This window comes from Rutidosis leptorrhynchoides, chromosome 2, assembly GCF_046630445.1.
Source record: "Rutidosis leptorrhynchoides isolate AG116_Rl617_1_P2 chromosome 2, CSIRO_AGI_Rlap_v1, whole genome shotgun sequence".
Lineage (NCBI taxonomy): Eukaryota > Viridiplantae > Streptophyta > Magnoliopsida > Asterales > Asteraceae > Rutidosis > Rutidosis leptorrhynchoides.
Genome location: NC_092334.1, coordinates 4070424 through 4142512, shown reverse-complemented (window position 1 = coordinate 4142512; position 72089 = coordinate 4070424). Strand labels below are relative to the sequence as shown.

Here is a 72089-nt window from a genome sequence, read left to right as displayed (position 1 = left end):
TAGTGACCCGGAATATTTCCGACCAAATTTAAACTTAATCTTTATATAGTTCTGACACAATAAGCAAAGTCTGTAACATTGAATCTTAAAATTTTGAAGTGTCTCCATTTATGCAATTACCCTTTGACCGTTCTCGACGATTCACGAACCTTTAATGTATATATAAATGATTATATAGTTATATATAATAAATTAAATATGTTACTAAACTATTATAAAATAATTTAAAATAACCAAAACTTGTTATTGGAATATGCAGAGTATTTTGACTATAAATGATTACGAATATGATTTGTGAACGATTAAGTGTATACCTTAAATTATTTGTTTCAAAAATGAATAATTAATATATTTATCTATGTAACAAAACTTAATATTTAAAACAATGTTATTATTATAAACTTCATTAATTTCTTATTATTTTTGTGACTTATTATTATTATTATTATTATTATTATTATTATTATTATTATTATTATTATTATTAATATTATTATTATTATTATTATTTGTATTTAGATTAATACTAATATATTTATAATGATTAATTATTAATAATAATTATATAAAACTGTACGTACAATTTTGGAATCACAATCCGTTAGAAGTAACAATCAAAATATATGAAATTGATTATGTTGTCTCCAAGCTAGTACCAATCAAAATCTAATCACAGGATATAAACAAATTCTGTTATCAATCAATTACATGAATCTAACTAGCAAACAATATGTTATTGTTGTATTACTGTTTTCATTGCTTTTCACCCTGCACCACCTCCATAATTACAACACTAGAGAACTTTCATTTCTTTTCTTTTTTGTTGTTGACGAGCACTCAACCAAGATCACCATCATTCACTACCTCGGATCACCATAAACCGCCACTACCACTTTAAGTCATCACCACCATTGTAAATCGATCACCACCACCTATCTTTCTCGTTCTCTCTCTTAATTGAAATCGAGACCACCATCGTTGACATTGAAACACCATATCAATCGACACCCATATGTGTTGCTGCTACTCGCTATCCTTCTGTTTCTTTTTATTTCATTCTCGATGAAAAACAATTAAATCCAGACTAACTATTGGGCTACTGTTACTACCGTTTTGCAACTCAAAACCACCCCACGAAACCACCATGGACAAACACTTCTTATTTGATGAAACCGCTATCATTGAACACCAATTTTTGATCGACTTCCTTGTTCTCTGTGACACCATTAAACCCATACACCACCATTAAAACTGCTATACTTACTCGACTATAACTGCTACTGTAGCTACTGCTATTTGTTTCGATTTAACAGCCAAACCATTTGCAAACCGCTGCAGCTTAGCTTCTGTCTTTCGTTATTTATTGATTCAGACCACGAATCACCATTTAATGTTGTTACTTCAGCTCGTAAAACCCAACCACCGTTATTTTTTTGATGTTTTCGTGTTCTGATCATCTTCATAAACCCATGAACAAGATGATGTTTCGTGAATTTTTTTTTTTTAAAGAATGATGAGTGGAGGTACATAGTGGCTTTAAAGATGAAATATAAATAATGAAAACTGCGTACTTCTTTTCTTGTGCCCCGTATCTTTCTTCTTTGATGGGGCTATCGACACATTCAAGTGGGTAGTGAAAAAGAGATCCACTTTTTGCATTATAATATGGACCACATGGGTCTTCAGTATTATTTTTTTTTCTCGATTAAATTAAAGAAGGATGATGAATGATGATATATTTAAAACCTAATGGACGATGAGGTGGCTTGTGCAACTGTTTTCACTTATATTTTTTTTTAAACGATTATGATAAGTATGATGATGGTAGACGTGGGGTTCACAAGAGGAAAATGTGGGGATTTACCAACTACCGTATTATTTTTCTTGCTAGTCGATTTCTGTAACAACCATTGACATTCTACCAGTTGTGATATGGATCGTGTTCTTTTTCCATTAAATCCATGATCTAATTCATTTTATATTGGGCCGATCCAAATTGCTGTTTCTGCTTGCTGCTACGATCTATGTGTTGCGAGATGAGAACATGAAGATAATCACGGATTAAAATGATGATGATGACCGTGAATGATGAAGATGATGATAACGGACGATTATGATAATACTTGGATAATGATTATGAATGATATAGATGATGATGGTTTATATGTTCATGATGATGCCGTGAGTTAATGAAGATGATGATGGTAAGCTTTGATAATGCTATGATCAGTTGTGGAAGAAGAAGGAAGCAGAAAGCACGAGTTAATTAGATTTAATTTAATAATTAGAACAGATAAAAAGCTACGGAGTAATGGTTTCAGGGAGTGACGGGGAGCAAGAGGTCGCGGGTTCGAGTCCCGGTTCAGGCGTTTTTTTTTAAAGCTTGTTACTTTAAGGTATAAATTATCATTATTAGTTATTGTTATTTTTCTAATTATTATTGTTATTGTTATTAGTATCATTATTATTATTGTTACTAGTATTATTATTATTAAGATTATCATTAGTATACTTATCAATTTTGTTATCATTAGTAATATAATTATTATTATACAAGTATTAGGATAGAAATTTTCATTTATTAATATTATTATAATAACAACTAATATTATTAGTATTATTATGAAAATGTTAAAATTATTTTTTTTATTAATATTAGTATTAGTATAAATTTTGTAACTATTAGTATAATTATTATTATTACTAAACAATGTATCATTAAATAAATATTAGAGTTATTATTATTGTTAACATGTGTATTATTATAAATATAACCATTATTATTATTATTAACATTTTTAATGTAATTATTATTTTGTTATCATCAAAACAATCAATATTATCGTAAATAGATACTTTTATATCAAAATACTTTAAACTATACTTTTCTTATTAAAAAGATATTAGTTAAACTATATCAAGTAATATATATAAATATATATACTAAAACTTAATATACGGTTTTTATTATTAATGATATGTAATAGCTATATAAAACATATAAACTAAATATATTAATTTTATCTAAATAACATATAGTATAATTAGTATATTATTAATAACAATATATATATATATATATATATATATATATATATATATAATTATTCAATTACGATTATATATTTTAATATATATATATATATATATATATACAAATGATATAGGTTCGTGAATCCGAGGCCAACCCTATACTTGTTCAATGTCGTTATATGTATTTTTACTACAAAATACATTAGGTGAGTTCATTTGCTCCCTTTTTCCTCATTACATTTTTGGGCTGAGAATACATGCAAATGCTTTATTAACTGTTTTACAATATTTATATGCGTGAGTTTCATTTGCTCCCTTTTTAAATGCTTTCGCAATATATATTTTGGGACTGAGAATACATGCGCTGCTTTTATAACTGTTTTACGAAATAGACACAAGTACTTAAAACTACATTCTATGGCTGGATTATTAAACCGAATATGCCCCTTTTTATTAAGTCTGGTAATCTAAGAATTAGGGAACAGACACCCTAATTGACGCGAACTCTAAAGATAGATCTATCGAGCTCAACAAGCCCCATCCAAAGTACTGGATGCTTTAGTACTTCGAAATTTATATCATGTCCGAAGGAGGATCCCGGAATGATGGGGATATTCTTATATACAAATTGTGAATGTCGGTTACCAGGTGTTCAATCCATATGAATGATATTTTTGTCTCTATGCATGGGACGTATGTTTATGAGAAATGGAAATATAAAATCTTGTGGTCTATTAAAATCATGAAATGATTATTTATGTTAAACTAATGAACTCACCAACCTTTTGGTTGACACTTTTAAAGCATGTTTATTCTCAGGTACGAAAGAAATCTTCCGCTGTGCTTTTGCTCATCTTAGAGATATTAATTGGAGTCATTCATGACATATTTCAAAAGACGTTGCATTCGAGTCGTTGAGTTCATTCAAGATTATTATTAAATCAATTATAGTAAGATATGTTATGAAATGGTATGCATGTCGTCAACTTTAGATGTAATGAAAGATTGTCTTTTCAAAACGAATGCAATGTTTGTAAAATGTATCATATAGAGGTCAAGTATCACGCGATGAAATCAACTGTTGTGAATCGTTTATAATCGATATGGACTTCGTCCGAATGGATTAGGACGGGTCCTTTCAAGTACCGCACTGTGAAATCGACGAATGATGTATTCGTCCAAATGGATTTGGACGGGTCATCACATAATAACACAATTATAAACTCATAATTTACCATAAACAAACTTCTATTGCTTTTTCAACAAAAGAGGGCCAACAATATCTCCAGTAGCTTTGTTATGTTTCACATGGCTACCATCACAGTGTGGGAATGTGCCAGACCTCCAACATCTACAGAATCACAGGTCAACGTCAAAATCAAATGGTCAAAATTGACATTATCATCTCCTACATTTACCAAAGCTAAACTGACATTATTAGTTTTATCGTAAAATTGATTGTTATTTAGTGTCACCAACAAACTACGATGCACAGAAAGCGTGTTGAACATACTCCTTACGAATTTACGAAGTATTTTACAATTCACATTAAGGAGGTGTTTAGGTATGTTTGTTGTCTAGGCTAATGGTCTTATTATTACTACGAACTTAAATTATACCGATTTATAAGCTTCTAGCTAGTAAGGTTGTATACATTTCATTAACCATTAAAGCAAGGTAAAGAAACATTGAGCCACCAAAACCTAATAAGCTATACAATAATACATATATCCATTAATGTGAAATTGGATTAAGTTAAGGAAACAAAAACCTGCAATAGGCGATGAGAGGTTTAGCGAGTTCGGTAACAACAACAGAATCGACGACTTTGTCTTCGGTTTTTCTGATTTCAGGGTTTATGCCACCGCCGCCTTCTGCTCAAATGGCGACCATCCGCCGCGAGGAGTGATTGACACGTGTTGCGATTCCACCGCCCACGTTAGCTCTTTGCGGTGGTGATGATAAGCCGACAAGAATAGCAACTCCAACTATGCTCGCCATCATTCTCTGTTATTTGAAATTACTGACCCTGTGTTTGATTTAATGAAACCCCTAATTTTGTTATAAGGTTCCGTGTTTTTTTATTAGAAGGGTATTTTAGGGATGGAGTGTTTGTAAAATTGATTTATTAGCTAATTTTTTTAGTAGATGATTAAGGACTGTTGGATCAAGGGGTATTATAATGTAATTTTCTAATCTAATGGTAATTAAAGGGGTTTTGAAAATATTTATTAGCTAATCGAGACTCTCTTTTAATGTATATAGTGATGTGGTTATTCTGATTCAAGTTATTCGAACAATGTGATATATTAAAATATATGCATTTTAATTGAGATATCACTATAATGTTTCCGATCATTTCTCGATATATAACTACTACTCACCAATCATCAAGCGATGATAATAGTTAATGATACGCCATCTGTTTAACGTATAAGATTCATAAAACAAACCGTTTAGGGAACTAAAAATGTTCACCGTAAACGTGAATAAAAGTTATCAGGCCGTGGCCACTCTAAAATCCGTATAGCGTACGCATAAGCCCTTAGACGTCGTCCAACGTATAAGCTCCATATGACGTGCAATGTGCGTCATCCATCCAAGATGCCATGTAAGCCCCATGCACCGAACATATGTAGATTGATTGGTCAACTCCGAGTCTTAAGGATTGACTGACAAATCGAGTCACGTCGTGTGTCATATGGAGCTCAAACCTTAATTTTCACCCTACAAATAAGACATTTGGGCTTCCATTACTTGGACACTTGAAATCTGTCGACCACACATATTTTCTTTCTCTTTAAGAAAGTGTTATCTCGCTAGAATCAGAGCAAGACAATCAATCCATACTCAAATATTATTTAGATCCGAAAGGCCTCGTTAACGTTAACGGAGAAGCGACTTCTGTTTAGTCGTTCACCACCAACGTGATTAAGTGAATTATATGCCTTCCGTGTCCGGCAATAGTTAAAGCAATTTAATTGGGAGTTTTCTATGAAAAATATATTAAAAAGCTTAATTCTTTCAACATAGCAAGTGAAGCGACCCGTCCTAATCCATAAGGACGAATACAATAACATATGGTTACATTGCGAGGTATTTGACCTCTATATGATACATTTTACAAACATTCCATTCGTTTTAAAAAAAAACAACCTTCATTACAACGATAGTTGACAATATGCATATCATTTCCCAATATATCCAAACTATAAACGTCTTAATAATAATCTTGTTGACTTCAAAGACTCGAATGCAACGTATTTTGAAATATGCCATGAATGACTCCAAGTATATCTTTAAAATGAGCAAATGCACAGCGGAAGGTTTCTTTAATACCTGAGAATAAACATGCTTAAAAGTGTCAACCAAAAGGTTGGTGAGTTCATTAGTTTATCGTAACCAATCATTCCATAGTTTTAATAGATCACAAGATTTCATTTTCATAGTTAACTGCAGGAACACTTATCTGCAAAAATCATTCATATGGTGAACACCTGGTAACCGACATTAACAAATGCATCTAGAATATCTCCAAATATACAGGTACACTCATCTGTATATAAAAATCGAAGTACTAAAGCATCCATAACCTGGATGGGACGTGTCAAAGTCCATAGATCTATCTTCAGGATTCGCGTCAATTTGGGGGTCTGTTCCCAAATTCTTAGGCTACCAAGCTAACAAGGGTGATATCCGGTATAATAATTCAACCATAGAATGTAGTTTCAAGTACTTGTGTCTATTTCGTAAAGCAGTTATAAAAGCAGCGCATGTATTCTCAGTCCCAAAATATATATTGCAAAAGCATTTAAAAAGGGAGCAAATGAAACTCACGATACGATATTTTGTAGTAAAAATATGCATACGACGGAACCGAACAATGCAAGGTTGGCCTCGAATTCACGAACCTATATCATTTATATATATTAACACATATAATGGTAATCGAACAAATTTATATATTATTAGTGATATAATTGTGATATTTAATATTTATAGGTTTCATAAATATTTTAATTGAATATATATATATATATATATATATATATATATATATATATATATATATATATATATATATATATATATTATACTTTAGATAAATAATTAGTAAAAATATTACTATAGTTATGTTATATGTATTAAATATATATTTTTATATATAATTATTATTTATTTATTATAATATTAATAATAGGAATAATATTAATAATAGTAATAATGATACTTAATAGTAATAATAATAATGATAATAATATATTAATAAAAAAAATTAATAATCATGATACTTATAATAATAGTACTAATGATAATAATACAATACTAATAATAATCTACATGATAATACTAATAATATTATTAATGATAATATTAGTAATAATACTAATGATAATAATATAAATTATTTTAATAATAATAATAATCATAATATTAATATTAGCAATAATAATATTTAACCTAAAAATAATAACAATAATAAGAAAAGAGTTATATATATTTATACTTATCTTATAATTATTTTCATAACCTGATCTCTATATTATCTTAATCTAAATCATCTCGTAATTCTATTAAATACTTGAATTATAATCTTTATATCATTATATTCATCATGCTTTAAATATTAATAATAATAATAATAATAATAAAAATACTTGTGTTAATAATAATAATATTAATAATATTAATTAATAATAACAATAAAAATAATAATAATAAAATTAATAAAAAAAATAGCTACCTAAATGAAGTAGCCCTTAGAGAAAGAAGGCCCAAGCCCGGGTTTGAACCCGCGACCTCCCGCTAACCCGTCAACACCCAAGACCATGGCTCTATTGCCTCTTTTCTATTCTATTCCATAACCCATCTATATTTAACCCACTTTTCTGTTTTCTTATTATGTAAAATCATCAGTCTCGCTACAATTTGGTCTCGGCCCAAATCTCACGGCCCAACATAAAAAGGAAGTGACCCAGTTCGTTAATAAGCTTATACAGAAAGTCCAAACAATATCATACGGCCCAACGTAAATTGTTTAAGTTTCATTGAGTCGAACAGGAACACAAATTAAGTTGCAGCAACGAAAAGGAAAAGGGAAACAGAAAGCGAAAGCCATCATCATCAATATCATAATCGTATCGCATATCATCCTACTGTTTCATCGTCTTCATCTTTTAACATCATCACTGTACATCATCATCCTCATTCAACATTCTTTCGTCACTGTTTTAGAAGACAAAAACATGAACAGTAACAACACAAACCAAGTGCTTGTGTTATTGATCTTCGTACAACCGCACAATAAGTGGGGGTCGATGGGTGTTTGTGTTTGTGGAATTAGAACGAATCGGAAGAACAGGATCTGTCACACCCCCAGTTAGGGCCTGGGTGAAATGTGACTTAATATCAAATCAACCAACATATTATAATATACGAGAACAATACTAAATGATAAAACAAACTTTATTGAGCACGCAGCGGAAAATGAAACGTAGTTACAATGATAGGAATAACAATAATGGAAATGTTCACATGCAGAAGTAATAAATGCGATATCTCTTGATCCTATGTCCAAGTAGCATCACATAAGCAGTAAGTATAAGAGCTTGAATCAAACAGCACCTGAGACAAAACATGCTAAAGTGTCAACCAAAAGGTTGAGTGAAGTTCATAGGTTTAACAAATAAGTTTGACCGTTTGTTTTAGACCACAAGATTTAATTTGTAAGGTTGATCTCCCGCAGGATCAAAAAGTTATGCCAGTGCGTGATATTTAGACTAAACGTTCAAGTTTGCCCCATGACAAGTTGTGTCTGTCCTTGTCGGTTTAAATTTCATTATCAAGTAATACAAAGACTGAGTCAAATGTATCGGGGACGTTACTCCCGATAGGCCTACCCCCAATAAATAAGCATGCCGCAGCACTTAAAAATATCACTGTAGGGACTTAGTCGGACGTAGCCGGGTATAGCATAGTTTTAGCAGTTGGTACTTGTGTCTAAATTGTAAATAGTAAAAGCAGCATGTGTCTCACCCCAAATAAGTTAAATAAGTTTGCTAGCAATAAAGAGTGGGGCTATGAATTCACCTTAGTAAGTAGAGAGAGTTATTCCTCAGAATAGAGAGTTGAACGAGTGAGCAGGAAAGTCAACCTATTGACATTTAAGAGTAGTTAAGTGTTTTGCCCATGTTTAAGTTTAAGTATGTGTTTAAGTATAGTTTGTTTTACTAAGTTTCTATTCCTAGTAAGTTACTATTTTTATAAAGTTTCTATTTTTAGAAAGTTTCTTATTTTACTAAGTTTCTATGACTAGAGAGTTTCTACTTTTATGAGTGTTTCCATTTTAGGATACTTGCCGTATTAGATAAGCTTCCAATCACCCCTTTCCCTTCGAATGGCTAATTTAGATCTAGGGGCTTGAGCCATAGGACCCTTTAAATCGGAAGTCCAAACCCTCTGCCTAGAATCTCGTAGAAACCATTCGTCAAGAAAGTTCGAAGATCTATACATCTCTAATACATATCCCAAAATGTTTGTGTGCTACAATATAAGTAGTAGGTTATAGGTGCTAGTAATAGTAATAGTATATACATGTTAAGTACTAGTATAAGTAGTATTAGGGTTTAAGGTTTTAATATGTATATGTATATATAAAAATATATATATATTTTTTTTACATGTATATATGTATATATAAATCTAGGTGTGTTTATGGATAACAAGTTTATAATATGAATATGAATTAACAAAGATTAAAGTTTATGTAAATAGTTTAGGGTTTATGTTATACCTTTGAAGATTCAAGATAATTAACAAAGAAAAGATGAACACGATGAAGATGGAAGATCAAAGCCTTGAAAATCTTGAAGAACTCCTTGAAGATTCTTGAAGAACACGAAGAACAAGCTTGAAGATCCGAATACCACAAGAGAGGGAGAGGGAGAGATTGTTTTTTTTTTAGAGAGGATTTTGGTGTGATTTGTGAATGAGAAACTAGGAGTTTATATAGTGCAAGTATTAGAGTGTTAGTCAACATAAGGATGTTCTAATTAATAATTTTATTTTGTTTTATATTTTTTAGTCAACAAAAGGTGGTACTAGTTTATACCTTATTTTTAGTCAACATAAGGATGTAATGGTTTAAGATTCTTTAGTCTCATTATTATTACTATTATTATTTTTACATTTACTACATTGATAAGTATTATTTTCTTTTTACTAATTCATGACTTGTATATATTTAGTTCCCAATTGTTTTATTATTTATATAAATGTCACTTTTTATTTATTACTTACAGGTTATTAGTTATAATATTACATAAATGCATAAATTTTAGTTAGTAGCGAGTGTCGACTAACAGTTTATTATTTTCATCTTTTATTAACTTGTCAATTATTGCACAAAGTTAATTAATATGTTTTCTAACTCTTAACACTTAACAATTGTTGATTAAAGTTTGATCATTAAGTTTTAATTATATTGTTTGGGCATTTAATATTGAAAAAATATAGAATGGAAAAATGAGGGTCGTTATAGTACCTCCCCGTTATTGAAAACTTCGTCCCGAAGTTTTTAGGTAGTTTTCTCGTTTGCATCAGCAGTTGAGAAGAGATGGGGATATTTCCGTTTCATATGGTCTTTGCGTTCCCAGGTATATTCGGGGCCTCTACGCGAATTCCACCGGACTTTAACGATAGGTATATTGCTTTTACGCGTTTGTTTGACCTCTCCTTCCATGATTTCTATAGGTTCTTCAACGAAGTGCATTTGCTCATCAATGCGGACATCATCCAGAGGAATAACGAGTGTGTCATCGGCAAGACACCGTTTAAGATTTGAGACATGAAACACATCATGTACTTGACTAAGTTCGGTTGGCAGTTCTAATCGGTATGCCACGGGACCGACTCTTTCAGTGATTGTGAATGGTCCAACATATCGTGGACTGAGTTTACTTCGCTTACCGAAGCGGACAACACCTTTCCAAGGGGATACTTTCAACATGACTTTATCTCCAACTTGGTATTCGATGTCTTTTCGTTTCTTATTGGCATAGCTTTTCTGTCGGCTACGGGCAGTTTCTAAACGTTGCTTGATTTGAACGATCTTTTCGGTAGTTTCGTGAATAATTTCAGGACCAGTTAAATGTCTGTCCTCAAGTTCATCCCAACACAAAGGGGATCTACACTTCCGTCCATATAAAGCTTCAAAAGGTGCAGCCTTAATGCTGGAGTGATAACTGTTATTATAAGAAAATTCAACCAAAGGTAGATGTCTATCTCATCCTTTGCCGAAATCGATTGCACAAGCACGTAGCATATCCTCCATAGTTTGAATGGTTCGTTCACTTTGACCATCGGTTTGCGGATGATAAGCTGTACTCATGTCGAGTTGAGTTCCAAGAGCAGATTGTAAAGTTTTCCAAAATCTAGAAACAAATCGACTATCGCGATCAGAAATGATCGAGATAGGAACACCATGACGTGAGACGATTTCTTTAATATAAAGCTGTGCTAATCTCTCCATCTTGTCGGTTTCCTTGATCGGTATGAAATGTGCAGATTTAGTAAGACGATCAACTACGACCCAAATAGTATCGTTACCGTTCGAAGTCTTAGGTAACTTAGTAACGAAGTCCATAGTGATACCTTCCCACTTCCACTGCGGAATGTCGGGTTGTGTCAACAGGCCAGAAGGCTTTTGATGTTCGGCCTTGACTTTCAAACAAGTGAGACACTTACTAACATAAGTAGCAATATCGGCTTTCATGTTAGGCCACCAGTAGAATTCCTTCACATCGTGATACATCTTACTGGAACCGGGATGGATAGAATATCTAGTCTTATGTGCTTCATCCAAGACTAGTTCGCGAAGATTACCAAAACGAGGAACCCAGATTCTATTGCCAAAGTACCGTGTACCATTAGCTTTCACTTGAAGTTGGTTCTCAAAACCAATAGGTCCTTCACCTTCGATAAGTGTCGGTCTAATAGCTTCCAATTGAGCTTCACAGATTCGTGAAATAAGATTCGATTTGATTTTTAGGTTTAAAGCACGAACACGTTTAATATCGTCTTTTCAACTAAGGGCATCGGCAACTACATTCGCCTTGCCAGGATGATATTTCAGCTCACAATAATAATCGTTCAATGTCTCGAGCCATCGACTTTGCCTCATATTCAGCTGTTTTTGATCAAAGATGTGTCGAAGACTTTTATGGTCAGTGTACACCGTAAAGTGATTACCATAGAGATAATGTCTCCATATCTTTAATGCAAATACCACGGCACCTAACTCTAGGTCATGTGTGGTATAGTTTACTTCATGTTTCTTCAACTGTCTAGATGCATAGGCGATAACCTTCTCTCGTTGCATTAAAACACAACCAAAGCCATGCTTTGAGGCATCGCAGTAAACAACAAAGTCGTCGGTACCTTCAGGTAAAGAAAGAATCGGGGCTGTGGTCAACTTCTCCTTCAGAATCTTGAAAGCAGATTCCTGTTCTTCGGACCACTCAAATTTCTTCCCTTTTTGAGTCAGCTTTGTAAGAGGTTTGGCAATGAGAGAAAAATCTTTTATAAACCTTCGATAGTAACCGGCAAGTCCCAAAAATTGACGAATATGCTTTGCAGTCTTTGGTATCTCCCAGTTCTGAATAGCAGTAATCTTAGCTGGATCGACATGTATTCCGTTTCTATCAACAACATGTCCGAGAAATTGTACGGTTTTGAGCCAAAACTCGCACTTAGAAAATTTAGCATAAAGTTGTTCCTTTCGTAAGAGTTCAAGAATCATGCGCAAATGTTGCTCATGCTCTTTCTCATTCTTCGAATAGATCAAGATGTCGTCAATGAATACGATGACAAATTTGTCAAGATACGGTTTACAAACACGATTCATGAGGTCCATGAACACGGCAGGAGCATTAGTTAAACCAAAAGGCATGACACAGAATTCATAGTGCCCATAACGAGTGCGAAAAGCAGTCTTAGGAATATTGGATTCCTTGACCTTGAGTTGGTGATAACCGGATCTTAAATCAATCTTTGAATAAACACTTGACCCTTGAAGTTGGTCAAATAGATCATCAATACGTGGCAACGGATAACGGTTCTTGATAGTAAGCTTGTTAAGTTCACGGTAATCAATGCACATCCTTAATGTACCATCCTTCTTTTTAACAAACAGAATAGGAGCTCCCCAAGGGGACGAGCTTGGACGAATGAAACCTTTATCCAATAGTTCTTGGAGTTGGTTGGATAATTCCTTCATTTCGGAAGGTGCTAAACGGTATGGTGCTTTAGCAACAGGAGCAGCACCAGGAGTTAAATCAATTTGGAATTCAACTTGTCGAGGAGGTGGAATACCCGGAAGATCTTCGGGAAACACATCGGGAAAGTCTTTAACTACTGGTACATCTTCAATTCGCTTCTCTTTCGATTCAATCAGATTAACGTGGGCTAGAATAGCTGGATAACCTTTCATAAGGTATTTGCGGGTTTTAATACAGGAGATAATATTGAGATTGGAACCACTCTTTTCACCTTGGATAATAAGAGTCTCTCCATTTCCTAATGGAACATGAACGGTTTTATCGTAACACATGATCGCAGCTCTTAATGGACGTAACCAATCCATTCCAACTATGACATCGAAACTTCCTAGCTCGACCGGCAAAAGGTCTATCTTAAATTCTTTGCTGGCTAAGATTAGGTTGCAGTTTTTATAAATTTTATCAACTTTCATGATCTTTCCATTGGCTACTTCTACTAATCGTTTAGTTTCTAAGGGTTGAGGCTTTTCAGTAAATAGGGTACAAAATTCATTAGATACGTAACTTCGGTCGGCACCAGTATCGAATAAAATAGTTGCGTAGCAATTATTGACGAGATACGTACCCGTGATGACCTCATCTTCATCTCGGGCTTCAGCAGCAGTAATAACAAATGCACGACCCTTTGCAGCAGTAGTATTGGCTCCAGTAGCAGGATTATCTCTCTTCTTAGGGCAATTTGGACTAATGTGTCCCTTTTCCCCACAAGTATAACAAGTAGGAGGAGCTTTGGCAGGAACAATAGATTTATTCTTTGGAGGAGTCCTACACGTCTTAGCTACGTGTCCCACTTTCTTACACAACGAACAAGTGGCAGTGCACTGCCCCGGGTGATGCCTTTCACAACGAACACAAAAAGGATAAGTGCCCTTATAATTCGTACTTGTACTATCCATAAGCTTTTTACTAACATTCTGATTTGAACCTTGAGACGGCTCAAACTTCCTCTTACCATCATTACCCTTGGTTTCAACTTGCTTATTGGCCGACGCCCTTCTTCTCTTGGCCAACATGAGATTTTGTGCCATGAGAATCACAGCATCCAAAGTAACCTTCTCAGCAGCAATAACATTCCCTTGAACATCCTCGGGAAGACCTTCAATATACCGCTCAATTCTTCTAGCTTCAGTAGGAAACATTTCAGGACATAGAGTAGAAAGCTCCAGATAACGATTGGTATAATTCTCAATGTCAGTACCCTTGACCCTGAGTTCCTAGAACTCAGCTTCAAGCTTCTGAACTTGACTCCTTGGGCAGAATTTGTTGACCATCATACTTTTGAGTTCGTCCCATGGAATTGCATTAGCATTATCAATTCCTACGGACTTGGCATAAGCAGTCCACCAAGTTAAAGCATTACCACCCAACGAGCTAGTGGCATACTTTACTCGATCATCATCACCACAGTTGCAAATACGGAAAATAGATTCCATCTTTTCGAACCAACGAACTAGTTCGACAGCTTCTTCGTTTCCCTTAAAAGCGGGAGGGTGACAGTTTGTAAAGTCCTTGTAGGAACAAGGTTTTGTTTGAGTATTAGCATGATTAGCTTGGGCGTTGCCTTGGGCAGCAGCGAGTAACTGTTGGAATTGCTCAGTAGTTAACACAACGTTGTTAACGGTAGGTGCAGCTGAACGAACCATGATGTCACTACATAAAAGTGAACATATGTTTGATAAGTTTAACAAGTTATAAGTTTGAGTAATCACAAGTATGAATAAACTAAAGTATTGATATCGCATGATATTAATAAAACATTTTATATTATTAGAACGAGGCATTAAATAAGCCTTTATTACACGATTCGAAAATAGAAATTGTTTAAGGCACAGCCTTTACATAGATGGAAAATAGGAAAAATAACTAGGAAATATTAAGATTGAAGTAGTCTTCATATTTCGTCTCCAACCTTCTTCATAAACTCCTCAACTTTCTCATTTTTCGTCTTTTGTTTCTCATAGAGATACTCGAAGTTGTCATAAAGGTTGGTAACACGACTGTTTACGGCATTAGTGTTGTACTCTCTTATGGCAAGTTGTTCGTCGACTCGACCTTTCTCCATTTTCATTCGGACATCAACATCCTCCTTGAGGTAAGCAAGTGATTGCTTTCCCCAGCGAGTGTTGCGTTCTTCCTCGCACTTTAGCATCAGCAACTCCTTTCTTAGCTCGACGTTTTCTTTCATAAGTTTCTTCATTCGACGATCCACTCTTTCCATGTGGCGAAGTAGACCTCCAATGTTTCTCTCGGTATTGTTTCGTAATCTCATGATTTCATACTTAGGACCATCATAAAAAGGAGATCGGGCTCTCTTCCTTGATGGACCAACTTCTTCATGCCGTTTTCCCTTATCTTGGGTTCTCGGAGTTGGGTAGTATTGAGGAGACCCATGTGAATCTAAAATAGTATTCGGGCTATAATTTAGCGGTGGTGAAGCAGGACTATAAAGAGGAGTTCGAACTGGTCTCGAAGTTGAAGAGTGTCCAACACCTACTTCGGTGGTAGGGTTGTGAGTTGCTTTGTTGGGCTTGTTAATGCTTGAGCTTGACATCCTATCATTAGGAAAGAGACCTTGATTAGAATCTTTGAGTCAAGTTTATTAAAGCATAATTGTTAAGATTATACGACAATCCTAAGTGCTTTAAGTCTAAGGCAGGAAAGGTTATAGTTTCCTAGATTGCTAAGGCACCCTAGCTAACAAGTAAGGCACACATAAAAATGCAATCCTGGTTCTCTATAACAGCCTGGTTTGCTCTGATACCAATCTGTCACACCCCCAGTTAGGGCCTGGGTGAAATGTGACTTAATATCAAATCAACCAACATATTATAATATACGAGAACAATACTAAATGATAAAACAAACTTTATTGAGCACGCAGCGGAAAATGAAACGTAGTTACAATGATAGGAATAACAATAATGGAAATGTTCACATGCAGAAGTAATAAATGCGATATCTCTTGATCCTATGTCCAAGTAGCATCACATAAGCAGTAAGTATAAGAGCTTGAATCAAACAGCACCTGAGACAAAACATGCTAAAGTGTCAACCAAAAGGTTGAGTGAAGTTCATAGGTTTAACAAATAAGTTTGACCGTTTGTTTTAGACCACAAGATTTAATTTGTAAGGTTGATCTCCCGCAGGATCAAAAAGTTATGCCAGTGCGTGATATTTAGACTAAACGTTCAAGTTTGCCCCATGACAAGTTGTGTCTGTCCTTGTCGGTTTAAATTTCATTATCAAGTAATACAAAGACTGAGTCAAATGTATCGGGGACGTTACTCCCGATAGGCCTACCCCCAATAAATAAGCATGCCGCAGCACTTAAAAATATCACTGTAGGGACTTAGTCGGACGTAGCCGGGTATAGCATAGTTTTAGCAGTTGGTACTTGTGTCTAAATTGTAAATAGTAAAAGCAGCATGTGTCTCACCCCAAATAAGTTAAATAAGTTTGCTAGCAATAAAGAGTGGGGCTATGAATTCACCTTAGTAAGTAGAGAGAGTTATTCCTCAGAATAGAGAGTTGAACGAGTGAGCAGGAAAGTTAACCTATTGACATTTAAGAGTAGTTAAGTGTTTTGCCCATGTTTAAGTTTAAGTATGTGTTTAAGTATAGTTTGTTTTACTAAGTTTCTATTCCTAGTAAGTTACTATTTTTATAAAGTTTCTATTTTTAGAAAGTTTCTTATTTTACTAAGTTTCTATGACTAGAGAGTTTCTACTTTTATGAGTGTTTCCATTTTAGGATACTTGCCGTATTAGATAAGCTTCCAATCACCCCTTTCCCTTCGAATGGCTAATTTAGATCTAGGGGCTTGAGCCATAGGACCCTTTAAATCGGAAGTCCAAACCCTCTGCCTAGAATCTCGTAGAAACCATTCGTCAAGAAAGTTCGAAGATCTATACATCTCTAATACATATCCCAAAATGTTTGTGTGCTACAATATAAGTAGTAGGTTATAGGTGCTAGTAATAGTAATAGTATATACATGTTAAGTACTAGTATAAGTAGTATTAGGGTTTAAGGTTTTAATATGTATATGTATATATAAAAATATATATATATTTTTTTTACATGTATATATGTATATATAAATCTAGGTGTGTTTATGGATAACAAGTTTATAATATGAATATGAATTAACAAAGATTAAAGTTTATGTAAATAGTTTAGGGTTTATGTTATACCTTTGAAGATTCAAGATAATTAACAAAGAAAAGATGAACACGATGAAGATGGAAGATCAAAGCCTTGAAAATCTTGAAGAACTCCTTGAAGATTCTTGAAGAACACGAAAAACAAGCTTGAAGATCCGAATACCACAAGAGAGGGAGAGGGAGAGATTGTTTTTTTTAGAGAGGATTTTGGTGTGATTTGTGAATGAGAAACTAGGAGTTTATATAGTGCAAGTATTAGAGTGTTAGTCAACATAAGGATGTTCTAATTAATAATTTTATTTTGTTTTATATTTTTTAGTCAACAAAAGGTGGTACTAGTTTATACCTTATTTTTAGTCAACATAAGGATGTAATGGTTTAAGATTCTTTAGTCTCATTATTATTACTATTATTATTTTTACATTTACTACATTGATAAGTATTATTTTCTTTTTACTAATTCATGACTTGTATATATTTAGTTCCCAATTGTTTTATTATTTATATAAATGTCACTTTTTATTTATTACTTACAGGTTATTAGTTATAATATTACATAAATGCATAAATTTTAGTTAGTAGCGAGTGTCGACTAACAGTTTATTATTTTCATCTTTTATTAACTTGTCAATTATTGCACAAAGTTAATTAATATGTTTTCTAACTCTTAACACTTAACAATTGTTGATTAAAGTTTGATCATTAAGTTTTAATTATATTGTTTGGGCATTTAATATTGAAAAAATATAGAATGGAAAAATGAGGGTCGTTATAGGATCATTGTAGTAGCCGTTAACCATGGTGATGGTTTTGGTTTACTTGAACAGAAGACAAGAACAAGTGTAGTATTTGCAGATTTATGATGGTGTTCGATCAAACGACAACAATAACAAAGATGGTGGTTGTTTGGTGGTGGTGCTTGGTGATGATCGAATGGTAGCAACAGTGGGTTTGTTGCAGGTGATTTACGGCTGCAAGACAGAAACACGTGATAATAGCAGCAGTTTGATCGATGGTATTCATGGAAGAAACAGTAACAAAAGTGAGAGAGAGAGAGAAAGAGAGAGAGAGAGAGAGAGAGAGAGAGAGAGAATGAGAGAGATGGAATGGATTTCGTTGCAGGTAGGTGATGGATGGTGGTTCTAATGGTGGTGGTGGCGATTTAATAAAGATGGTGGTGTCTTGATCCGAAAAGTAACAAACACAGCTAGTCGAATAGAACACAAGTGATCGGGGTGGTTTTTATGGTTGTAGAAAGTGGGTTTTCATGGTGATTGGTGGTGGTAGCAGGGGTGGTCTAGGGTGGCTCGAAGTGTGGTTGTGAAAGTAGAGGAGAGTGGTGGTATGTCGAAGCAAGGGTGGAAGGTTGTTCTCGGTGATGATGAGTTATGAAACATGGTGTGTGTGTGTGTGTATATATATATATATATATATATATATATATATATAAGCATAAGTGTTATGTATATATATAGTTAGATAATCTCACACAGCCACTAGTTTAATATGCATATATAATTAAATAGTAATATATATTCACCAACACTATATCAAATTTGCTCGTATAAATAATTAGCATGCCAATGAGTGAAGAGTTTACTGTTTTCTTTTGACTTTAATTCTAATTCCCCACTTTTAACTGCATCTTGATTAAGTTTTATGCGAGTTAAATAAAGAAAGAAAATGAAACGTGCATAATAACTTTAATAATAATAAATTTTAGCGGCCTCCTCTTTAACTCTTGTGCCGACGATTTATGACAGGTATCATTTCGTACATCGTTGTTAATCAGTGGCGGATAAAATACTTAAAAAAAATCCCAAATTTTTATATTAATTATATTTATTTATTTTGGTCATTATGGTATAAAATTCGATCATTAACTATTTAAACAAAAATTAACTCACTCTCCTCTCCCGATCCCAGCTAAAATATAAAAAAATTTAAAACTTAACAAATAGTTTCTAAATACATATTGAATAAGCCTATAAATTATATAACTCATTTTCGGATCGTCGTTTATTTTAAAATCACATAAGTTCGAATTTAACTTGCTTAATATCGATCGAATAACATTTGAGTGTTACTGTCGTTTACTAAATAGATTCGAAATCACAAAATATATATTTAATATACTTTATTTATGTATATAGATATGTTTTAAATAATAATTATCACAATATCATATTTTTATTTTATTTTACATAATTAATTTTAATAACAACGGCATATAATATTTCAAATTATATTTTCAATTATATATATACATATATATATATATATATATATATATATATATATATATATATATATATATATATATATATATATATGTGTGTGTGTGTGTGTGTGTATACACGCATATCTATTTACAATTAATTGTTTGTGAATCGTCGGAAATGGTCGAAGTCAAATGTACGAAAATAGTTCAAAAATTTTGAGACGCAACATAACGGACTTTGCATATCGTGTCATAAATATTAAATCGTATCGAGAGTTTGATTTAAAATTAGTCGAAATTTTCCGGGTCGTCACAGCAAGGTTCTTCAAAATCTGGCTGTTACAAAATAACCCAATTAGATTAATTAACGTGTATCTTATTATTTTATGCATCATGTAAGAGTTTTTTGTTAAGACCATTTGTATCGCCACCAATCAACGCCTGTTAGTTCCTATGTGGAAAGCATCCAACGCCCATGTTTCAGGTATCGCGGTGTTGCTTTGCAGCGTGGGGACCGAAATCGTGAGAAAGCAAACACCAAAACAACGACATTTCTTATAATTTTATTAATTTTATATTATTATTAAAAATATTATTTTTATCGCTTTTTAATATTTATCCAATTATATTTTAAGACATCATCACAATACTCCTAACTCATGTAACATCCCGCGTTTTTCCGTTAAATTTAATTTTAACACCGTCTTTTTTTTTTAAATATAATCTTTCGTATTTAAATCAATAGTTTCCGTGAGTAACGTTCATTATATTCCCGCTATTTAATTTTGACATCACCCGTTTACTCGAGCGTTTTAAAAATATTCGTTTGGTTAATTCCCGCACCCGCTTTGAAACTTGAGGGACTAAACTTGCCAAGAGGGCAAAGAGATGACTAGGTCAACTAGTCAACCTTCACCCTCCTCCATTCAATCACCTCCACCTCTCTCTCTTTCTCTCTATCAAGAACACACACACAAACACCCAATTCAATCATTCATCATCTAAATTCAATCTTGGAAGCTCACAACAAATCCGATTACATTTTCGTGATCCTCTCTTCATCCTCTACATTTTGATACAAACTTCATCTCGTTTGGGTAACATTTCTAAAACTCTAGATTTCTTTAAATTCGTGTTTTTGACTTGAAATTGTGTTAGTTAGTGTCTATGGCTCGTGTATAACATGAATATATGTTTTGTTTGCTCGATTCGTTGTTTTGAGTAACTAGTTTGAACATTTGAAATGGGTTAGCTTAATCCTTGATTTTGGATGAGTTAATGTTGTTAGATTGTTAAAGTGCATGTTTTAATTGTGTTACTAGTATCACTAGCTTCGTTTTGATGCGTAGGTTGATTAAGGAAACTTCAAAAACATGAATATTGATTTTTGCGGATTTTGGTTAGGGTTTGATAGACTTAAAACGAGCTTTTGATGTTTCGAATGCCATGAAATGTTATTAGTAAGTGTTTAGTTGTAATGTATGCTTCATTACCTTCAAAACGGCATATCGTATGTGTAAATTGGATTCCCGAATCATAAAATACGTTTTACGAACTTGAAACTTTGAAAATAAACCTTTCTTGATCAATTGACGAGTTTTCGGTTATTGTAAATGATGTTTTTGATTAATGATAAGTGGTTAGTTGTATTCCTTGTCGAAATAGCTTTCCGATGATATAAAATACATGTTCTAATTGTTTGCGGATCATAAAATGTGAATGTTTGTGTTTTGGTTCGTGCATACTTTGAAAACTGACCAGAATTCTCTGGCCAGGTAGTGGCGCGGCGCGCCACATCCCCGCGCGGCGCGCAGAATCGCCTGGCCAGATTCTGCTCACTTTGGCGCATTTCACGCGAAATGTTTGACTAGCTATCGACCTCCGATTCACATGAAACTTGTTCTAATATGCTTATATATGAATAAAAATCTCAGAAAAATAGTTCGGGACCGAACCCGAACGTGTTGACTTTTTCGTTGACTTTGACCAAGTTTGACTTTTAGTCAAACTTAACCAAACTTTTATACAATCATTCTAACATGCTTTTATACTTGTTTCTTGTATGAAACTTGACAACGTGATTCACATGCTATACTTAATCGAGTCGTAACGAGCCATAGGACTAATTGAACACATTTCACCCGACCTTGTGTCGTAACCGGTTAATTGATATAACTTACTTGTTTAGGTCAAGGCTAAGCAACTTTCATGCACACGTTTACTTGTTGAAGTACTTTTATACTCGTGCACTCGAGGTGAGATCATAGTCCCACCTTTTCAACAACTTTTTATACTTTAAATTGTGGGCTGAGAAACATATACTTTGTTACATTTGGTGCTACTTACTTTTATACTTTGAACACAAGTACAAGGAAAACAAACATTCCACAGCGAGTTAGAACAAAAATCCTCAATTCGATTATCATTAGTTACACTTGCAGGGTGTAAGCGAGAACTTATATTGTGTGGCCATACGGGTTTGACAAACCCTCACTACGGACGGTTCGCTACCGTCTACGGGTGAAATATATTTTTGAGAAACAGTGTATGTTCTAACACTATAGTGATGGGGTTCAATGGAAGGAAACGTTAAGTCTTGATAATTGGGTGCTCGCGAACAATACTTTTGGAATGCAAACGATTTTGATAATCAACTATGGGAATACTAAATCTTATGGTTCAAAAACAACGTTTATTACAAACACCTATGATTTCACCAACGTTTTTCGTTGACAGTTTTCTATATGTTTTCTCAGGTTCATACTTGGCTATTTGATACATGCTTCCGCGTACACTCATACTTGCTTGGAGTTGAGCATACATGCATACACTCTGATTTCTTGCTTAGGGTCAAGCATACATACATACATACGCTAGGGATAGCACTTTTGGATTCAAACTTTTGTTTACATACTTGCGCTACTTATAGCAACTGTGTTTTTAAACTAATTATGTCGCAAGTTATTTCATTTATACTTTATGACTTTGTAAACTTAGACTTGTTGTCGAACGGTTTTTGTAAACTAAACTTGTAAGTCTTGTACCTTTCAAATGGATGCGACATAATTTTGGTCAAACGAGTCTCATATAGGGACTACGACCACGCAACGGGACCTAAGTTAACGACGCCGTCAATAACGGTTTTGGTCGGGTCGCTACAGATGGTATCAGAGCGTTGGTTGTAGGGAACTAGGACGTGCATTAGTGTGTCTAACAGAGTCGTTAGGACGCATTAGTGAGTCTAGACTACAACCGGATAGTTAGCATTTGCATTCTGACATACATTTGCTATAGATAGCACTTACTTGACTACTTGTGCATTATACTTGAATCATTCTTAGGCAAACTTTTTAATGGTACCCAACCTTCATCCTACGAACTCGTATTCCGCCACTTTTTGGTAACACACGTAAATTCATGATTCATACACGTATGGATGACGACGACTTCATTAGTCACACTTGTTCGGGAACTCTGTCTCCCGGATTGTTATTTGCCACCGTTTCAACTTACTATCGGTTTCCCACTGGTGTTTCTTACTATCTACTTTTTGGTGTTACTACCATCACTACTCTAGGTGAGTATCGTCATCAACATTTATCACTACGGTTGCGTACTACTCGTTATCATGACTCATTACTCTTTTCATACCTGAATACATTTTTGTCTGACTCGAACCGCATTGACGTGAACAATCAATTATACACTTCCCTCGGGGAACGCTTCCTTAGATTTGCAGAAATTCTTTCGATTTAATACGAGTCACGTTTGAGACGTCGTTACATTTTGTTCATTTTAGGTCTTCACGATGACACGAACTTGAATTTATAGAGTGATGTGGGAATGGAGGTATGAGTTAGCGTAATATAACGACACTCGATCAACGTGGTTATATTACGGTAAGACATACCAAAGTTCTAGTGACGCGTGATGGTGGTTAGACTCGATCAACTTAAACACCACCATGTGCCATGTACATGACTTCATCTTTTCATGTTTGGACATCCGAAAACTCCGAGAATATTGATAACAACCATACCGGGGACACCCCTTCGACTTTTGTCGAACTATACTTATGCTTCCGAATGAATTACCGATTCCTCTCGACTTCAACCGTATGTTACACGTGTATACTATCTCGTCCTCGCACAGTCTTATTGGCTAATTACGATTTACTCGTTATGCTCGCACCGAGGCGGAAACTTCTCTCTCATCACACTCGTACTTCCGGTTCAGGAAATCTTTACTCTAAACTCTCAATGGGGGGAGAGACTCTCCACGTTATACTAGTATTCACCTCGAGGGTGAATAGTTCCGACGAAAGTTTTTCTTTCAGAAACCGATGAGAACTTGCCCCGACGAACGTTTTTGGAAACCGATAAATCTTCCGCAACGCAAATTTCTTGAGAAACTTGTTCTAACTAACGTTTTCGAGTCCTAACGGATTTGTTCAAATATACCTTACGGAATGTACTCCGTTTCGGACCGAGATCCTCGTTTCATTTCTAGACTTCGGAGTGCCTCACAAAAAGCCTCGGGACCACGTTTAGACATGAGTACCGCGTACCATCCGCAACCCGACGGACCGAACAAACATACGATTTAAACCTTAGAATCCATAATACGAGTTGTATTACTAACTTCAAATTTACTTGAGAAAAGTATTTTCCTTTAGCTTAATTCTCGTACTACAATGATTTTCATTCGAGTTTTAACGTCACTCCTTTTGAAACCACATGTGACCGGAAACGTCATTCTCCTTTGTCGAACCAAGTAAACGATGATCAATTCACCGGGGCCGAGGTTATTCATGAGCAACCGAGAAAATTTATTCATATTCAGGCAAAACCCTACGCGACTCGTAATCACCAAGAGCTACGCCGATGTTAGACGTAAACATTTCAAATTCCACGTGGGAAACCGCGTCACGTTAAGAGTCGCACCTTGGAAAGGTGCAATCCGTTTCGGGAAAACGTAGGAAGCTAAATCCGCGATATTTTGATCCTTTAAATTCTTGGGGTGTTTTGGACCCGTTGTTAGCCGTTTGGATTTCAGACTCAATTGAGTCTCCGTTCATCCTACATTCGATGTATTAAACATAAAGAAGTGTCTTGTGGAACAAGAACTTGTTATCCTTTTCGATGAGCTTACTATCGATGACAAACTCCGCTTCCTAGGAGGACCGGTTGAAATTTTGAATCATGAAACCAAACTCTGAAACAACGTAAAACCCCGACCGTCAAAATTCGTTGAAATACCCTAGGACATACTTCTCCCTCACTCGTAGAATTGGCAACGCAAAATCTCGAGGAAGATTCAACAACTACTACTTCCAACTAAATTTCGGGACGAAATTTCTTTTGAGGTGTGGATAATGTAACATCCCGCGTTTTTTCGTTAAATTTAATTTTAACACCGTCTTTTTTTTTTTAAATATAATCTTTCGTATTTAAATCAATAGTTTCCGTGAGTAACGTTCATTATATTCCCGCTATTTAATTTTGACATCACCCGTTTACTCGAGCGTTTTAAAAATATTCGTTTGGTTAATTCCCGCACCCGCTTTGAAACTTGAGGGACTAAACTTGCCAAGAGGGCAAAGAGATGACTAGGTCAACTAGTCAACCTTCACCCTCCTCCATTCAATCACCTCCACCTCTCTCTCTTTCTCTCTATCAAGAACACACACACAAACACCCAATTCAATCATTCATCATCTAAATTCAATCTTGGAAGCTCACAACAAATCCGATTACATTTTCGTGATCCTCTCTTCATCCTCTACATTTTGATACAAACTTCATCTCGTTTGGGTAACATTTCTAAAACTCTAGATTTCTTTAAATTCGTGTTTTTGACTTGAAATTGTGTTAGTTAGTGTCTATGGCTCGTGTATAACATGAATATATGTTTTGTTTGCTCGATTCGTTGTTTTGAGTAACTAGTTTGAACATTTGAAATGGGTTAGCTTAATCCTTGATTTTGGATGAGTTAATGTTGTTAGATTGTTAAAGTGCATGTTTTAATTGTGTTACTAGTATCACTAGCTTCGTTTTGATGCGTAGGTTGATTAAGGAAACTTCAAAAACATGAATATTGATTTTTGCGGATTTTGGTTAGGGTTTGATAGACTTAAAATGAGCTTTTGATGTTTCGAATGCCATGAAATGTTATTAGTAAGTGTTTAGTTGTAATGTATGCTTCATTACCTTCAAAACGGCATATCGTATGTGTAAATTGGATTCCCGAATCATAAAATACGTTTTACGAACTTGAAACTTTGAAAATAAACCTTTCTTGATCAATTGACGAGTTTTCGGTTATTGTAAATGATGTTTTTGATTAATGATAAGTGGTTAGTTGTATTCCTTGTCGAAATAGCTTTCCGATGATATAAAATACATGTTCTAATTGTTTGCGGATCATAAAATGTGAATGTTTGTGTTTTGGTTCGTGCATACTTTGAAAACTGACCAGAATTCTCTGGCCAGGTAGTGGCGCGGCGCGCCACATCCCCGCGCGGCGCGCAGAATCGCCTGGCCAGATTCTGCTCACTTTGGCGCATTTCACGCGAAATGTTTGACTAGCTATCGACCTCCGATTCACATGAAACTTGTTCTAATATGCTTATATATGAATAAAAATCTCAGAAAAATAGTTCGGGACCGAACCCGAACGTGTTGACTTTTTCGTTGACTTTGACCAAGTTTGACTTTTAGTCAAACTTAACCAAACTTTTATACAATCATTCTAACATGCTTTTATACTTGTTTCTTGTATGAAACTTGACAACGTGATTCACATGCTATACTTAATCGAGTCGTAACGAGCCATAGGACTAATTGAACACATTTCACCCGACCTTGTGTCGTAACCGGTTAATTGATATAACTTACTTGTTTAGGTCAAGGCTAAGCAACTTTCATGCACACGTTTACTTGTTGAAGTACTTTTATACTCGTGCACTCGAGGTGAGATCATAGTCCCACCTTTTCAACAACTTTTTATACTTTAAATTGTGGGCTGAGAAACATATACTTTGTTACATTTGGTGCTACTTACTTTTATACTTTGAACACAAGTACAAGGAAAACAAACATTCCACAGCGAGTTAGAACAAAAATCCTCAATTCGATTATCATTAGTTACACTTGCAGGGTGTAAGCGAGAACTTATATTGTGTGGCCATACGGGTTTGACAAACCCTCACTACGGACGGTTCGCTACCGTCTACGGGTGAAATATATTTTTGAGAAACAGTGTATGTTCTAACACTATAGTGATGGGGTTCAATGGAAGGAAACGTTAAGTCTTGATAATTGGGTGCTCGCGAACAATACTTTTGGAATGCAAACGATTTTGATAATCAACTATGGGAATACTAAATCTTGTGGTTCAAAAACAACGTTTATTACAAACACCTATGATTTCACCAACGTTTTTCGTTGACAGTTTTCTATATGTTTTCTCAGGTTCATACTTGGCTATTTGATACATGCTTTCGCGTACACTCATACTTGCTTGGAGTCGAGCATACATGCATACACTCTGATTTCTTGCTTGGGGTCAAGCATACATACATACATACGCTAGGGATAGCACTTTTGGATTCAAACTTTTGTTTACATACTTGCGCTACTTATAGCAACTGTGTTTTTAAACTAATTATGTCGCAAGTTATTTCATTTATACTTTATGACTTTGTAAACTTAGACTTGTTGTCGAACGGTTTTTGTAAACTAAACTTGTAAGTCTTGTACCTTTCAAATGGATGCGACATAATTTTGGTCAAACGAGTCTCATATAGGGACTACGACCACGCAACGGGACCTAAGTTAACGACGCCGTCAATAACGGTTTTGGTCGGGTCGCTACAACTCACACCACCAAAGATAATAAACAAATGTATTACAAAATAAATGACATATTGACGTTCAAAAACATTCTGATTGAAAAAGTCAATAAATCGTATAGTAAAAGAATACATAAGATCTATATATTTGGCTTCAATAATTCGATATTAAAATCACTAACAAAATATCTAAACATACTACATACGATCTACTGTAATACTTTGTGTTGCAAAAAGCTAAACTTCATGTGTAATCTTGTCTTGTGTATAGTAAGATGTCCTGTAAAACAAAAAAAAATTACGTAGATTCTTTCTACCTTTGTTCAGAATATTTAGAATTTTGAACAATAAAATACGGTAAATATAAACAAGAGATTGAGATCGAAGACACTACCCTGTTAAAAATTTGATGCTTGCAGCTTTAATACCTTGTTAAACATTGAAACAAAAAAATGAGTAAGAATTGAAAAGATTGAAAAGATAAAGTTGTAAAATGAAGAAGAAAAATTAAAGAGTATGTGTGTCTTCTCTCATACGTAGTATATATTAGTATAAATATTAGGTGTAATTATTAATTACAAAACCTTTTATTGGTCGAGATAGGTGGTGACAGCAGAGATTTAATGGGGTATATTGAAAATTTATTGGAAATTTGGAAAGTCATTTTCGGGAGAAGAATTGACGTAGATTTCGATCCGAATTACTCCGTAAATAAACTTACATTAATATATATATATATATATATATATATATATATATATATAAAAAGCTCGTTTAGGCTCGCGAGCTTAATCGAGCTCGACATGTAAAGCTCGAGATCGAGCTCGTTAATTAAACGAGCCCTATGTTAAGCTCGAACTCGAGCTCGTTTAGGCTCGGCTCGAATCAAGCTTTTGACGAGCCGAGCTCGAGTAGCTCGCGAGTAGCTTGGCTCATTTACAGCCCTAGTGGTGAGAAACCCACCGGATTCAACGCAAGTAGGCTATTGTTGTATGTTTCTCAATCAACAAACAGGTAATCATAATAGAAACAAACTTTATTCTCTATTTCCAAATCTATCTCTATTCTATTTGTTACACAATCTTGCAAATTGCCAGGGTCTACTAGATTTCTGATTTTTAAACCGGGAAAACTCCAGAATGGCAACGAACGTTACTAACAGCAATAACTATAAGAATTGGCATGTATACTCAAATACATTTGATCCAATCAGATGAATTTTAAAGCAACACTTAAATTTTGTGTCTTATAATCAGCTACAGAGTCGTGCAAGAGCAAGGAATTCCATGCTTACAGGTACTAAACATTATAAAAATATACACCTAAGTACAATTATCAACGTCGTTTAAGAAATTTGTGCAGACTATATACGCCGGGTACAAAACAAAGAGTGTTATTCGAAGGAGGAGGTGAGTCGCATTTTTCAACTGTCCGTTAACTTCAGGTATAATTTTAACAATATACTAACATGTATAACCGGGATCCAGTGAAAAGAAATAAGGAGTAAAAGATAAAGCACCAGTATTTTGTTGTACCAACACCTTAGCTTTTGTTAAGCAACTATTATCTAATGAATACTAATGTAATATTTTGGTTTGGTAGCTTTATTATGTAAATATTATCCAAAACATTAGCTGCTCTCCCTTTTGGACAGATGACCTTATGTAAAATATTGATGTAGATATTAGCAGCATAACATCAGTTTCAACGCCCGCTTCGATACATAACAAGAAGTCGGTACATCCGCCGCAACGTGCGGGGCACTCCACTAGTATATGATAATTTAAAAAGAGACTTTTTAATTGGATAACTACTAGTACTCAGCTCTTTTCATCTCAAAAAATAAAATATGTCCCCCAACATAATAAAGATACTATACTATAATACGGAGTATATGTTTGTGAATTGTTTAATTTACCATTTATTTATTTCATAAGTTATTGTAATTAGATTATTATGCAACTATATCCCTTTATTGAGTATTTCTTATTTAACCGTTACTTCCATGAATGATATAGATATAGATTAAATTGAGATTTCACTGGTTTTTTAGTAGTACATATTTACTTTGGAACATATATAAACAAAAAAGGGGGAACTCTACTTTTAAACGTGATTCAGTAGATGACTACTTCTATTTTGCAAAAAAAATTGATTAATTAAGGTTTCGTATGCTAAATGATATGTAGATCCTAAAGTATCTAATTCATCGATTCCTCACATATACAGAGTTGACTAGTTTATAACTATTTTTCTTTGTAGTTGAGTTTTCGAACCATTTTGCGAGCTGGTTAATTTCAGGGCGACTACGCGCTTCTACTTTAATGTTTTTTGACTTAAACAAATTTTTGGGACTTCCGACAATTTATTAATATGTAAATCACAAAAATACACGTCTTTAAATAAAATTGTAACTAAATTTTAGCTACAAAACAAAAAATATGGCTTGTCCAAGTTTAGAGGTTGTGACCTGACTTTTTTCTAGTCACAAGCCCCAAAAAAACCGGTCATGATCGAAAAATTTTCAATCGCTACGTAAGATTTTTCTTAGTCGCAAGCCAAAAAAAAAACAGGCATAACCCAAATTTTTTTTGTCACGACCGAGTTTTTAGGCCATTAGCAATACCTACTTGGGATTGCGAGGGAATTTTTGCAATATTATTTTCTTAGGGCGAAATGTTATGGTTCGTTCAATAAAAGTGCGTATTCGTAAGCCATAGAGAAACCTACTTTGTAAAAATGTGTTTTTAATTAAAAAATATAATCATCAATCAATTCTTATATTATATTTAAGATTTAAAAATTGATTATTTATATATTTGATCTCAAGTTTATTATTCCCTTATCTAAAACAAAATTTAAGAATAATACACTTCTTATTTTGTGACAAATTAACACAAAACTTTTCACTTTTTTACAAATTAATCACAAAACTTTCAACTTATGATAGATCAACCACATAACTTTTTATTTTTTAATAACTACTCATTTATATTAATATTATTATTATTATTATTATTATTATTATTATTATTATTATTATTATTATTATTATTATTATTATTATTATTATTATTATTATTATTATAATATAGCTTTTTCCTATTTTATTAAATGCTTGTTACCAATCGTCAACGTACGTACGTCTCACTTTATTGATGGAACATATGGATCCTTCTCGACAAAACAACAACTAAAACACGAAAATGGTAATAGTTATTTTTCACTTATTATAAATCAAGCACATAACTTTTCACTTATTACAAATCGATTATAATTATTATTGTTGTTATTATTAATATAATCATTATAATTATAATTATTATAATTATTATTATTATTATTATTATTATTATTTTTTCTTTTTCCCTTTATTTTTGTAAACTTTGAGGTTTATTTACCTAGTTCAATTTATGTTCATTTTTTCTATTTTTGCCTCTTTTTTATCAATCGCAACGTGAGGGCAGCAGAGCTCGTTCCGTAGAAAACCCTAGCTACCTCACTTCAGTCACTTGTGATATTTTCCATGAGATAAACACTGTAGTAATCAATTATGTATCCAACTAAAATTCATATTCATAAAATAAAAGTATGTAACACGAACTGAATAGAATATTAATAAGTTAGTGGTTAGTTACCCTTGATAACATTTGCTTGCTCATATTATGAACATGACAAACACAAACTTTTGAGCTGCGTTGCTATGAACATGCATGAATATGATGCATGGATAATAATAATAATAATAATAATGATATGACTATTTCAGAAAGACTAATTCATTACTCAGGTGGCATGTAATATGACTTTCTCAACTTTAGGTGACTCTGTAAATGTAAATATTACTTATAAAATATTTTATTTTACTATATAACAATAATAATAATAATAATAATAATAATAATAATAATAATAATAATAATAATAATAATAATAATAATAATAATAATAATAATAATAATATTTTATTTGACAGGGTCTTCTCCTTTGACACAGTCTGGGCTTTCTGACTTTGTCCCTGGACGTGTTGTGGTTGATGCGGCTCGTCGGAAGCGGGTCAAGTACGAATCTAGCTGTCAGACGATTGGTTATGGTTTCATTCCTTTCTCATTTTCTTCCCTTGGGGAATTAGAAAAGGATGCTGTTTCTTTGCTAAAGCGGGTTCAGAAGAGTTCGATGGCGCAAGATATTGGTGCCGGTGCTGCTGCTCATATTTTTACTAGGATAGGTTTTGCTATTGCTAGAGGTGTGGGAGCCCAGATTGTCTCTAGGCTCCCCACTAATTTTTTGTAAGTTTTAATACTTTTAAGTTTATTATAATAATAATAATAATAATAATAATAATAATAATAATAATAATAATAATAATAATAATAATAATAATAATAATAATAATAATTAATATATAATATGACTGCTTCTGTGCCTTATTTCACTATATAAGCAGCCTACATTTACAACCATTTTCTTCACAATATCATAACCACCCCATCAACAATGGCCCGTGTTTTTGGCACTTTCTTCCTTGTAGCACTCATTTTCTCCATAGCCATCGCAGGGGAGCCCGGTCCTCTACAAGATTTTTGTGTGGCAGATACAAATAGCCAAGGTACCATATCCGTTTCATTCATTTTTTCAGTTTCTGTGTTTGGACTTCATATGGATGTGGTCATCTCCATCCATTTATAAACGGGTCAGTTTCAGTTATGTTATATATCAACGGGTCATATGCATTAAGGTAAACGATTCAATTATATGAAAACCAGCTAAAAGTCTATCAAAGTGGATTCAAGTCCATAATTCACATCTTAACACGGGTTTTATAATGAAATTTCAGCATATTGCCCTCCCTGTATTGTATTGACTCGTTACCCAACTCATCATAAAGTCACCTCTGATTTCAATGTTTTTATGGCAGTTCTAGTGAACGGATTCGCTTGCAAAAACCCGAGTACGGTTAAAGCAGAGGATTTCTACTTTAGTGGGATACGCATGAGAGGAAACACATCAAATCCAGTTGGGTCGAAGGTGACCCCAGTTTTCGTACAACAGTTACCAGGGCTTAACACTCTAGGAATCGCAATGGCTCGTGTTGACTATGAACCAGGGGGTCTTAACCCACCTCATTTTCATCCTCGTGCTACAGAGCTCTTGACCCTCATCGAAGGCACTCTTGAGGTCGGATTTGTCACATCGAATCCTGAAAACCGTTTAATCACTACAATACTTCATAAAGGTGATGTTTTTGTTTTCCCAATGAGACTCGTACATTTCCAAAGAAACATCGGAACCACTAGAGCACTTGCAATTTCAGGATTGAGTAGCCAAAACCCTGGCATCGTCACAATTGCGAATGCTGTTTTTGGTTCAAATCCTGATTTATCAATTGATATTCTTGCTAAGGCCTTCCAAACTAGCGACAACGTTATCAACAACATTCAGTCCAAGTTTTAAGATGTATGTGATCGTCAATATACTTATAGATGGCACTTTTGTTTGCATGTAATTAATATCTACTTTTAGCTGACGATTGATATTATATGTTTAAGTTTACTTATTATTTATGTTAATTATTGATATTCATTAATTGATTGATGTATTCTGGTGATATGTAATACTACTATGTTCCTATTGAGATACCAGATAAGGTACTGTCATAAGTATATTGCTAACCACCAACTTCGAAATGTTTTGATGCGAATGGTTTACCTATAGCAGCTTAAATAAAACTTGCATAGATTAAACATATTAAAATGTTCTGAACAGGTCATAAGTGACCAAAAGTGTTTACATGGTTTCAATTACTTACGAGTATATCTAATTTTGTTAATAATATTTTTTTGGGAATCATATGTAATACATCAACTATTTATCTATTTATGTGTTCAATAAAAATGGACCATAACTATTTGAAGGTCAAACTAAGCCGGCCTGTATTCAAATTACTTGCTATACTGAACTTGTTTCGATCCATTACCAAACCCGCCCATCTTGCTCCTATTGCCATATAACAGTCATAGAAGTGGCCAAGTGGGGCTAACATTATACTGAACTAGTTTCGATCAACTAACCTGCAGCATGATTATATTTTCATCTTCACATGATAGTTACAGAGTTTCAGATTCAAATAGGCTAAAAATGAATGGGACTGCTAATCATTCAAATAAAAAAAAAATCCCATTCCCTCTGTATCTATGATTGTATATCTACCATTACATATAAAACAAGAATACCCCAAATGATCCTACATGTGTATCTTTGACACATATTTTGCTTTTTTTTGTTTAAATATGTTAGGCGAAAGAAAGAAAGAAAGTGTTAACTAGATAAGTGTTTTTATGGGTCTAAGCTTCACACCCATATTTTGAGGGTAGAGAAGCTTGGGGTTGATGTAGTACGGGCTGAGAGGACTCCTCAGGCTATCATTAAACTGGCATGGTCTGAAAAATCCATATTTCATCAGAAAACACTCAAGGGGAATCAGCATTGCATGTATCTTGGGCGAATTCATTTATTTATGTTAAAAGAATCGGTCAACTTGGATTATTAAAATTTAAAGCAGTGAAGGAAAAGAGCGAAATAGGCCACACAGATTAAAAGTTATCAATGGTATACAAACATTAATCGGATGTATAAACATACCTCTACTAAAGGATAACATTTTGTACCCAATTTTGCGGTCATGTGGAGGGCTTCGCCATGAAACGGAGAGCTGTCGCCAACAAAGATACGACACCATCTTAGAGCAAATAAACTTTTCTTTAAAAAACGACAAACACACACAATAGAACAAATAATCCATTGAACTAACTTGATACAGGGATGCCAAAGGCCCTTTTGGAAGTATATACGAGGTAAAAACTTTTTGAAGAGTTATCTTTACCATCCATCCAAAATAGTTTAATTCGACACGTTCTATCATTAGATTATCTGCGTTCACCGTGGATTGGGTTGTAGGCTGATAGTATTATGTCACAAACAAAAATGGCATTTCAATCAAAAAGCAGAGATATATTAGAGCCATCATGTGACCATAAATAAAATGATACAATGTCATGAATGTAAAAAAAAACCAATTTGGATACAAAATTTGATGCATAAACTGCACCTTGTAAATAACTTTCAACAGGCCCCAGATTCCCCCTCTGATTATCCCTAAAAAGCGATCAGGCAGACCTCAACAAATCTCTGCCATTGTGTTTGAAGGTGGCTCAAATGGGGTATCATCGCATTTTGTATTGTTGGGTTCTTGAGACATTGCATCGACGCCCATTTAGGGAGTACTTGACGGTGATATCAACGTCTCGGGGATTTTTTTTGTTCTGGGTCACAGTCATGGTTCCAGTAACAAACTCTCCTTGGCATATAGTCAACACATCTTCAAGATATAGCACCGTTTGTTTCCAATGTGTGTTCCTTGACCTAGGCCCTGGATCACAATAAAGAGTGCAACAATATCAAGCCGTTGGTCCATTTGAGGGGTTTAGAAAAATCCAACTATGAATTGGTTAATTCAGGTTATGTCTAAACTGGTTAAACATTAATGTAAAAAAAAAAATGGTGGAAACAAAGTATAACCTCATAAATCAATTTTTATATATATATATATATATATATATATATATATATATATATATATATATATATATATATATATATATATATATATATATATACACACATATATACATACATACATACATGTATATGTATATGTATATGTATATGTATATGTATATATATGTATTTTATTACATGTAAATAAAGTATAGAATAGAAGATAGAAGAATAGATAGAATGACGAAAATAAAGGTCTTTTAGGTTCTTTATTTTTTTTATTAAGTTTGATTTCTATCACACAGCAGATTCTATCAAGTTGGCTCAGTCATCTTTATCTTGATCCTTACGGGCCTCTTGAATCCTCTCTTTCCTATTTCTTTCTTTTTTTATTTGTTTTATTATTGATTATTATATTATTATTATATTATTTAATTTTATTATTATTGAATTCCTATGCATATTGAATTTATGTTATGTGAGCCTGCTTAGCTCAGAGGTTAGAGCATCGCATTTGTAATGCGATGGTCATCGGTTCGATTCCGATAGTCGGCTTTTCTCTATTATATATATATATATATATATATATATATATATATATATATATATATATATATATATATATATATATATATATATATATATATATATATATATATATATATATATAAAGGTTAGATTAGTATTAATATAGTAAAAAAATTCTATCCAAATATGATCAAAACCTGTGCATGTAACGAAAAATGGTAAATAGCTAACCTGTGGAGAACCCTGTCATTTTGTGGCACACGCTAAAAGAGACGTCAAAATAAGCTACAAGAGCATGAATGTAATCATCACGTTCAGCCACGAGCTTGAACGGGGCTGTGAAGGATGCATCCCCGGACGTCATCTTCGAGATATTCATGTTCTGTACAACAAATTAATCACTGTCATTACAAGACATTTGTGTGTGTTTCTCAGCATGATTATGAACAGAAGTAGAAGTATATATAGTATATATATCACCCAACCTTAAGCATCTGACAATTTGTGACAATCTGATTCTGCTCAACTGTGTCAACAAGAGGTTCCATCATCGACTGCTTCCTGATGCAGCTCATGTCGAAGCCGTATACATTGTTCCAAACTGTGGCCATAACAAACAAATTCAACAATATTTGAAGAAAATTTGTAGTCTTTCACACAGGAATATGGTTGACAATGGTGGTTAATTTCCTTATGACTGGATATGTTTTATCTCTAAGAGGTCAAATGAGTAAAAACAAACAATTCGTTTCAGGTAACGCACAACAAAATTATCATAAGAATAAAACCTCCTATTGCTTACATTCTATTTTGTCTTCTTTGTACTCAGAATCCTCTATTGCTGTCAAATGAAGAGACGCATTATCAGGCAACACAATTCCATCATTAACCTGTGTAAGGCAAACAAAGATTTTGAGAAGCATAAACAGATGGTAAATCACGCTAATGTACAATAATCCGAGAAGACACAAAACAAAAGACAAAAGAGAGGTTACACTTACCAGCCACTTGTCACGAGCATACAAAACTGTATTTAACATGTTCTCGTATAATAGGAAGTACCCCATCCATTCTGATATAATTATATCAACTTGAGAAACAGGAAGGTTTATTTCTTCAACTTTTCCTTTCAAAACAGTTATAACTACACGGTTGATGCAGAACAAAGATGTATCAGATTACGAGTATCTCCAAGATTTTATATATTATATCATACAACCTTGACTTCAAAAGATGCTATTACCATTTGAAAACCCATTTGCTACAACAATCTCTTTCGCCATGTCAGCCATCTGTGAGCACTCGATCTGCAAGCAAGTAGTGTGATATGAATGTAATTAGTACATAATAATTATATCAACTAAACAACAACAAAATTTAATCGATGCAAAAAGGAGCACGAGCATGCTAGTACAAATTAAATGAAAGGGAAACAAGCTACATACGGCATAAACATGCTTTGCCCCAGCTTTTGCACAGAAGAGGGATAGTATTCCAGTCCCAGCACCAACATCAAGAACAATCTTGTCCTTGAACAAATGTTTATTTTTGTAAATAACATTTTGGTATGTCTTGGTTCTCACCACGTCCTTCAGCATTTCCTACACATGATAAAAATTATTATGTTTCAAGTAATTAGGAAAAGTCACACTTCAGGCAAACTTCAGAGTAGCTAATGTCACTTAAAATAGCCCATACAAGTGATGACAGAAGGTGGGAAAATGGCTGAATTAACTAATAGAAACTTGCATTAACATAGATAATGCCATAAATCAATTTAAGTGAGGGAAGCTAATTGAATAATTTCCCAATATTAGACAATACTACAATGGTGACAAGGTTATAAGATATGTATGGGTGGAAGGGAAGCGTTGTGTGGGGCAGCTAGTAGTCATGAAACTCTGCCATATGCTAAAGACACCGGGCATACCTCGTGAATACCTGCAAGCATAGTTTCAAAAAGTGTCAGGAAATAATAAATAATACTACACCATAAACATACAAAATATAGCAACATTATGTTAGCATGTCAACTCAAGTAGAAAAGTGCTTGACAACATAATAAAAGCTACTCCGTATTTGTGAATGTGATCAAGCTCCTGATCAGATTAGATCAATGATTTCTAAAAGAGAGTTCCTTAGCCAACATCGACAAGCCGGGAGAAAACTAAAGATGCATAACTACATGTTACTCACAAAAAAGGTAGCTAAAGGCAAAAGTGGAGCCAAGGCGACATGCCTCTGCATTTGACTTAGACAAGAGGTGAGAAAAAGCGATCACCAAGTGTACTAAGTTGTTAATATTGGCTAGTAGCATATGATATTATATAAAGTATACATCTATAGTTTCTATTATATTGCTAAAATGATGATGTCATTATTAGGCTAATTCCTTTGTTAAGAAAAAATTAAAAAGAAAAAGAAAAAAATCTAAGCATGGTGAGTGATGTCATTAATCAAAATAATTTTGAATTTAAATTAAATCTTATTAATTAATTATTATTATTAAATTATTAAATCTTATTAATAATTATTTTAATTATTAAAATTAAATAGTTTTAAATTATTTTAATTAATTATTTTGAATTGCGTACGAGAAGGTATAAAAGTTAGGCAGAAGGAAACCAATTCTACATTTATATTTTAATTTACACTTTTAAAATAAAATGACAACCAATATTATCTCTTATGATTGGATGTGGATTGTTTAATTGATTAAATGTTCAGCTGACGAGTTTCTTAGTCGGGCTTTGTAGTTCCACGGGTCATTAAACTAAATAACTTTAGCATTTACTTTCACTTAATACCTAAAACATATCATTAAACTGTTTTGTTTAAACAAACCCGTGATTCCACGGGTCATTTCACTAGTAGTAAAGGTATAATATGAAGATATACAGCATGGATACCATTAAAATAGTCGTGTTACAGATAATAAACCCAAAACAGGTAAGATTTAAATGAACTAAACTACTGGTAACAAAGTAGATACTTAAAACTTAAATTTTAATGAAATAACTAAAATTTTTAATTATCTTCAAAGTATACCTACTACAGCTTTTAATGCCTTGTGGCCTTGTAGGAGAATGAGAGAAGTCATAATTTTAATATAAAGCCACTAGTGAACTGAAACCCTGAATATTAACGAAGGTGATCGCCTTCCTTTCTTTGATGCCGGTGGCCTAATTAACAACGCTAACACATCGCCTTTTCGTCTAGCCGACAGCTTTTCTCGCCTTTTACTACACTGCTCACAAGTCTCCTAACCATCAGAGGCGGAACATAGGGTAACCCAAGGTGGGTATCCGTCCACACTGGATTTTACGCAACAAAAATTTTTACACAAAAAAAAAAAAAAAAAAAAAAAAAAAAAAAAAAAAAAATTTACTAAAAATTAAGGTTTTTCTTAGTGTTCGTCCCTGCTGAATATGAAATATTTAAAAAAAATTTACACTCGCCCCACCTGTATCCGAGTTCAAGTTCCGCCGCTGCTAACCATGTATATAATCCTATATAGATAGCTAATATAGTGGTTTACGTTTATAAAAATAAAATTTTAGTTACACACACGTTTGTTTTAGAAGATACCAACAATTAAACCACTCTTTTATCTAATACTCACCAGAGGCGGATCCAAAGGGTTAAGGAGGGGGGCGGCCGCCCCCGGTGGATTTCGAAATTTTAGTGCAAATTTTTTAGGTTTTTCGATTTTGCCCCCGGTGGAATTTTTTTTTTGCCCCAAACCCTTCATATTTTGCCCCAAAACCTTCGTATTTTGCCCAAAAACCTCCAAATTTTACTCAAAAAACTCTATATTTTGCCCCAAAACCTCTATATTTTGCCAAAAAAAAATTCCCTACATTTTAGAAAAAAATCCACCCCCGGTGAAAAAATTTCCTGGATCCGCCACTGATACTCACCAAACTCAGTCATAAACTAGTCACCTCTAACCAGTATAGAATATAAATACTCTTTAAAGCATTAATAAAGCCTACTTCAATCAATATCAACATAACTAAATGAAAAAGGTTATTCTTTTGTGGAAATAGTATACGCCTGATCAATGGGCGATTTTAAAAACTGCAGATAGTACAGAACGTAGTTTACATACATATAACTATCACCAAAAACAATCATAAACAGCAACAGAATATGTGCATAGATGATCAAATTTACAGTAATTTATCAAGCTTAACTAAATAAAGGCTGTAAACCAAGTTATACTATGTGCCTGAATAATTGCCTATATAACTACATATATAGGCGTGAATGTAAGTATATATCATGGAATGAAACAGAAAAAAAAGTGATAGGGTCAATAATGTTAACGTACCGAAATGAGAGTAGGAGTCGAAGTAATAATCAGCACTGGTCTGATGATCCTCTGTGTCGCACATGGTGGAATCTTGTTCGAGGTTGGAGCTAGCAGTGGCTGCTTCTTCAATGGTTTCATCTGCGTCTTCGTATGAGCAAAATTTGAAGTTTGTAGCTTCAGTCATTGTTAATTAGCGTTTGTTTGCGTTCCGTGCCGGAAGGAGCTTGTTTTGTTTTTAGGGTTTTGGAAGGGGGCAGCAGATAAACTGAAAGACTCGTTTTTTAGGGTTTTGTAGACTTCAGATTCCGTATTATGGTCTAGCATTTTTTATTTTTATTTTTAATTACTCCGTATTTCCTAATTAGTTTTTATAAAATAATAACCTTTAAAAAATACTCCGTAGTTAAGTTTTCCAAAATCAAAAGTATTTTTAATACAAAATATATTTTCATAACAAAATATCCACCGATTTTAATATAAAAAATATGTTATTTTTTTTATAAAAATAAGTTATTAAAATATAAAAAATTAACATTAACACTTTGAAATAAATGTTAACCATTATCCTAACGGTTATTATTTATTTATTTATTCTATATACTAAAAAGGTCCAAATTTTTGCCCTTTGAACCTCCCCACCCTTATCAAACGCCATCAACAAAAAATTTATTAAACTCCCCCAAACAATGTTAAACATGTCAAATTTCTAGGGGTAAAGCCTGTAAAATTATTATTTAATTAAAAACTTAACCAAAATCCACCCAAATTTTTAACGGCTCACATCTTCCCGCTCGCTTCGAGTTAAATTTTTCCAAAATTACCGTTCAACTCGAAATAATTTTACGAACACAACGTAACTAGCTATGAGCGAAACGGACAGTTTTTAAAATATGCTAAATATTTCGAGATATTTTTTATACATTTACATACATGTATAATAAACAACTCAAATTAACCACAACGTATCGATGGTTCTGTTCCTTTTTTATGCGATTTTTCCGACGCTAAAAACGTGGAGTCCATTACGCACACTAGGTACTAACCACGTGCTTCCAACCATACCCGTAGCAATGCGTTTTTAATTCTGTAAATAAATAACGCTATGTTAAATATGAAAATGCAATCCGAAAAGCCCTGCCGCATCGCGCGGGCCGGAATTTTCCTAGTTGTTACCATTGTCCTTAATTATTTTGAGCCATTTTTTCATTTTTTTTTTTTTTTTTTACAATACTAAACATTACTTGCTACGTTTAAGTTTATTGTACTTAATTTTATAGACCAAGTATAATTAACGCTCCATTCTCGAGATTTTTTTTAATAGAAAGGAAATGAAACTGGCGGATTAAAAAATACTAGTGATTTTCGAGTTTTTATTTTAAGCATAAAAGAGATGAGAGTAGCGGATTAGAAAAGATAATACATTAACATTTTCTTAACAACACTCACCGCCCATATTTAGACAGATTGAGAATGTTAGTAAAACACTCTCACTCCCTTTCTATTCCACTCCTTTCTGTTGAAAATAAAAATCGAGAATACAACGTAATTGTTAAGTATAAATGGTTCCTTTTAATATTGTTTTCCCGTATTCAAATGTGGGTTTGGCTAACTACCGCCTTAAAGGCATAAAATAAGGATGAGTAAATGTACTTAAAATTTTCATATATGACTTAAATTTTATTTATTAAAGTCATGCATTGCCGTTTATAAAGAAACTAGAAAAAGGAGCCCGCGCGATGCCGCGGGGTCTTTGGGTTTCGTATTCATAGTTAACGGAGCGTATTATAGGTGTGTATATGTATTGAATATAGTCCGATGTATTGAGCGTTTTTTTTTAAGTGTCCGTTTCGCGTATAGTTAGTCTCGTTGTGTTCGTAAGATTTTTTTGAGTTGAACGATGGGCTCGGAAAAATTTAATTCGCATCGAGCGAGAAGATAGAACCCGCTAAAGATTCGGGTGAAATTTGTTTCTTTTATTTTAATAAAATTGTATATTTACATTTTTTACCCATGAGAAAATGAAAGTTTGAGGGGTCATTGTGTAAATTGAGGCAAAAGTGAGGGGCCGATTGCAGTGTGAACGCAAAGTCAAAACAACAATTGTCAACAATTGAAACTACACAAATCTTCATGAGTTTTAGTATCTAGGGTCACAAATCTTCATGAGTTTTAGTATCTAGGGGTAATATTACTTGCAATTTATATTAACTATGGAAAATTGTAGTTCATTGATTAGGCTTATTACGTGCTTTTAGAGAATTCTTTAGCTTTTCCCTTTATAATTACCCTGTATTATTTATTCATGGTAACGTTGACTTATAAACAAGTAATTAATTATATATATAATGTTTTACCGTAGCTTTAAGCCCTTAAAGACTATGTTTAGAGTTCTCATTATATTTTATTTTATATAGTTCAAATAAAAGTAACACCACAAATAAGAAAAACTACGATCCACACAATTAAACATGAGACTCAAAATAACGACTCCAAAAACTACAATCTAAAAGAAGATTTTAGTAATACACCATCTAAATTTACAACTCATAGGATCCATCATGCTATTTAAATTGGATAGCAGCGATCATTTATCCACATAGAGTGCAGATGTGATATTTGAGAAACCAAACCCGATAACCACAATTTAAAGACGAAACCCTAAATCACAACCATCGATTTTCAACCTAAATCATCTCCCCTCACAAGGCCCTATGTGTTTAATTACGAGGATAAAAAACTATCATAAGATTACTCTCAACCATCACACTACTTTTACAACCACAATGTGCCACATCAATGCCACATCAGCAGCTTCTTCCTTTCACATTCTCAACCACATTCACTAACAACCATCGCACCAACCACATTGACCCCACTTCAATATTTTATATTATTATTATTATTATTATTATTATTATTATTATTATTATTATTATTATTATTATTATTATTATTATTATTATTATAACAACTAGCTTAGTGCCCGCGAATTCACGGGGCTACTTTAGTGGATTAAGCAGATATTGGTTTTACGTGAGTAAATGTAAATAATTTTTTTTATTTTGCATGTGTTGTAGTAACCTCGACATTCAGATAACATTTCTATATAGTTATTGAGCAAAGTCGAACCAAAAAACGCATATCTACAGGTACAAAAGATTTGCGGGGTTTAATGAGGGATGAATCACCATTGACTTATATGAATCATTATATTCTACATAGTGTTCGATTCAATTAGAGTAGTAGTGTTACATGACTTACAATAAATGCATGTTTAGCATAACCGAAAGGCTGTTGCTCCTTAGTAATAGATCAAGAATGTTTAGCAAATTTCTACAATAACAATGAACTACCACAACAACCAAAAAACTTAGTACATGCTGACCTCCTTTAACATAACTAAAAGGATGTTGCTCAAAGTTAACAAACTTTTTGACCTTCATGTGAAAAACCAGAGAGCCACCACATCTGCTCTATCACGGGGAATTAAATATTCAAAAACACCAATGTACCTTCGCACTTTCGGCCACTTAGCATTACATGTAAAGGTTATGAAAAACTGTGGTTTTTCATGAACTCTGCATATCACTAGAGCATTGAGATAGTGCCTATACATGTAGCGGAGACCACCGGTGAATGAAGCATCTAAAATAACCAAACTCCCAACTTCAGAACCAACATGGTCACATCTTCGGACAACGTCATACACTCCCGACAGGTATTGTTACCGAATATCCTGCTGTTAATTACGAATATAATCCATCTGGTCCATCTCTATACTTCAATTCACCAAAACATGGCATTCAGTGATTACACACATAAGTACAGTTACCAAGGTCAAAATAATTAGCTGTAGCAACTTAAAGAACATAAAAGTCAAACAATCACAAAAGGCAACCAAAAAGGTACAAAACTAAATATGAAAAAATAAAAAACTTTAAGAAAAAAAAGTCACAAAAACGCATAAAAGTAGCTGCAACAACTACAACTTTTAAAATAACGCAGCTAAACAAAATATAAAATAAACAATAAAGGATTAATCTTATGTTTAATAAACACTTGTGATATATATCCGTTTAAACATTTTTATAAACTGATTAAATTCATTCAACCCTTCTGATTTATAATGAAATTTAGAATGTCATGAACGTTCCAGATGAAGATAAAATAGAAATTAATCAACACTAATAATTATATGTGCTAATCATATCAATTGAGACCTAACAAATTTACAAATAGAGACAGATATGAATTGTTTGAACACGTACGCATCCGAATAAGAAAAGAAACAGTGACAACTAACCTTCTTTTTTCGGGCTGAGCGTAGCCAGCCGATAAGAAACTATAGTAGAAGACGTAGTATGCCCACCTGAAAAACAACTCATTATATAATAAGTCAACATCACAATTGCAAGACAAATAATGCAAGAAAGCACACAAAAGTAAATAACTAAGTAATGTAATGTACCTTGATCAGGCTCGTCAACAGCCACAACATGAACATCATGAACGTAATTAACGTCGATATTTGCTACAACATACTAAGCAATAAACTAAGTAACTAACTTTTTGAAAAAAAATACAGTACGACACTCTTAACATAACCTTTCAAACGAAAACCAATGACAACTAAGGATTCGTAAAAACTCTAAAAAATATGAAAAACAGAAAATTTCAACAACAAATGGTTCAAATACCAACAGATAAAACAAATACCTAAGTCAAACCATGAAAAACATATATGGACTACGATTGCGATTGTAGTTACCCGAACTTTTCCATGTTTATATATTAAATGAAAACTATATTTACATGATTAAATATTTTCAACATGTTAAGCAATCAAACTTGTTAAGACTTGATTAATTGAAACGAGTTTATGTAGAAAATTGACCACCGCGTTTGCCTGATGATTCACGAACGTCATAACTTGTGATAATTATATAATCGTTTTATTTTTTTATGATGTAAGTTTTTATTTTATATTTATATAAGAAGAAATACAATTAAATCAAAGATATACAAGTAAACACTATTTGCTACAGAAAATTTCCACTTTGCTGCAGTAAAATACTATTTGCTACAGTAAAATACTATTTACTACAATAAAATACTATTTGCTACAGTAAACACTATTTACTCGTATTCAATCCATATTCGTACTCGTACAATACCCAGCCTCTAGACGTATATACTATTGGTATATACACTCAATGATCAGCTCCTTAGCAGCCTTAATGAGTCATCAAACATGTGGGAATCATCATTTGGCAACTAGCATGAATGATTACACTAAAAATCAAACTAATGGAGCCTATATCTTTACTCCATATTCACGTTTTCTTTCACCCACCACAAACACATTTTCATTCCAACTTTTCTGCATCAAACACATCTCTCTCAAATTCTCTCTTGATGTTCTAAGTGTTCTTCATCATCTTCATCAGAATCTACATCAATCTAGCTCATAAATCCATACATAAACCAACTTACAAAATAACAACTCAAGAACACATCAAGAACACTTTCAAGTTTACTAGCTTACTTCCAACCTTGCAAATTCATTTCAAGTGAATATCCAATCTCAAGAAATCTTTGTTATTTACAGTAGGTTATCTTTCTAATTCAAGGTAATACTCATATATTTAAACTTTGATTCAATTTCTATAACTATAATAATCTTAATTCGAGTAGTAAACTCACTTGAACTTGTTTTCGTGTCATGATTCTACTTCAAGAACTTTTAAGCCATCCAAGATCCTTTAAAGCTCTAGATCATTTCTTGTCATTTCCAGTAGGTTTACCTACTATACTTGAGATAGTAATGATGTTCATAACATTATTCGATTCATATATATATATATATAACTATCTTATTCGAAGATTTAAACTTGTAATCACTAGAACATAGTTTAGTTAATTCTAAATTTGTTCGCAAACAAAGTAAATCCTTCTAACTTAACTTTTAAAATCAACTAAACACATGTTCTATATCTATATGATATGCTAACTTAATGATTTAAAACCTGACACGAAGAACACCGTAAAATCGGACATACGCATTTGTAGTAAAACTGGGGGCTATTTTGGGTTAGATAATTAAAAACTATGATAAACTTTGATTTAAAAGTTGTTCTTCTAAGAAAATGATATTTTATATGAACATGAAACTATATCCAAAAATCATGGTTAAACTCAAAGTGGAAGTATGTTTTTCAAAATGGTCATCAAGATGTCGTTCTTTCGACGGAAATGACTATCTCTTTCAAAAACGACTTGAAACTTATATTTACAACTATAAACCTATACTTTTTCTGTAGATTATTAATATTTGGTTCAATATGAAACTATAGCAATTGGATTCACTCAAAACGGATTTAAAACGAAGAAGTTATTGGTAAAATAAAATTGGATACTTTTGCTTGTTTTAGCTACGTGAAACTTTGTAACAAATCTATACTAACCATAACTTAACTAACTTATATTGTATTATACATGTATTCTAACATATATTATGTAATCTTGATAGACCATAGACACGTATACAATGTTTTGACATATCATATCGACGTCATCTATATATATATTATTTGGAATAACCACAGACACTCTATATGCGGTAATGATCGAGTTAGCTATACAGGGTTGAGGTTGATTCCAAAATAATATATATACTTTGAGTTGTGATCGAGTCTGAGACTTGTATACACTGGGTTGTGGATTGATTCGAGATAATATATATATTGATTTATTTCTGTACTACTAACCGTGGACAATTATTTATGGACTACTAACGTTGGACTGTCAACTTAACAAACTTAAATCGTTAAAACGTAATAAAATATGGTATGAATAAATTTCGATCATACTTTGATATATATGTATATATTTGTTATAGGTTCGTGAATCGACCCGTGGCCAAGTCTAATTCTCGACGAATTGATAATCTGTGAAAGTGAGTTATAGTCCCATTTTTAAAATCTAATATTTCTGGGATGAGAATACATGCAGTTTTATAAATGTTTTACGAAATAAACACAAGTAATCGAAACTACATTCTATGGTTGGATTATCTAAATCGAATATGCCCCTTTTAGCTTGGTAGCCTAAGAATTAGGGAACAGTACCCCTAATTGACGCGAATCCTAAAGATAGATCTATGGGCCTAACAAACTTCATCCGAGGTACGGATGCTTTAGTACTTCAATTTATTATTATACAGACGAGAGGATTCTGTTTTGAGGATATTCTTTATGTATCTTGTTAATGTCGGTTACTAGGTGTTCATCATATGAATGATTTTTATCTCTATGCAGTTTGCGAAATGCCTGATATGAGATGAATGTTTATAAAAATTGAAATTTTGTGGTCTATTATTACAAATTGATATACATATAGACTAAACCTATAACTCACCAACATTTTTGTTGACGTTTTAAGCATGTTTATTCTCAGGTGATTATTAAGAGCTTCCGCTGTTGCATGCTAAATTAAGGACAAGAATTGGAGTCAGCATGCTTGTAAAATATTGTTTAAAAACTGCATTCGGAGATTTAAATAGATGTGTAATTTTATTGTAAACCATTATGTAATGGTCGTGTGTAAAACGTTATATTTTAGATTATCATTACTTGATAATCTACGTTATGCTTTTAAACCTTTATCGATAAAATAAAGGTTATGGTTTGTTTTTAAAATCGAATGCAGTCTTTGAAAAACGTCTCATATAGAGGTCAAAACCTCGCAACGAAACCAATAAATATGAAACATTTATAATCGGTATGAACGGGACATTTCAGTTGGTATCTGAGCGTTGGTCTTAGAGAACCAGAAATTTACATTAGTGTGTCTAACCGAGTTTGTTAGGATGCATTAGTGAGTCTGGACTTCGACCGTGTTTACTTGAAGAACGATTGCTTAACACTTTTTGTTGGAAACTATATATTGTTAACATGTAAATATTATGTGATATATTAATCTCTTAACGTGTTTGATATTGTGTGATAGATGTCTACCTCTAGTACAAATCTCATCGACTCACCTAATAATAATGAAGAGTCGAATGAATTGTGGGAAGATTCACAAAATTCGGAAGAAGAAGAAGAAGAACCAGAAGAAGAGGAACCGGAAGAGAGGAACCGAAAGAAGAGGTTCCGGAGGAGGAAATATTAGTAACCACAGAAAAATAGATAAATAAAAGAAAATCATCAATTAATGGACCAAAGTTAAAAATGGTTTGTGGTGTCTCCGCTGAGGAGGAAAAATATTGGGAAAATTACCAATTTTCCGATGAATCGGATCCCGATGAGGATTCCGATGATGTTATAGAAATTACCTCGGCTCAATTTAATAAGGCAAAAGAAAATAATAAGGGAAAAGCTATCAAAATTGAAAAACCCGAGTCCAAAATCGATAAACTTTATGTTAACATGAAATACCCCGATGGTGTATACCGTAAACACCCGTACTTCTTAAATTTTAACTATAACCCGGGAACATCTAAACCACCAGGTTTTTCTAGACCATTTGTGAAAATGACGGCTCGTATTAGAGGAGCACCATGTATCCCTAAGAAATTAGCTAAACGAACTAAGTCCGAGGAGAAAGAAACACGTGAGTCGGAACAAAGAGTTGTAATCATGCTGTGTAATATATGTATTATAGTGTGTTTGTACTTTTATGATATATGTAAAAATTGCTTGTATTGTTTGTTAATTATCTTTTACGAATCTAATCCTCGTCTATTTTACAGTATAAAAACACAAAATGGATGTTAAGGATAGACAACCAAATATTTTAGAAGACCTACCAGGGGGTATGATTGATGAAATTTTGTCTAGAGTCAGTCAGGATTCATCGGCTCAATTGTTTATGGCGAAATTAGTTTGTCGAACATTTGAAAGACATTCCAGGTATGCCTTAGTTTATAAAAGGCTTTCCTTTAAAAGATGGGGTATATCACATTGGGGAGACCTTAAGTTACACCGTGTTTTCTTTAAAACATTAAGTGCGGGGAATCCAAATGCAATTTTACGCTACGGGTTGAGAGCCTATTTTGACTCCACATATCTCAACATAGGACTTCATTCTTTAGAAAGAGCTTCCAACATGCAACTTAAAGAAGCATGTTATGTTTATGGGTTAGTGATGTTCGCTTCTCACCAAATTGAGAAAAAGAACATCGGATAACAACTGTTAAATAAAACATTTCCACAAGTGACAGATTCAGTAGTTGGGGTGAGAAACATGATTTTTAGATTGTTACAGGGCTGTTGGGCATTACGTAACCCCCGTCCTTTTGATGACATTACAACATGCTGCCTAGCCAACGGTCACCACGGTTATTTTCCACAAGACTAAGGATGGAAAATAGTATTAGTAAAACCCGAATGTGAAATGTCCCGTTCTTATTGATTAAAAACGTTCCATATTAATTGATTTCGTTGCGAGGTTTTGACCTCTATATGAGACGTTTTTCAAAGACTGCATTCCTTTTTAAAACAAACCATAACCTTTATTTCATAAATAAAGGTTTAAAAAGCTTTACGTAGATTATCAAATAATGATAATCTAAAATATCCTGTTTACACATGACCATTACATAATGGTTTACAATACAAATATGTTACATCGAAATCAGTTTCTTGAATGCAGTTTTTACACAATATCATACAAACATGGACTCCAAATCTTGTCCTTATTTTAGTATGCAACAGCGGAAGCTCTTAATATTCACCTGAGAATAAACATGCTTTAAACGTCAACAAAAATGTTGGTGAGTTATAGGTTTAACCTATATATATCAAATCGTAACAATAGACCACAAGATTTCATATTTCAATACACATCCCATACATAGAGATAAAAATCATTCATATGGTGAACACCTGGTAACCGACAATAACAAGATGCATATATAAGAATATCCCCATCATTCCGGGACACCCTTCGGATATGATATAAATTTCGAAGTACTAAAGCATCCGGTACTTTGGATGGGGTTTGTTAGGCCCAATAGATCTATCTTTAGGATTCGCGTCAATTAGGGTGTCTGTTCCCTAATTCTTAGATTACCAGACTTAATAAAAAGGGGCATATTCGATTTCGATAATTCAACCATAGAATGTAGTTTCACGTACTTGTGTCTATTTTGTAAATCATTTATAAAACCTGCATGTATTCTCATCCCAAAAATATTAGATTTTAAAAGTGGGACTATAACTCACTTTCACAGATTTTTACTTCGTCGGGAAGTAAGACTTGGCCACTGGTTGATTCACGAACCTATAACAATATATACATATATATCAAAGTATGTTTAAAATATATTTACAACACTTTTAATATATTTTGATGTTTTAAGTTTATTAAGTCAGCTGTCCTCGTTAGTAACCTACAACTAGTTGTCCACAGTTAGATGTACAGAAATAAATCGATAAATATTATCTTGAATCAATCCACGACCCATTGTATACGTATCTCAGTATTGATCACAACTCAAACTATATATATTTTGGAATCAACCTCAACCCTGTATAGCTAACTCCAACATTCACATATAGAGTGTCTATGGTTGTTCCGAAATATATATAGATGTGTCGACATGATAGGTCGAAACATTGTATACGTGTCTATGGTATCTCAAGATTACATAATATATAATACAAGTTGATTAAGTTATGGTTGGAATAGATTTGTTACCAATTTTCACGTAGCTAAAATGAGAAAAATTATCCAATCTTGTTTTACCCATAACTTCTTCATTTTAAATCCGTTTTGAGTGAATCAAATTGCTATGGTTTCATATTGAACTCTATTTTATGAATCTAAACCAAAAAAGTATAGGTTTCTAGTCGGAAAAATAAGTTACAAGTCGTTTTTGTAAAGGTAGTCATTTCAGTCGAAAGAACGACGTCTAGATGACCATTTTAGAAAACATACTTCCACTTTGAGTTTAACCATAATTTTTGGATATAGTTTCATGTTCATAATAAAAATCATTTTCTCAGAATAACAACTTTTAAATCAAAGTTTATCATAGTTTTTAATTAACTAACCCAAAACAGCCCGCGGTGTTACTACGACGGCGTAAATCCGGTTTTACGGTGTTTTTCGTGTTTCCAGGTTTTAAATCATTAAGTTAGCATATCATATAGATATAGAACATGTGTTTAGTTAATTTTAAAAGTCAAGTTAGAAGGATTAACTTTTATTTGCGAACAAGTTTAGAATTAACTAAACTATGTTCTAGTGATTACGAGTTTAAACCTTCGAATAAGATAGTTTTATATATATGAATCGAATGATGTTATGAACATCATTACTACCTCAAGTTTAGTAGGTAAACCTACTGGAAGTGACAAGAAATGATCTAGCTTCAAAGGATCTTGGATGGCTTGAAAGTTCTTGAAGTAGGATCATGACACAAAAATAAGTTCAAGTAAGATTTTTACTCGAATTAAGATAGTTTATAGTTATAGAAATTGAATCAAAGTTTGAATATGAATATTACCTTGAATAAGAAAGATAACCTACTGTATATAACAAAGGTTTCTTGATCTTAGATGATTACTTGGAATGGATTAGAAAGCTTGGAAGTAAATTAGTAAACTTGAAGGGATTTTTGAAGTGTTCTTGAAGTGTTCTTCCTATGATGATTATAGCTTGATTCTTGAAGTGATTTTTGATGAAGATGATGATTAACTACTGGAAAAATACGTTCATAATAGTGTGGGTGTGTTGAGAGAGAATTAGAAAGAGATTTGGAAGTGAAATGGAGTGAATGATGAGTGTTAATTGGTGAGTGGTGAGTGGGGTTAAAAGGAGTTCTAGTTAGTTGACTAGCTCATGGTAGAAGTTAAAATTGATTAGTCATACATGACATAATCAAGAGTGGAATCCCATGCTAGTTCCTATTGGTATATACCCATAGTAAGTACGTTTTGAAGCTGTGTATAATACGGGTAAGAATACGACTAGAATTCTTGATGAAAGAAAAGAATGAGAAAGTAACTGTAACCATTTTCGTTAAGTATGAGTGTTTTGATATATGTCTTGAAGTCTTCCAAAAGTATTTTAATACATCTAAATACACTACATGTATATACATTTTAACGGAGTCGTTAAGTCATCGTTAGTCGTTACATGTAAGTGTTGTTTTGAAACCTTTAAGTTAACGATCTCAATTAATGTTGTTAACCCATTGTTTATTATATCTAATGAGATGTTAAATTATTATATTATCATGATATTATGATATATTAATATATCTTAATATGATATATATACATTTAAATGTCGTTACAACGATAATCGTTACATATATGTCTCGTTTCGAAATCCTTAAGTTAGTAGTCTTGTTTATATGTATATAACTCATTGTTAATATACTTATGGAGATACTTACTTATCATAATCTCATGTAAACCATATGTATATCCATATATATATCGTCAAGTCGTTTTTACAAGTTTTAACGTTCGTGAATCGCCGGTCAACTTGGGTGGTCAATTGTCTATATGAAACATATTTCAATTAATCAAGTCTTAACAAGTTTGATTGCTTAACATGTTGGAAACATTTAATCATGTAAATATCAATCTCAATTAATATATATAAATATGGAAAAGTTCGGGTCACTACAGTACCTACCCGTTAAATAAATTTCGTCCCGAAATTTTAAGCTGTTGAAGGTGTTGACGAATCTTCTGGAAATAGATGCGGGTATTTCTTCTTCATCTGATCTTCACGCTCCCAGGTGAACTCGGGTCCTCTACGAGCATTCCATCGAACCTTAACAATTGGTATCTTGTTTTGCTTAAGTCTTTTAACCTCACGATCCATTATTTCGACGGGTTCTTCGATGAATTGGAGTTTTTCATTGATTTGGATTTCATCTAACGGAATAGTGAGATCTTCTTTAGCAAAACATTTCTTCAAATTCGAGACGTGGAAAGTGTTATGTACAGCCGCGAGTTGTTGAGGTAACTCAAGTCGGTAAGCTACTGGTCCGACACGATCAATAATCTTGAATGGTCCAATATACCTTGGATTTAATTTCCCTCGTTTACCAAATCGAACAACGCCTTTCCAAGGTGCAACTTTAAGCATGACCATCTCTCCAATTTCAAATTCTATATCTTTTCTTTTAATGTCAGCGTAGCTCTTTTGTCGACTTTGGGCGGTTTTCAACCGTTGTTGAATTTGGATGATCTTCTCGGTAGTTTCTTGTATAATCTCCGGACCCGTAATCTGTCTATCCCCCACTTCACTCCAACAAATCGGAGACCTGCACTTTCTACCATAAAGTGCTTCAAACGGCGCCATCTCAATGCTTGAATGGTAGCTGTTGTTGTAGGAAAATTCTGCTAACGGTAGATGTCGATCCCAACTGTTTCCGAAATCAATAACACATGCTCGTAGCATGTCTTCAAGCGTTTGTATCGTCCTTTCGCTCTGCCCATCAGTTTGTGGATGATAGGCAGTACTCATGTCTAGACGAGTTCCTAATGCTTGCTGTAATGTCTGCCAGAATCTTGAAATAAATCTGCCATCCCTATCAGAGATAATAGAGATTGGTATTCCATGTCTGGAGACGACTTCCTTCAAATACAGTCGTGCTAACTTCTCCATCTTGTCATCTTCTCTTATTGGTAGGAAGTGTGCTGATTTGGTGAGACGATCAACTATTACCCAAATAGTATCAAAACCACTTGCAGTCCTTGGCAATTTAGTGATGAAATCCATGGTAATGTTTTCCCATTTCCATTCCGGGATTTCGGGTTGTTGAAGTAGACCTGATGGTTTCTGATGCTCAGCTTTGACCTTAGAACACGTCAAACATTCTCCTATGTATTTAGCAACATCGGCTTTCATACCCGGCCACCAAAAATGTTTCTTGAGATCCTTGTACATCTTCCCCGTTCCAGGATGTATTGAGTATCTGGTTTTATGAGCTTCTCTAAGTACCATTTCTCTCATATCTCCAAATTTTGGTACCCAAATCCTTTCAGCCCTATACCGGGTTCCGTCTTCCCGAATATTAAGATGCTTCTCCGATCCTTTGGGTATTTCATCCTTTAAATTTCCCTCTTTTAAAACTCCTTGTTGCGCCTCCTTTATTTGAGTAGTAATGTTATTATGAATCATTATATTCATAGATTTTACTCGAATGGGTTCTCTGTCCTTCCTGCTCAAGGCATCGGCTACCACATTTGCCTTCCCCGGGTGGTAACGAATCTCAAAGTCGTAATCATTCAATAATTCAATCCACCTACGCTGCCTCATATTCAGTTGTTTCTGATTAAATATGTGTTGAAGACTTTTGTGGTCGGTATATATAATACTTTTGACCCCATATAAGTAGTGCCTCCAAGTCTTTAATGCAAAAACAACCGCGCCTAATTCCAAATCATGCGTCGTATAATTTTGTTCGTGAATCTTCAATTGTCTAGACGCATAAGCAATCACCTTCGTTCGTTGCATTAATACACAACCGAGACCTTGCTTTGATGCATCACAATAAATCACAAAATCATCATTCCCTTCAGGCAATGACAATATAGGTGCCGTAGTTAGCTTTTTCTTCAATAACTGAAATGCTTTCTCTTGTTCATCATTCCATTCAAATTTCTTCCCTTTATGCGTTAATGCAGTCAAGGGTTTTGCTATTCTGGAAAAGTCTTGGATGAACCTTCTGTAGTAACCAGCTAGTCCTAAAAATTGGCGTATGTGTTTCGGAGTTTTCGGGGTTTCCCACTTTTCAACAGTTTCTATCTTTGCCGGATCCACTTTAATACCTTCTTTGTTCACTATGTGACCGAGGAATTGAACTTCTTCCAACCAAAATGCACACTTTGAAAACTTAGCATACAATTCTTCCTTCCTCAATACTTCTAACACCTTTCTCAAATGTTCACCGTGTTCTTGGTCATTCTTTGAGTAAATAAGTATGTCATCAATGAAAACAATGACAAACTTGTCAAGGTATGGTCCACACACTCGGTTCATAAGGTCCATGAACACAGCTGGTGCATTAGTTAAACCAAACGGCATGACCATAAACTCGTAATGACCGTAACGTGTTCTGAAAGCAGTCTTTGGAATATCATCTTCTTTCACCCGCATTTGATGATACCCGGAACGTAAGTCAATCTTTGAATAAACAGACGAGCCTTGTAGTTGATCAAATAAGTCGTCGATTCTCGGTAGGGGGTAGCGGTTCTTGATGGTAAGTTTGTTCAACTCTCGGTAGTCGATACACAACCTGAATGTACCATCTTTCTTCTTGACAAACAAAACAGGAGCTCCCCACGGTGATGTGCTTGGTCGAATGAAACCACGCTCTAAAAGTTCTTGTAATTGGCTTTGCAGTTCTTTCATCTCACTGGGTGCGAGTCTGTAAGGAGCACGAGCTATTGGTGCAGCTCCTGGTACAAGATCTATTTGAAATTCAACGGATCGCTGTGGGGGTAATCCCGGTAATTCTTTCGGAAATACATCGGGAAATTCTTTTGCAATGGGAACATCATTGATGCTCTTTTCTTCAGTTTGTACTTTCTCGACGTGTGCTAGAACAGCATAGCAACCTTTTCTTATTAGTTTTTGTGCCTTCAAATTACTAATAAGATGTAGCTTCGTGTTGCCCTTTTCTCCGTACACCATTAAGGGTTTTCCTTTTTCTCGTATAATGCGAATTGCATTTTTGTAACAAACGATCTCTGCTTTCACTTCTTTCAACCAGTCCATACCGATTATCACATCAAAACTCCCTAACTCTACTGGTATCAAATCAATCTTAAATGTTTCGCTAACCAGTTTAATTTCTCGATTCCGACATATATTATCTGCTGAAATTAATTTACCATTTGCTAATTCGAGTAAAAATTTACTATCCAAAGGCGTCAATGGACAACTTAATTTAGCACAAAAATCTCTACTCATATAGCTTCTATCCGCACCCGAATCAAATAAAACGTAAGCAGATTTATTGTCAATAAGAAACGTACCCGTAACAAGCTCCGGGTCTTCCTGTGCCTCTACCGCATTAATATTGAAAACTCTTCCACGGCCTTGTCCATTCGTGTTCTCCTGGTTCGGGCAATTTCTAATAATGTGGCCTGGTTTTCCACATTTATAACAAACTACATTGGCATAACTTGCTCCGACACTACTTGCTCCGCCATTACTCGTTCCGACACCATTTGTTCCTTTCGTTCTATTAACCCCTGGTCCGTAGACCTCACACTTCGCCGCACTATGACCATTTCTTTTACACTTGTTGCAAAATTTGGTGCAGAACCCCGAGTGATTCTTTTCACACCTTTGGCATAGCTGCTTCTGATTGTTGTTGTTGTTGCGGTTATTATTGTTGTTGGGATGATTGTTGTAGTTGCTGTTGTTGTTGTTGTTGTTGTTGTTGTTGGGACGTTTGTTGTAGTTGCGATTGATGTTGCGATTGTTGGGATAATTGTTGCGATTATTGTTGTAATTGCTGTTGTTGTTGTATTGGTGATTCTTATCACCGTTTTCCTCCCACTTTCTTTTGACTTGCTTCACATTGGCCTCTTCAGCAGTCTGTTCTTTAATTCTTTCTTCAATCTGGTTCACTAGTTTGTGAGCCATTCTACATGCCTGTTGTATGGAGGCGGGCTCGTGTGAACTTATATCTTCTTGGATTCTTTCCGGTAATCCTTTCACAAACGCGTCGATCTTCTCTTCCTCATCTTCGAATGCTCCCGGACACAATAGGCACAATTCTGTGAATCGTCTTTCGTACGTGGTAATATCAAATCCTTGGGTTCGTAACCCTCTAAGTTCTGTCTTGAGCTTATTGACCTCGGTTCTGGGACGGTACTTCTCGTTCATCAAGTGCTTGAATGCTGACCACGGTAGTGCGTACGCATCATCTTGTCCCACTTGCTCTAGATAGGTATTCCACCATGTTAACGCAGAACCTGTGAAGGTATGCGTAGCGTACTTCACTTTGTCCTCTTCAGTACACTTACTTATGGCAAACACCGATTCAACCTTCTCGGTCCACCGTTTCAATCCGATCGGTCCTTCGGTTCCATCAAATTCCAAAGGTTTGCAGGCAGTGAATTCTTTGTAGGTGCATCCTACACGATTTCCTGTACTGCTAGATCCAAGGTTATTGTTGGTATGTAGCGCAGCCTGTACTGCGGCTATGTTTGAAGCTAGAAAAGTACGGAATTCCTCTTCATTCATATTCACGGTGTGTCGAGTAGTCGGTGCCATTTCCTTCAAAATAGTTAAATGGAACAAGTTAATCATACAGAATATTAAGAGTAGTTAATAGTATTTCGTAGCATAATATGAACTCATTTATAAAAGCTTTTTCTTCATATTAGCGTTTTATAAGTTTAAATTCGGGTAGTACCTACCCGTTAAGTTCATACTTAGTAGCTAATATACAATTCAACTACTACAATTCTATATGAAAAACTGATTATAATAATATTTCGCGTTCAAACTTTTATACAATATTTTACAAACTTACAATACCGCTTATTTTACATAAAGCATGAAATATAGCACACAATAACTTTGATACAAGATAGTTGTGAAGACAATTCTAGCTAGTACACAAGTCGTTCAGCAAAGGCAATAAAGACACGTAATTCATACGTCCAGAAACAAGTCATGCATTCTGGTTTTACTAGGACTACTTCCCATCCTTGGTCTTGTGCAACATAACCGTTATGGCCGTTGATAAGACAGCGTGTTGTAACGTCATCAAAGGGACGAGGGTTACGTAATGTCCAACAGTCCCGTAATAATCTAAAAACCTCATTTCTTACCCCAATTACCGACTCCGTCACTTGTGGAAACGTTTTGTTTAATAGTTGTAGCCCGATGTTCTTGTTCTCACTTTGGTGAGAAGCGAACATTACTAATCCGTAAGTATAACATGCTTCTTTATGTTGCATGTTAGCCGCTTTTTCTAAATCACGAAGTCCAATATTCGGATATATTGAGTCAAAATAATTTCTTAACCCGTTGCGTAAAATAGCATTTGGGTTCCCCGCAATATATGCGTCAAAGTAAACACATCGTAACTTATGGGTTTCCCAATGTGATATCCCCCATCTTTCAAACGAAAGTCTCTTATAAACCAAGACATTCTTGGAACGTTCTTCGAATGTCTTACAAACTGATCTCGCCTTAAATAGTTGTGCCGAAGAATTCTGGCCGACTCTAGACAAGATTTCATCAATCATGTCTCCGGGTAGGTCTCTTAAAATATTGGGTTGTCTATCCATTTTGTGTTTTTAAACTGTAAAATAGACAAGAGTTAGATTCATAAAAAAAATACTTATTAATACAAGCAATTTTTACATATATCATAAAGCATAAGGACACTATATTCCATATATTACACCACACGAATACAACTATCTTATTCCGACTCGCTCGTTTCTTCTTCTTCGGTTTTGGTTCGTTTTGCCAAGTTTCTAGGGATATATGATGTTCCCCTAATACGAGCCGTCGTTGTCCACATTGGTTTAGAAAAACCTGGTGGTTTAGAGGTTCCCGGGTCATTGTTACAACTTAAGGACTTCGGGGGTTGACGATACATATAAAGTTCATCGGGGTTGGAATTAGATTTCTCTATTTTTATGCCCTTTCCCTTATTATTTTCTTTTGCCTTTTTAAATTCAGTTGGGGTAATTTCTATAACATCATCGGAATTCTCGTCAGAATCCGATTCATCGGAGAATTGGTAATCCTCCCAATATTTTGCTTCCTTGGCGGAAACACCATTGACCATAATTAACTTTGGTCGGTTGGTTGAGGATTTTCTTTTACTTAACCGTTTTATTATTTCCCCCACCGGTTCTATTTCTTCATCCGGTTCCGATTCTTCTTCCGGTTCCTCTTCGGGAACTTGTGAATCGGTCCACAAATCATTCCAATTTACATTTGACTCTTCATTATTATTAGGTGAGTCAATGGGACTTGTTCTAGAGGTAGACATCTATCACATAATATCAAACACGTTAAGAGATTAATATATCACATAATATTCATATGTTAAAAATATATAGTTTCCAACAAAAATGTTAAGCAATCATTTTTAAAGAAAACACGGTCGAAGTCCAGACTCACTAATGCATCCTAACAAACTCGATAAGACACACTAATGCAAATTTTCTGGTTCTCTAAGACCAACGCTCGGATACCAACTGAAATGTCCCGTTCTTATTGATTAAAAACGTTCCATATTAATTGATTTCGTTGCGAGGTTTTGACCTCTATATGAGACGTTTTTCAAAGACTGCATTCCTTTTTAAAACAAACCATAACCTTTATTTCATAAATAAAGGTTTAAAAAGCTTTACGTAGATTATCAAATAATGATAATCTAAAATATCCTGTTTACACATGACCATTACATAATGGTTTACAATACAAATATGTTACATCGAAATCAGTTTCTTGAATGCAGTTTTTACACAATATCATACAAACATGGACTCCAAATCTTGTCCTTATTTTAGTATGCAACAGCGGAAGCTCTTAATATTCACCTGAGAATAAACATGCTTTAAACGTCAACAAAAATGTTGGTGAGTTATAGGTTTAACCTATATATATCAAATCGTAACAATAGACCACAAGATTTCATATTTCAATACACATCCCATACATAGAGATAAAAATCATTCATATGGTGAACACCTGGTAACCGACAATAACAAGATGCATATATAAGAATATCCCCATCATTCCGGGACACCCTTCGGATATGATATAAATTTCGAAGTACTAAAGCATCCGGTACTTTGGATGGGGTTTGTTAGGCCCAATAGATCTATCTTTAGGATTCGCGTCAATTAGGGTGTCTGTTCCCTAATTCTTAGATTACCAGACTTAATAAAAAGGGGCATATTCGATTTCGATAATTCAACCATAGAATGTAGTTTCACGTACTTGTGTCTATTTTGTAAATCATTTATAAAACCTGCATGTATTCTCATCCCAAAAATATTAGATTTTAAAAGTGGGACTATAACTCACTTTCACAGATTTTTACTTCGTCGGGAAGTAAGACTTGGCCACTGGTTGATTCACGAACCTATAACAATATATACATATATATCAAAGTATGTTTAAAATATATTTACAACACTTTTAATATATTTTGATGTTTTAAGTTTATTAAGTCAGCTGTCCTCGTTAGTAACCTACAACTAGTTGTCCACAGTTAGATGTACAGAAATAAATCGATAAATATTATCTTGAATCAATCCACGACCCATTGTATACGTATCTCAGTATTGATCACAACTCAAACTATATATATTTTGGAATCAACCTCAACCCTGTATAGCTAACTCCAACATTCACATATAGAGTGTCTATGGTTGTTCCGAAATATATATAGATGTGTCGACATGATAGGTCGAAACATTGTATACGTGTCTATGGTATCTCAAGATTACATAATATATAATACAAGTTGATTAAGTTATGGTTGGAATAGATTTGTTACCAATTTTCACGTAGCTAAAATGAGAAAAATTATCCAATCTTGTTTTACCCATAACTTCTTCATTTTAAATCCGTTTTGAGTGAATCAAATTGCTATGGTTTCATATTGAACTCTATTTTATGAATCTAAACCAAAAAAGTATAGGTTTCTAGTCGGAAAAATAAGTTACAAGTCGTTTTTGTAAAGGTAGTCATTTCAGTCGAAAGAACGACGTCTAGATGACCATTTTAGAAAACATACTTCCACTTTGAGTTTAACCATAATTTTTGGATATAGTTTCATGTTCATAATAAAAATCATTTTCTCAGAATAACAACTTTTAAATCAAAGTTTATCATAGTTTTTAATTAACTAACCCAAAACAGCCCGCGGTGTTACTACGACGGCGTAAATCCGGTTTTACGGTGTTTTTCGTGTTTCCAGGTTTTAAATCATTAAGTTAGCATATCATATAGATATAGAACATGTGTTTAGTTAATTTTAAAAGTCAAGTTAGAAGGATTAACTTTTATTTGCGAACAAGTTTAGAATTAACTAAACTATGTTCTAGTGATTACGAGTTTAAACCTTCGAATAAGATAGTTTTATATATATGAATCGAATGATGTTATGAACATCATTACTACCTCAAGTTTAGTAGGTAAACCTACTGGAAGTGACAAGAAATGATCTAGCTTCAAAGGATCTTGGATGGCTTGAAAGTTCTTGAAGTAGGATCATGACACAAAAATAAGTTCAAGTAAGATTTTTACTCGAATTAAGATAGTTTATAGTTATAGAAATTGAATCAAAGTTTGAATATGAATATTACCTTGAATAAGAAAGATAACCTACTGTATATAACAAAGGTTTCTTGATCTTAGATGATTACTTGGAATGGATTAGAAAGCTTGGAAGTAAATTAGTAAACTTGAAGGGATTTTTGAAGTGTTCTTGAAGTGTTCTTCCTATGATGATTATAGCTTGATTCTTGAAGTGATTTTTGATGAAGATGATGATTAACTACTGGAAAAATACGTTCATAATAGTGTGGGTGTGTTGAGAGAGAATTAGAAAGAGATTTGGAAGTGAAATGGAGTGAATGATGAGTGTTAATTGGTGAGTGGTGAGTGGGGTTAAAAGGAGTTCTAGTTAGTTGACTAGCTCATGGTAGAAGTTAAAATTGATTAGTCATACATGACATAATCAAGAGTGGAATCCCATGCTAGTTCCTATTGGTATATACCCATAGTAAGTACGTTTTGAAGCTGTGTATAATACGGGTAAGAATACGACTAGAATTCTTGATGAAAGAAAAGAATGAGAAAGTAACTGTAACCATTTTCGTTAAGTATGAGTGTTTTGATATATGTCTTGAAGTCTTCCAAAAGTATTTTAATACATCTAAATACACTACATGTATATACATTTTAACGGAGTCGTTAAGTCATCGTTAGTCGTTACATGTAAGTGTTGTTTTGAAACCTTTAAGTTAACGATCTCAATTAATGTTGTTAACCCATTGTTTATTATATCTAATGAGATGTTAAATTATTATATTATCATGATATTATGATATATTAATATATCTTAATATGATATATATACATTTAAATGTCGTTACAACGATAATCGTTACATATATGTCTCGTTTCGAAATCCTTAAGTTAGTAGTCTTGTTTATATGTATATAACTCATTGTTAATATACTTATGGAGATACTTACTTATCATAATCTCATGTAAACCATATGTATATCCATATATATATCGTCAAGTCGTTTTTACAAGTTTTAACGTTCGTGAATCGCCGGTCAACTTGGGTGGTCAATTGTCTATATGAAACATATTTCAATTAATCAAGTCTTAACAAGTTTGATTGCTTAACATGTTGGAAACATTTAATCATGTAAATATCAATCTCAATTAATATATATAAATATGGAAAAGTTCGGGTCACTACAGAATGTATGACTTATTTCTGGACCTACGAATTACGTGTCTTGATTGCCTTTGCTGAACGACTTGCGTTAAACTAGAATGGTCTTCGCGAGTGCCTTGTATCGAAGTTATTGTGTACTATATTTCATGCTATATGTAAATAGCGATATTGTACGTTTGTAAAATATTGTATAAAAGTTTGAACGTAATATTATTATAATCAGTTTTTCATATAGAATTGTAGTAGTTGAATTGTATATTAGCTACTAAATATGAACTTAACGGATAGGTACTACCCGAATTAAAACTTATAAAACGCTAATATGAAGAAAAGCTTTTATAAATGAGTTCATAGTATGCTACGAAATACTATTGACTACTCTTAATATTCTATATGATTAACTTAATTCTTTTGGCTATTTTTGAAGGAAATGGCACCGACGACTCGTCAGAACTTGAACATGAGCGAGGAAGACTTCCGTGCATTCCTTACTGCAAACATAGCCGCAGTACAGGCTGCAATGCAATGCAAAACAACAACAATAATTCAGGGTCTAGCAGTGGAGTTAACTCCACAGGAAACCGTGTAGGATGCTCCTACAAGGCTTTCACTGCCTGTAAGCCTCTGGAATTCGATGGGACTGAAGGACCAGTCGGACTGAAATGTTGGACCGAGAAGGTCGAATCTGTGTTTGCTATAAGCAAATGTGCTGAAGAAGACAAGGTAAAGTATGCCACGCATACCTTCACAGGTACTGCGTTAACATGGTGGAACACCTACCTCGAACAGGTGGGACAAGATGCTGCTTACGCACTACCGTGGTCAGCATTTAAACACTTGATGAATGAGCAGTACCGTCCCAGAAACGAAGTCAATAAGCTCAAAACAGAGCTTAGAGAATTACGAGCGCAAGGATTCGATATCACCACATATGAACGACGATTCACTGAGTTGTGTTTATTGTGTCCAAGAGTGTTCGAAGATGAAGAAAAGAAGATCGATGCGTTTGTAAAGGGGCTACCAGAGAGAATTCAGGAGTATGTGAGTGCGAGCGCGCCCACTTCAATGCAAAAGGCAAGCCGAATGGCTCACAAACTTATAAACCAGATCGAGGGAAGCATTAAAGAGCATGCGGTCGAGGAGGCCAAAATGAAGCAAGTCAAGAGGAAGTTGGAAGAAAACAGTGACAAGAGTCACCAACACAACAACAGTAACTATCGTATTAACAATCAACACAACAATCACAATTCCAATCACAACATTTTTCGCAACAACAACAACCATCACAACAACAACAACAACAACAACTACAATAACCGTCCCAACAACAATAACAACCGTAACAATAACAAGAATCAGAAAAAGTCATGCCAAAGGTGTGAAGAGTACCATCCGACTGGGTTCTGCACGACAATTTGCACCAAGTGTAGGAGAACTGGTCATGGTGCGACGAAGTGTGAAGTCTACGGACCAATGACCAACAGAATTAAAGGAACAAATAATGTCAGAACAAATAATGTCGGAACAAAGAATGCCGGAACAAAGAATGCCGCCATTATTTGTTATGGATGTGGGAAACCGAGCCACTTCAGGACTAACTGTCAGAACCAAGGGAATACTAATGGACAAGGCCACGGAAGAGTTTTTAATATTAATGCGGCAGAAGCACAGGGAGACCCGGAGCTTGTTACGGGTACGTTTCTTATTGACGATAAACCTGCTTATGTTTTATTTGATTCGGGTGCGGATAGAAGCTATATGAGTAGAGATTTTTGTGCTAAATTAAGTGGTCCATTGACGCCTATGAATAATAAATTTTTACTCGAATTAGCAAACGATAAATTAATTTCAGCAGATAAAATATGTCGGAATCGAGAAATTAAACTGGTTAGCGAAACGTTTAAGATTGATTTGATACCAGTAGAGTTAGGGAGTTTTGATGTGATAATTGTCATGGACTGGTTGAAAAAGGATAGAGCAGAGATCGTATGTTACAAAAATGCAATTCGCATTGTACGAGAAAAAGGAAAACCCTTAATGGTGTACGGAGAAAAGAGCAACGCGAAGCTAAATCTTATTAGTAATTTGAAGGGGCAAAAGCTAATAAGAAAAGGTTGTTATGCTGTTCTAGCACATGTCGAGAAAGTACAAACCGAAGAAAAAAAACATCAATGATGTTCCCGTCGCAAAATAATTTCCCGATGTATTTCTGAAAGAATTACCGGAACTACCTCCACACCGATCCATTGAATTTCAAATTGACCTTGTACCAGGAGCTGCACCAATAGCTTGTCCTCCATACAGACTCACGCCCAGTGAAATAAAGGAACTCCAGAGTCAATTACAAGAACTTTTAGAGCGTGGTTTTATTCGACCAAGTACATCACCGTGGGGAGCTCCGGTGTTGTTTATCAAAAAGAAGGATGGTACATTCAGGTTATGTATCGACTACCGAGAGTTGAACAAACTTACCATGAACCATTATCCACTACCAAGAATCGACGACTTATTTGATCAACTACAAGGCTCGTCGGTTTATTCGAAGACCGATTTACGTTCCGGGTATCATCAAATGTGGGTGAAGGAGGATGATATTCCAAAGACTGCTTTCAGGACGCGTTACGGTCATTATGAGTTTATGGTTATACCGTTTGGACTGACTAACGCACCAGTTGTGTTCATGGACCTCATGAACCACGTGTGTGGACCATATCTTGACAAGTTTGTCATTGTCTTCATCGATGACATACTTATTTACTCAAAGAATGATCAAGAGCACGAAGAAATATTTGAGAAAAGTGCTAGAGTTGTTGAGGAAAGAAAAACTGTACGCTAAGTTTTCAAAGTGTGCATTTTGGTTGGAAGAAGTTCAATTCCTCGGTCATATAGTGAGCAAAGAAGGTATTCAGGTTGATCCGGCAGAAATTGAAACCGTTGAAAAGTGGGAAACCCCGAAAACTCATAAGCATATACGCCAATTTTTAGGATTGGCTGGTTACTACAGAAGATTCATCCAAGATTTTTCTAAAATATCAAAACCCTTGACTGCATTGACGCATAAAGGGAAGAAATTTGAATGAAAGGATGAACAAGAGAAAGTGTTTCGGTTATTGAAGAAAAAGCTAACTACGGGCACCTATATTGTCATTGCCTGAAGGGAATGATGATTTGTGATATATTGTTGATAATGCTAAAAATGAACATATATTTCATAGCATTATCCCTCAAGAAATACAAGCTTTTAGTTGCAATTGTTCTATTTACAAGTGATATTTGTTTAAATAATAAAAGGTGAAGACAAAAGACAGATTCGACGAATTGAAGACACAAACGACCAAAAAGCTCAAAAGTACAAAGTACAATCAAAGTAGTTCAAATTATTGATGAGAAACGTCTCAAAATTACAAGAGTACAAGACGCAAAACGCAAAGTACAAGATATTAAATAGTACGCAAGGACGTTCGAAAATCCGGAACCGGGACCATAGTCAATTCTCAACGCTCGACGCAACGGACTAAAAATTACAAGTCAACTATGCACATGAATATAATATAATATATAATTAATTCTTAAAATTATATATATATTATATTATATAAAACCGTCGGCAAACAAGAAAACAAACGAATGTGAGCTGGAATCCCAGGCCATGCGATCGCATGGCCAGCAAGACCAATTTCCATGCGATCGCATGACCCCAAATTTTGGGTCAGGTCCTATAAATTTCGCAGTTTTGGTCGAATTTCATACACCTTTTATCTATCTCTCTCAACGTAATATATATATATATATATATATATATATATATATATATATATATATATATATATATATATATATATATATATATATATATATTATAATTTTAATTTTAATTTTAATTTAATAATAATGAGGGTATGTTAGCGAGTGTTTTAAGTTTGTAAGTCGAAATTTTGTCCGTGTAACGCTACGCTATTATTAATCATTATAAGTTATGTTCAACCTTTTTAAATTAATGTCTCGTAGCTAAGTTATTATTATGCTTATTTAATGCCGAAGTAATCGTGATGTTGGGCTAAATATTAAAATTGGGTAATTGGGCTTTGGACCATAATTGGGGTTTGGATAAAAGAACGACACTTGTGGAAATTAGACTATGGGCTATTAATGGGCTTTATATTAACTAAATGATACCTCATTAATTTAATATATAGACTTATAATTTGACGTATTTATATATAACCACATACGCTTGACTGGGTACGGTGGGTGGGATATCTATAAATACCAATAATTATTCATTTGACCGGACACGGAGATGGATTAATAATCAATAGACTTGTTGAAACAGTGGTGAATTACATACAAGGGTAATTGGTGTAATTGTTAACAAAGTAATAAAACCTTGGATTACACGCAGTCGATAACCTGGTGTATTCATTAAACAAAGTATTAAGACCTGGTGTATTTATGACTGATGGACTATTATGGACAAAATCGTATGGACATATCAAATAATCCAGGACAAAGGACAATTAACCCATGGTACTAAACTAAAAACAACACGTCGAACATCATGATTACGGAAGTTTAAATAAGCATAATTCCTTTATTTCATATTTAATTGCACTTTTAATTATCGCACTTTAATTTATTGTCATTTTAATTATCGTACTTTTTAATTATCGCAATTTTATTTATCGTCATTTTATTTATCGCACTTTTATTTATCGCAATTTCATTATCGTTATTTACTTTACGCTTAAAATTAAGTTATATTTATTTTTAATATTTTACATTAGGTTTTAACTGCGACTTAAGTTTTAAAATCGACAAACCGGTCATTAAACGGTAAAAATCCCCTTTTATAATAATAAAACTACTTACTTATATATATATTTATATACAAATATAGTTTTTAAAAATATAGCGTTAAACTTGGATAGCTCCCTGTGGAACGAACCAGACTTACTAAAAACTACACTACTGTACGATTAGGTACACTGCCTATAAGTGTTGTAGCAAGATTTAGGTATATCTACTCTATAAATAAATAAATAACTTGTGTAAAATTGTATCATATTTAATAGTAATTTCCTAGTAAAATATTATAGTATTTAGTACCCCTTCGCTTTAACATCAAGTATTTTTGGCGCCGCTGCCGGGGACTGCTTAAACGCCGGAAGCGAAACGCTATATATAAAATAAAAAAAAATATTTTTAATTTACTTTTGTAAAAATACGTTTTAATTTTTAAAAAAATATAAAAATATAAAAAGAAAAACAAAATATATATATTTTTAAGAATTATTCAAAATATATAAATTATAAAATATTTTTATTTCTATTTTTTTTAGTTTGTAAAAATATAAGTTTTTATTTAATTTATATAAATATTTTATATAAATATTAAAACAGAAAAAAAAATAAGTAATCGGGATACACTGTAGCAGCCCAATTAGTGACCTGAATATTTGGGCCATGCGACCGCATGGAAACATAGGCTAAAACTCATGCGATCGCATGAGGTAACCTGACACGCCCTACTGAACCTGGTAACAGCAATAATTACAGTTATTATTAATTATTATTATTATTAAACCCTAACTAGGGTATATATTTTATATTAATTAGTTTAGTTTATTTACTTTTTGTATTTTTAAGTTTAATTTAGTTTTATTAAAGATATAAACTTATTACTTTTATAAAATAAATAATATAAAAATAATATTTTCATAAAAATTGTATTTTATAACTTTAGTTTTATTTTTTTAAATTTTGTATCTTTTAGTCGTTTAATCGTAATTTATATATTTTTATTGTTCGTAATTAGTTTTAAGTGTAGTATTTTACCGTAGTTCTTTTTATTTCTAGATTTTTAGGCTTTGCCGTAAAATCCCTTAAGTACTTTTTTTTAGACTAAGATTTAGGTGCTTTAAAATTTTGCGACGCCGTTTTATAAATTTTAGTACTTTTTAAGTTATTGCAGTTTTGGATATAGTATTCCTTCTAAGCTTTAATACCTTTAGACGTAACTTTTAATTTTTAGTTTTTAGACTTTTATGTTTCGACGCGCTACGTTCTTTTTATTATTTTTTCGACCTTTTATTTTTCGACGTTTTTCGACGCACTCTTTTTCTTTCTTATTTCTCGACGCACTAGTTTTTAGGACTTAGATTTTTTTCTATTTGTTCTCTAAAATTTCTTTAAATTTCAACGAAAAATTATTTTAAGTGGTTAAATTGATAGACATCCAAAATTTTCTGGTTCGTAGTAATAGTTGGATTTGTTAGTGGCGAGTCGTGGGCTTCCGATTTAAAGGGTCCTGACTACCTGCTGCATCTATTGGCTATTCGAAACGTGGGCAAAATCAGAAAAGTCTATTAATTTGATAACTTATATAATTTTTATCTTTTATAACTAATAGGATATTCAGTGAATGCACCGAGCAAAACGTTCACCACCTTTTATACGTTCACCACCTGTAACTCGATCAAGACATCTAGCCAATATTGTCGCCGTTGATTTTTCTTTAGAATCGTCATCCAGTCGACCAAGTACTACAATTCAAATTTTCGATAATCCATTTTTTGAACTAGACCTCACAATTGAGAATCCGGAGGATATTCAGGGACAATTCAGAGATCCTGAACCATTAATCTTTCCTCCGGAACCACCAATCATTCAAACAGAGATTGTCGAGGAACAAACCATTAAATCAGAATCCTCTAGTGATTCAGATTCAACAAATTCAATCATGAAAAATCTGGAACCTCTAAGTATGGAAGATCGAATGAGAGCTAAACGCACTGGTTAAGGTCACGCAATTACTAAACCAGACATTAATGCGCCAGATTATGAAATCAAAGGACAAATTCTACACATGGTAACTAATCAATGCCAATTTAGTGGTGCACCGAAGGAAGATTCAAATGAACATCTTCGAACCTTTCATAAGATCTGCACACTATTTAAAATCCGAGAAGTGGAGGATGAACAGATATATCTCATGTTATTTCCCTGGACTTTAAAAGGAGAAGCCAAAGATTGGTTAGAATCGTTACCTGAAGGGGCGATTGATACATGAGATGTTTTAGTTGAAAAATTTCTTAAACAATTCTTTCCGGCATCTAAAGCAGTGAGACTTCAAGGAGAAATTGTTACGTTCACACAAAAGCTAAATGAAACTCTATATGAGGCATGGACAAGATTTGGAAAGTTATTGAGAGGATGTCCGCAACATGGTTTAGACACTTATCAAATAGTACAAATATTCTACCAAGGATGCGACATCACTACAAGAAAAGACATCGATATAGCAGCTGGTAGTTCCATTATGAAGAAAACCGCAACTGAAGCTTACAAAATTATTGATAACACTGCTTCCCACTCACATGAGTGGCACCAAGAAAAAGATATCGTTAGATCATCTAAAGCGGCTAGAGCCGATTCTAGCCATGACTTCGATTCCATTTCTGCAAAGATAGATGCTGTCGAGAGACGAATGGAAAAGATGACTAAAGATATTCACTCAATACGAATTAGTTGTGAGCAGTGTGGAGGACCACATTTGACAAAAGATTGTCTCAGTATTGAACAAATAATGGAACAAAGAGAGAATGTTTCATACATAAACCAAAGGCCTGGAAATAATTATCAGAATAATTATCAACCGCCAAGACCAATCTATAATCAAAACCAGAATTATAACCGAAATGTTCCATACAACAACCAACAAGGTCCTAGCAATCAACAAGTATCCAATAATACTTACAATCAGCAAAGACCTATTTTTCAAAATAAACCACCGCAAACCGATGATAAAAAGCCAAATTTAGAAGATATGATGTCAAAGCTAGTTGAATCTCAAACGCAGTTTTTCACATCTCAGAAACAAACAAATGAACAAAATGCTCAAGCATTTAGAAATCAACAAGCTTCTATCCAAAATCTGGAACAAGAAGTAAGCAACCTAGCAAGGTTGATAGGTGAAAGAAAACCGGAAAGTATACCTAGCGATACAAATGCTAATCCCCGGAATGAAACAGCTAAAGCCATTACCACGAGAAGTGGTATTACACTTAAACCACCTGAAATACCTATAATTTCTGATGACTCTATTCCTACTCTACAAGAACCACAATCTGAGCAAGATAAGGAAACAGAACCGGTGGTTGAAAAGGTTAATGAAGATAACACAGTTAAGGCAAAATCTTATGTTAAACCATACCAACCACCACTTCCTTACCCAAGTAAAATGAGAAAAGAAAGACTTGAAGCCGAGCAATCCAAATTCTTGGATATTTTTAAACAAATAAATGTAAATCTTCCTTTCATTGATGTAATTTCAGGAATGCCTAGATATGCTAAATTCTTGAAAGATCTAATCACAAATAGAAAGAAAATGGAAGAACTCTCGACTGTTACAATGAATGCTAATTGTTCTGCAGTGCTGTTGAATAAGATATACCAAAAAACTATCAGATCCAGGAAGTTTCACGATTCCATATTTTCTGGGTAGTCTTAGTTCAATAGAAGCATTGGCAGACTTAGGTGCTAGTATAAATTTAATGTCGTATTCATTATACACTAAACTAGACCTTGGAGAATTGAAACCAACACGAATAAGCATACAACTAGCCGATAGATCAGTAAAATATCCTAGAGGGATAATGGAGAACATGCTAGTTAAAGTTGGTACTTTAGTATTTCCAGTAGATTTTGTTATTCTGGATATGGAAGAAGATTCTCGAGTTCCTCTCATATTAGGAAGACCATTCTTAAACACGGCTAAAGCAATAATCGACGTGTTTGGTAAGAAACTGACCCTAAGTATAGAGGACGAGAGTGTTACCTTTTCAGTTGATAGAGCCGTGCAACAACCGCAATCTGCAGATGATACATGTTATTATATTCAAACTATAGATTCACATGCAGAATTGTTAGAAGAATTTTCAGAATTACAAGGAACAGGAGAATGTTCTTTAGGAGAAGGAACTGAACTAATTAATGAAGCTGAAATGTTAGCTACACTCATGGCTAATGAATATGAACCAACAACAGAAGAACTTCAAATGCTAAAAGAGGAAGACAGATATCGATATAAATCATCGATAGAAGAACCACCGACATTAGAGTTAAAGCCACTTCCAAACCATTTAGAATATGCTTATTTACATGGTGAATCTGAATTACCTGTAATAATATCGTCTTCTCTTACAGAAAATGAAAAATCTCAACTCATTTCTGTGCTAAAAGCTCATAAACCAGCTATTGCATGGAAGATTCATGATATTAAAGGAATAAGTCCTTCGTATTGCACACATAAAATCATTATGGAAGAAGGTCATAAAACGTATGTGCAACGCCAACGAAGACTAAATCCTAATATGCAAGATGTTGTTAAGAAAGAAATTATTAAACTGCTTGATGCAGGTTTAATTTATCCAATCTCTGATAGTCCATGGGTAAGCCCAGTTCAATGTGTACCTAAGAAGGGTGGCATGACTGTCATCACAAATGAAAAAAAAATGAGCTTATTCCTACTAGGATTGTAACAGGATGGCGTGTTTGTATTGATTATAGAAAATTAAATGACACCACCAGAAAAGATCACTTTCCCTTACCTTTTATTGATCAAATGTTGGAAAGATTAGTCGGAAATAG

The 72089-nt window shown here is 33.8% G+C and overlaps 2 protein-coding genes, 1 non-coding gene and 1 pseudogene across 3 annotated transcripts; 2 read left to right on the top strand and 2 right to left on the bottom strand.

The window, feature by feature from the left end:
* Positions 1 to 4281: 4281 nt before the first annotated feature.
* On the bottom strand, positions 4282 to 5034 carry LOC139890493 (CDGSH iron-sulfur domain-containing protein NEET-like; annotated as a pseudogene).
* Positions 5035 to 32103: 27069 nt separating this feature from the next.
* Positions 32104 to 33141, top strand: LOC139890492 (putative germin-like protein 2-1). The gene is made up of 2 exons (XM_071873368.1): positions 32104 to 32215; positions 32525 to 33141. Exons 1-2 carry the CDS (start codon positions 32104 to 32106, stop codon positions 33058 to 33060), a joined length of 648 nt encoding a protein of 215 aa, XP_071729469.1. The 3' UTR covers positions 33061 to 33141.
* Positions 33142 to 34603: 1462 nt separating this feature from the next.
* LOC139890491 (protein arginine N-methyltransferase 1.1-like) lies at positions 34604 to 40295 on the bottom strand. The gene is made up of 9 exons (XM_071873367.1): positions 40025 to 40295; positions 37622 to 37632; positions 37137 to 37292; positions 36935 to 36998; positions 36693 to 36835; positions 36494 to 36581; positions 36177 to 36292; positions 35923 to 36073; positions 34604 to 35035 (listed from the first exon to the last, which is right to left on the bottom strand). The coding sequence occupies exons 1-9, from the start codon at positions 40188 to 40190 to the stop codon at positions 34830 to 34832; spliced, it is 1101 nt and encodes a 366-aa protein (XP_071729468.1). The 5' UTR covers positions 40191 to 40295; the 3' UTR covers positions 34604 to 34829.
* TRNAT-UGU (transfer RNA threonine (anticodon UGU)) lies at positions 35646 to 35718 on the top strand. Its single transcript has one exon. It is a non-coding gene; the product is annotated as a tRNA-Thr (tRNA).
* Positions 40296 to 72089: the final 31794 nt, after the last annotated feature.

Coding starts and splice junctions, on each gene's coding strand:
- LOC139890491 (XM_071873367.1), bottom strand. CDS start 40,190: ATGACTGAAGCTACAAACTTCAAATTTTGCTCATACGAAGACGCAGAT. Junction 36,836..36,934: donor AGCAAATGGGTTTTCAAATG/GTAATAGCATCT, acceptor TCAACCGTGTAG/TTATAACTGTTTTGAAAGGA. Junction 36,582..36,692: donor ATGCTCGTGACAAGTGGCTG/GTAAGTGTAACC, acceptor TGCCTTACACAG/GTTAATGATGGAATTGTGTT.
- LOC139890492 (XM_071873368.1), top strand. CDS start 32,104: ATGGCCCGTGTTTTTGGCACTTTCTTCCTTGTAGCACTCATTTTCTCC. Junction 32,216..32,524: donor GGCAGATACAAATAGCCAAG/GTACCATATCCG, acceptor TTTTTATGGCAG/TTCTAGTGAACGGATTCGCT.